Raw genomic sequence first — 72,089 nt, forward strand, 5'->3', positions numbered from 1 at the left:
CCCCCTTCGTGCTTCCTATCAGGGTTGCTTCTTTTCCTAGCAATAAAAGGCATGGAGATTCTCTTCTAGCTTATCCTAGCTTATGCTGTTAGCTACTACTGATAACTAGAATGACCTTAGTAGAGCTTTAATGTTAGCAAGATAATTATTTTCTTCACTTTACAGGAGAACAAATGGAGGTTTGTGGAGGAAATCTGATTTGTCCAAGGGTATATGTCACTTTGGAGTATCCAAGCTAGGATTTGAACCTGGGTCTTTTTCCTCTTCTAGAGACACAGACAGACTAGAAAAGTGGAGAGGGCTACTTCTCTTCATCATCCGTAAAAGATTTATTAAGCACCTACCATGTGCAATGCTAACAATGGCCCAGGGTGGGGAATAGGGAGAAGGGGAGAAATGGTAACAGTTCACACAATTATAGGGTTTTAAGGTTTTCAAAGTGATTTCCTCGTTGCAAGTATTATCATCCTCATTTTACCAAGGCAGAGACTGAGGCTCAGAGAGGTGAAGTGACTTGCTCAGGGTCACACAGTTATATCCCCATGCCTGAGGCTGGATTTGAATTCAGGTCTTCCTGACTCCAGGCTACTATCCTTGGGTACCTGAATTTATTCACATGAGTATACTTTCTTTTGGGGTAGCTAGTTGACACAGGGGATAGCATGCCGGGCCTGAAGTCAGGAAGATTCATCTTTGTGAGTTCAAATCCAGCCTCAGGCCCTGGGCAAGTCACTCGACCCTGTTAGCCTCAGTTTCCTCATTTGGAAAATGAGCTGGAGAAGGAAATGGCAAACCACTTCAGTATCTCTGCTAAGGAAACCCCAAATGGGGTCATGGATACTTGGACATGACTGAACAACAAAATCACGTACAGAGATTTGTGCTAGGTCTCCGAGGAGATATCAGTCCCTATTGTTATGGCACCCACAGTCTAATAGAGAGATAAGACAAAAAAAGTAGAGAACATAGCATTCTAGAGGTATCAAAAAGAAGAGGAAAGTTCATAGGGGCAGCCAGAAGGGGGCAATATAGTACACCACTGGTGTTAGAACACATGCTCTGAGTTGTTGGCCCATATTGTACTAAATACCCCTCCCAGGTGGTTTTATACTTGGATAGGAGGCTCTGGAGGACTAAAAGCCTTTGAGATCAATCGATAAGCATTTATTAAGCACCTACTAAATGCAGGCATTGTGTTAGGCTCTGGGAATGTGAGGGAAATAGGGAAGCAGTCTCTACTCTCAAGGGCAATCTATGATCTTACAATCTAGCCAGGGGAGACATCATGTACCTCCATAGATATGTACCAACTACATACAGGGAAACTTTAGGAAGAAGGCATTAGCAGCTGCAGACATTAGGAGAGGCTTCATGTAGAGGGTGGTGTTTGGGTAGAGAGTGTTGGAAGAAACCAGGGGTTCTCAGAGGCAGAGGTAAGGAGGAAGTGTGTACCAGACATGGGGGAGAGCCAATGAAAAGGCATGGAGATAGAAGATGGAATGTCATTTGTGGGGAGCAGAGAGGCCAGTGTGGCTGGAGCACAGTACTTATGTATGGGGAGGAGTAATGCATAAGGCTGGAAAAATGGGTTGGGGCCAGGTCATGAAGGGCTTTAAATGTTAAACAGTTTTATATTTGATCCTTGAAGTAATAAGGAGTTACTGGAGTTTATCGAGTAGGGGAGTGATATGGTCAGACCTGAGCTTTAGGAAAATCGTATATCAGCCTTCTAAATACTTGGAGACGTCAAATACTTCTTTGGCATTTGCTCAGAAAATGGATCAGAATGGCCCCAATACAATAGGAGGCTACTGTAAGTGAGGGTGAGGTTGATGAGGGCACAGATTATCAGGGTGGTGGCTGTTTGAGTGAAGAGAGTGGGGCAGATATGAAGACAGAAGTGACAAGATTTGGCAACCCTGTGGCTATATGGGGTGAGCAGTCAGGTGACACTGAGAAGGGCAGCCCTGATCCCATGCTGGATGAATGGCACATGGCTTGCAGATGATTAGGGAATAAGAGATCCCTTCTAGATATCCCCTCAAGTCACACTCTGGAAACAGCTGCCTACCCTTCCTCCTCCCATTCGTGGTCATGAGCTGGATGTCCAAAGACAACAAGGCTCCAACCCAGAACTCAGGGTTGACCTGGCTCACTCACACTTTTCCTTGTGAAGACTGAGTAACAGTAGCCTGAGTCAGTTACCAACATTTCATAATAATAATCACCAGGAACTACATCATCATCATCGTCATCACCATCATCATCATCATCATCATCGTCATCAATGCTTTTCCATTTATTCCTTCCTAAAGCAATTCTTTCATATAAACTATCTCAATTTGATCTTTGCCACAGCATTGGGAAGTAGGAAGGACAGGCAGGATTAGTTCTATTTTACCAAGAAGTAAACTGAGGTCAGGAAGTTGTGGTTTGTCCAAGATGACAGATCACGTGACTAATAGTGGCAGAGTCAGGTTTGAAACCCAGGCCTATAGGCTACAAGGTCATTACTGTTAGCCCACTTGAACCTTGAACTTTCAATGGGCAGAAACTTTTCTGGGGCATTTGCCAGGTAGAACAGAGCACAGAATATAAAAAAGAATGTGGATCATTTCCAGCCTTATCTCATATCACATACATCCTAATTATAGTATGCTCCTGCCAAACTGCTCACCTCTATGGTCCATTACCATCCAATGTGATTTCCCACCTCTATGTCTTTCCTTATGTCTGGGATACCCTCCACCCACATCTTTGTCTGTTGAATTCCTTTATATCCTTTAAAGATCAATTCGAATAGAAGTAGTCATCAATGGTTGGGTGTCAACCTAGGAGGATGTCTTTGGTGGAGTGCCCCACAGATCTGTTCTGTGCTCAGTCCTCTGCTCAGTCCTGTGCTGCTTAACATTTTGTCAATGACTCAGCTAAATGTATGCTCACCAAATTTCTAAATGACACAAAATTGGGAAAGATAACTAATATATTGGATGACAGAGTTAGGATGCAACGACTTCTCACCAGGCTAAAATGTCAGGCCAAATTTAATGAGATGAAACTTAATAGAGAGAAATATAAAATCTTACTTTTGGGTTCAAAAAATAAACTTCTCAAGGACAAAATGGCTAGCCAAAATTTTGTCTGAAAAAGATCTGGGGTCTCTAGCGGACAACAAGCTCAACATGAGCCACTGGTGTAATATAGCAGTTCAAAAAAGCTAATATGACCATAGACTGCATCTAGAGGTATGGTGGCCAGGAATAAGGAGATGATAGTTCCATTATTCTACTGTGGTCAGGCTACCTCCTCAGTTTTAGGATCTCCATTTTAACAAGGACATTGATAATATGGAGAGTGCCCAGAGGAGAGCAAGCAAGACAGTGAAGGGATAAAAGTCTGCACTATTTGAGGATGTATTGGAGAAATTGGAGCTATTTAGCCTGGAAAAGAGAAGATGGGAAAGGGGTCTTCTTTTTTTACTTAAATTTTATCGTTTTTCAATTAATAAGATTTGCTTTTTTCTCATTCTCATCTCTCCTTCCCCCCTTGCAAAGAAAACCCTTGCAAACAAATATTCACAACCAAGCAAAACCAATTCCCATCTTAGCTGTATTCAAAAATGTATGTCTCAATCTGCATCTTGAGTTCATCCCCTCTCTCCAGGAGGTGGGTAGCATGCTTCATCAGTTCTACGGCATCATGGTTGGCCATTGCACTGATCAGACACCTTAAATCTTTTGAAGCTGGTTGTCTTTAAAGTGTTGTTGTTACAGAAATTGTTCTGATTCTGCTCATTTCACTCTGCATCAGTTCATTGAAGTCTTCCCAGTTTCTCTGAGACCATTGTGGGAGGAACCTCCTTCAAGACAAACGTCTTAATGTACTTAAAGGGCTGTCACATTGAAGAAAGATTAAATTTGCTTTAGTTGGCCCCAGGGGTAAGAATTAGGAGCAGGGAGTGAGATTTGCAGAAAGGAAAATTTAACCTTATTAAGAAAACCTTCCTAACAATTAGAGCTGATCTCAGAGTGGAATGGGCTGCCTCACGAGGGAACAATTTTCCCATCACTGGAGGTCTTCAAGACCTACTACCTGTCTGGTCTATGGTAGAGAATTTCTTTTCAGGTCTGGGTTGAAAACTATATGGCTTCTGAGGTCTCCTCCACCTCTGAAATTTTATGAAATGCCACATTCTCCTTGAAGCCTTCCATGATCTCCCTTGATTGGTCACAGCCTCCCTGGACCCTTATGTAGTACTTTGTACCTTGCTAGGGAACATCTCAGGTAATGCTGTGTTTTATGGGCAACTCTGTTGGCATCTCTCTCCCCACTCCCTGACCACTATCCCTTAGCATAACATGAGTTTGATGAAAAGCAAAGACAATGTCTTGTTTCCACTTATTTCCACTTCTACTCTCTCAGTATCCAGAATAGCCAAATACTGTGCCTATTCTCAAAGATTTTGGACTCTGAGGAGGTAGAGGTAGAAACCAGTAAGGTCATATTTACAGAGAAAGTAGGGATATGTGAACAAGTAGCTATATAAATCATGAATCCTCGGTCTTGAGAGAGCATCAGATAGGCTAATTAACAGGTGGTTAATGAAGAGGAGCAATCAGGATAGGCTGCTTAAAGATGGTGGCATTTGAGTGCAATTCTGAAGGAGGTAAGGGGCTTGGATTTATGAAGAAGAGAAAACAAGAGTACAAGTCAGTATGGGAAATGTTTTGGACTAAGAATTGCGAGATCTGGGTTCTAATCCCACCTCCGAGACTAACTTGTAATATGGGCTTTGATAAATCACCTTCCCTCTCTGGGCCTCAGTTTCTTCATTTATAAATTGAGGGAGTTGGACAAGAAGGTCTTTATGATCTCTTCTAGTGTTGACATTCTAATTGTGATTTTTCTATGTGTCTTGGGCAGATCTTTTCCCTCTCTGATCCTCTGTTTCCCCATATGACAAATTGTAGGGTTGGACTACTTGGTCTTTAAGGTCCCTTTCAGCTTCCAGTCCTATGGATCGATGATGCTCTCCAGAGAGGCAGCAGGGTGTAATTGGTAGCAAGCTGATTTCAGAACCAAGAAGCCCTGGGTTCAAGTACTGCCTCTGACACATGCTGGTTGTGTGACTGGTCACACTATTCAGGGCCTCAGGCAACTCTTTAAGACTATATATTGCAGGTGCCTACCTGTCTTGGCATGGGTAGTTTTCTCACTTAAGAACTCCATATTCCAATGAAATCTCAGGTTCAGTTCACATCTAATGAATGAAATAAATTTTAGAAGTATTTAAGTGTTTACTATGTGCTAATTATTATGCTAAAAGCTGGGGCTACAAATAGGAAAAAGAGACAATTCCTGCTCTCGAGGGGCTCACGCTCTAATTGGGGTGAGAGTAAAAGCACAGAAGCGTAAGAGCAAAGGGGCAGATGGCAAGGCTCAGGGGTCTTGAGGGGGTCAGTACATCAGATGAGAGTACCGAGGTTCTGTGGAATATAGAGGGAGAACACATGGCAAGGCCAAGAGGGTCTTAGGATGCAGTGGCAGGGTCAACGATGAGGTGTGACGGTCCTTTATCTCACTGGAAGGACTTCCATCTCATCCAAGCTATGCAAACAACTACCTGGATAAGTTCTGAGATGGCCCAGGCCAGGAGTTAGGGGAGAAGGAGGTCAGCATGGAGGAAGGGCACCCATGGCTTACTTTGGGGAGTTTGTTCTATCTTAACAGAGCTCCATTTGCCTCCATTCTCACCAATACCATTACTCTCTCTTAAGCAGGGACCATGAAGAAAGGGAACCGAACATCCCCAATGGAATTTGTCTTCTTGGGAATCATAGAAGGCACTACTTGGGAGGGTCCCCTTTTTGGTGTATTCCTTGTTATTTATTCAATTACTGTGGCAGGGAACCTGGGTTTAATCACCCTGATTCGGATCAACCCCCGCCTCCACACTCCCATGTACTTCTTCCTCACCAACTTGTCTTTCCTTGACTTCTGCTACTCCTCTGTCACAGTCCCAAAGATGCTGGCTGACTTCTTGTCAGAGCACAAGGTCATTGGTTTTTCAGCATGTGTGGCCCAAATGAGCCTCTTCGTCATTTTTGCCTCAGCCGAATGCTACCTCTTGGCCTCCATGGCATATGACCGTTACGTTGCCATCTGCAGTCCCTTGCTCTATTCTGTCACTGTGTCCCTGAAGGTTTGTATCCTTTTGGTGATTGTATGCTATGTGGCTGGTGTGATCAACTCAGTGACCTTGACCACCTCGACTTTCCTCCTTGACTTCTGCGACTCCAACATCATAAATAGCTTCTTCTGTGACATTCCCCCGCTGTTAGCTTTGTCCTGCTCTGACACCCATGTCTGTGAGCTCCTAGTCTTTGCTTTTGGAGGTTTCATTCAGATGAGTTCCTTGTGCATCATCATGGTCTCCTATATGTTTATTATCATTGCTATCCTCAGAATCCGATCAACTGAGGGCAAGCGCAAAGCCTTCTCCACTTGTGCCTCCCATCTGACTGCCGTAAGTCTGTTCTATGGGACCATTATCTTTATGTACTTACGGCCCACGTCTAGTTACTCCTTGAACCAGGACCGTGTGGTCTCTGTCCTCTACACTGTGATTATTCCCATGTTGAACCCCATTATCTATAGTCTGAGGAACAAGGAGGTAAAGGATACCCTGTGTAAAGTTTTAGCTTCGGGCTTGACTCAGCACTAGGAAGATCTGGGCTCCATTCTCTTTTTGTTTAGATGCCCGTGCACGTCGTCAAGAATAGATCTCTAAGAAGTAAAGCTCATAAAGAGGGCCTGGGTTTCTGAGATAGGGAAAGGAAGGGGAGGTTGTAGTTTTGTGGTTAATTTTCTCTGTGTAAAGCAGTAGTTCTCAAACCTTTTAGGTGTGAGGGGCAAAAGTCCTAATAGACCACCTACTAAACCCTATCCCATTTGCTACAGCAAAGAAAATTCATCAAAATTAATAAGGACATACAAATTACTTCAGACAAATGAGGTGATATTTAGTTTGTGATAATATTATTTGTTTTAATTCCCTAGCCTAATTTTTATCCAGCCCTAATCAAAAAAGGTATCTTCTGCTACCTTGTCATGCTATGGAGGTGGCCCTAGGTAATGCTGAAGGCTGTGTTATTGCAAATTAAGTTCAGAATGGCAGTTTGCTACAGGGGAGCACTGATTCTAGGGTCAGAGGAATTGGGTTCAAATTCGACCTCAGACACTTACTATGTGATCTTGGGCAGGTCACTTTACCCTCCCCCCATGCCTCAGTTTCCTCTTCTGTAAAATTAAGGAGTTAGACTAAATGACCTCTGAGGTCCCTTTAAGCTCTAAATCTGTGATTCTATGACAGATAATCGATGGTGGAAATGCTTCAAGTACAACTCTGGCAGTAGATTGTTTGTTATCATAGACCCACTTCTTAACACTGGCAGTCACTGTTGTGATTAATCTCACTACATGAAATTTAGATCTAATTGCATCCTCCTGGCATTCAATTTCCCCTTGTGAAGATTATAGAGAGTTCACTAATTTGCCATTCAAAGACCTAATCAGAGTGTCCTCATCATTGCTCCCCAATAACAGTATTATCGCATAAGGAAGGCATTAAGACTCAGACTCCCCAGGGGAATTATGGGAACATGACAATGTGTTAGGACTTAGAGGAGCCCAGACCCCCCACAAACACTTCAGTAAAGTGCTAAAAATGTGCCAGAAGAAACAATTATAAAGAAAAGCAAAGAGAATTAGCTGTAAACTCTTCTACATAATTCAGGTCTGCCCAAAAGACTGCCAGAATCCTGCAGAGGCATGGAAGGCAGATAAACTAGGGTAGGTGGAAGGCAGAAGTACACAACATCTTGGTTTCTTAACAGGAGATAGGGCCAGAGCAGCACCCAGCACAGAGTGATGCAAGGACCCAATCTGCAGCAGGGAAGAGGCTAGAGCAGTGTTTGGCATAAGGCAATCCAGAGACCTCATCCACAGCAGGATACAGGGCTATTCCAGTATTTACACAGCTCATGTATCCAGATAGCCCTGACCAAACCCACTATCTAGCCCAAATCACAGCAAGAGACAAGACCAAACAATACCTGCAGAAGGCAGGGCCAAGTCATCCTCCAAATTCAGGCTTCAAGCAGGGCCTAGGCCCACTAGCCAGGAGTACTAGAGTAGAATTTAACCTAAGCAAAAGCCCCAAGTTGAAAAACTAGAGATATGAGTAAACAGAAGAAAATACCAAACACAATGAAGAAATACCTTGGACTGAGTGAAGACCAGGGAGTAGTCAAAGGATAAATCATAGAAACAATCAATAATTTCATTGAGGATAATGACAATAATGAGACAACATACCAAAATTTATGAGATGCAGCCAAAGCGTTCCTTAAGGAAAAATTTATCTCTCTCAATATATTCATCAACAACAAAGAAAAAAAAACAAATTCATGAATGGAACATACAAATAAAAAAAACTAGAAAAGTTACCAAAATTTCCCCAAATCAGTACCAAACAGAAATTCTGAAAATCAAAAAGGAGATTTTAAAAGTTGAAAGCAAAATAAAATCCTAAAACAATCATCCACATTAAAGTGAGAAATAAAATGAGGAGATTTTGAGGAAGGTGAGAATAAAACAGATAAACAACTAGTCTATTGTGGGGAGGGGACCAAAGTATTTGTATTCACAACAGAGGAAATAAAAGAAACTATCAAATTATTTTGTCAGATATATGCCATTAAAACTGGTAACTTAGCTGAAGGGGCTGAATATTTACCAAAATATAAAATACCCACATTAACAGAATACACTGAACTCCCAAAGAAAAAAATTCCAGGACCAGAAAGATTTACAAGTAAATTCTATCAAACATTTGAAGAAAAAAATGAATTCTAATATTATATAAACTATTCCTAAAAGTCGGACAAGAAAGGACTCTTCCAAACTCTTTCTCTGATACAAATAGGGCTTTGATATCTAAGCAAGAGAGAGAAAGCAGGGGAAGAAAACCTTAGATCAATATTCCTAATGAATATTGATGCAAAATATTAAATAAAATATTAGCAAACAGGGTAAAACAATATATGAAAATATTATATACTATTAGTAGGTCCTATTATATAGGAATTCAGGGTTAGTTCAATATCAGAAAAATTATAAACATAATAGTAAAAATAATAAAAACCACATATTATATCAATAGATACTGAAAAGATGATTGACAAAATTCAACACCTGTTACTGTTCTAAAAACACTGGAAAGAAGAGGAATAAATGGACTACCTAAAGCCCTGTGAAAAATATTCCAAATGTCTAGCCAAATTAGAAAATGCAAATTAAAGCAAGTCTGAAGTTCTATCACATTAGCAAAGATGATAGAAAAAGAAAATGACAGTTACTAGAACTGTAGGCAAACAAGTATAGTAACACACTGTTGGTGGAGCTGCGAATTGGTCCAGACATTCTGGAAAGCAATAAAAGTCACTGTACTGTGCATACCCCTTCACCCAGCACTATCACTACTAGGCTTTTCATCCCCAAAGAGATCAAAGAAAGAGGAATGGATCCATATATGCAAACGTATTTATAGCAATTCTTTTTATAATAGCAAAGAACCAGAAACTAAGGGAGTGTCTGTCTCTTGGGAAATGGCTAAACAAATTATGATATATGAATATAATGGACTACTATTGCTTGATTAGAAATGATGAAGTAGATGGTTTCAGAGAAATGTGGGAAGACCCCTCTGAACTGATGCAAAGTGAAGTGAGCAGAACAAGAAGAACAATTTATACAATAAGTTGTAAAGAAAAACAACTTTGAAAGACTTGAGAAATATGATCAAGGCAATGACCAACTACAATTCTAGAGGACTAATGATAGAACGTGCTGTCACCTCTTGTCAGAGAGGTGATGGACTAGAAAACTAAATGAAACAAATTTTCAGACACAACCAATGTATATTTGCTTGAGTAGGTATATTTGTTTGAACGTCTTTGCTTTTCCTTTTTTTTTTTGGTTTCCAAAGCAGGAGTGGGGCAGTGAGGGGGATAAGTATAGGTAGCAAAAGAAAAGAAAGCAAAGAGAGTCACTGAGGCATCTTTTCAAACAAATGCAGAGAAGAGAACAAAAGGAAGGTCAGAAAGAAGCACAAACAAGCAGGACAGCTTTGACGACTTTAGCTTGAACTTATTATATATTTTAAAAGTAAAGAAAGCTATACACAAGACCTGCAATTTTCATGTGCAATCTTCCTTCTTATTTTATACTGTGTACATGGAAATGCCCATTTCATTTGGCATTGAAGTTCAGAATAAAATGAAATTAAAAAGACAGACTCCCACATGCAATGTCTCTAGCTTTGGACTCAGTGCCAAACCCAGGCAGCTAAATTCTGGTTTTGCCCTTGCATCTACTCTAACCCACCCTCCACTTCTCATATGCAGAATTAATGCCCAGGCTCCAATTTTCCCAATACCACCTGGAGAGAGCCTTGGATTGTGAGTTGGAAGATGCAGATTTGTTTCTCAGCTCAGCCACTATTTCGCTACGCAAGTAGTTGGGCAAGTCACCTATTGTTTCTGAGATTTCTCACCTAGAAAAGGAAGAAGTGTAAGCTTATTCATATATGTGGCTGATTAGCTGGTGCCTGTTTGTTGTAAACCAGTACAATCATAACATCATAGATTTAGACCTAGAAAGTACCTTAGGAACCACATAATTTGCCCTTATCATTTTACAACAAAATATGTGTCATCACGGAATTGTTTAAATCCTAGTAAGAGAAAGATAGCTGTCAGGTTTGAGGATGTGGTTGTGGTGGTGGTGGTGGTTCAAGATTTAAGGATCTGTCCCAATATACCCAGATAAAGAAGCGTGTACCCTACCTGCTTCACCTATCTTGCAGAGGTGTTATGAGAATAAAAGTGGTGTAACAAAGGTAAATGTGCTGGGGGAAGAGAGAGTGTTGTTATTTTCTCAAGATGATATACAAGATACATATAACTATGGATAAGTCACTTCATCTCTCTGTTTTCCTTTCTGTTAGGATTTTCTCTTCTGTAAAATTGGTATAAAAATACTTGCACTCCCTATTTCATATAGGCGACATGAAAAAAGTACTTTGTAAAACTTAAGATGCCACTGTTGCCGTTATAAATAATATTATTGTTTTTAATGACATCGTATTGCAAACCTTTCAATTAACTCCCAAGATCCCCTCAGGAAGGATGGATCTGTGTGTATTAAATGACACATACCAAAGTTGGCTATTAGTTATCACTCATATATTCATTAAGGGATCAAGCCTAAATCCTTGCCAACAGACTCAGCTGAGAAGACACTAAGAAATTTCAGTCCTTTTTAAAAATAGAATCAAGAGGAATCATCCACTGATCTTTTATATTTTCCTTTACAGTGTAACCAGTTAAGAATTTTTTTTACCTATCCATAGTGGTAAAAATATAATCGATTTTCATCTTTTAAAAATGGTGTACCTTTTTACATTTAGATTGTTATTTCATTTGGACTTTGGCAGTGTGTGGTATTATATGTTGAACTATTAATTTATTTAATATTTTTAGTTTTCAGCATTAATTTTCACAAGAGTTTGAATTACAAATTTTCTCCCCATTTCTACCCTCCCCCCACTCCAAGATGGCATATATTCTGATTGCCCCATTCCCTAGTCAGGCCTCCCTTCTGTCACCCCGCTCCCCCCCACCCCCTTTTCCCTTACTTTCTTGTAGGGCAAGATAGATTTCTATGCCCCATTGCATGTATGTCTTATTTCCTAGTTGCATGCGAAAACTTTTTTTGAACATCTGCTTTTAAAACTTTGAGTTCCAAATTCTCTCCACTTGTCCCTCCCCACCCACCCTCCCTAAGAAGGCAAACAATCCAACATAGGCCACATGTGCATCATTATGCAAAGGCCTTCCACAGTATTCATGTTGTGAAAGACTAACTATATTTTGCTCCTTCCTATCCTATCCCCCTTTATTCAGTTTTCTCCCTTGACCCTGTCCCTTTTCAAAAGTGTTTGATTTTGATTACCTCCTCCCCCTATCTGCCCTCCCTTCTATCATCCCCCCTTTTTATCTCCTTCCTCCTTCTTTCCTGTGGGGTAAAATACCCAATTGAGTATGTATGTTATTCCCTCCTCAGATCAAATCCGATGAGAGCAAGATTCACTTATTCCCCCTCACCTGTCCCCTCTTCCCTTCCTACAGAACTGCTTTTTCTTGCCACTTTTATGAGAGATAATTTACCCCATTCTATCTCTCCCTTTCTCCCTCTCTCAATATATTCCTCTCTCATCCCTTAATTTGGTTTTATTTTTTTAGATATCATCCCTTATATGTGTATATTCCCTTCAGCTACCCTAATACTGAGGTCTCATGAATTATACACATCTTTCCATGTAGGAATGTAAACAAAATAGCCCAACTTTAGTAAGTCCCTTATGATTTCTCTTTCTTGTTTACCTTTTCATGCTTCTCTTGATTCTTGTGTTTGAAAGTCAAATTGTCTATTCAGCTCTGGTGTTTTCACTGAGAAAGCTTGAAAGTCCTCTATTTTAATGAAATTCCATATTTTGCCTTAGAGCATGATACTCAGTTTTTCTGGTAGGTGATTCTTGGTTTTAATCCTAGCTCTATTGACATCCAGAATATCATATTCCAAGCTCTTTGATCCCTTAATGTAGAAGACACTAGACCTTTTGTTATCCTGATTGTGTTTCCACAATACTCAAATTGTTTCTTTCTGGCTGCTTGCAGTATTTTCTCCTTGACCTGGGAACTCTGGAATTTGGCAACAATATTCCTAGGAGTGTTCTTTTTGGGATCTTTTTCAGGAGGCGATTGGTGGATTCTTTTAATTTCTATTTTACCCTCTGGCTCTAGAATATCAGGGCAGTTCTCCTTGATAATTTCTTGAAAGATGATATCTAGGCTCTTTTTTTGATCATGGCTTTCAGGTAGTCCAATAATTTTTAAATTGTCTCTCCTGGATCTATTTTCCAGGTCAGTGATTTTTCCAATGAGATATTTCACATCGTCTTCCACTTTTTCATTCCTTTGGTTCTCTTTTATAATATCTTGATTTTTCATAAAGTCACTAGCTTCCACTTGCTCCAATCTAATTTTTAAGGTAGTATTTTCTTCAGTGGTCTTTTGGACCTCCTTTTTCATTTGGCTAATTCTGCCTTTCAAGGCATTCTTCTCCTCATTGGCTTTTTGGAGCTCTTCTGTCATTTGAGTTAGTCTATTTTTTAAGGTGTCATTTTCTTCAATATTTTTTTGGGTCTCCTTTAGCAAGTCGTTGACTTGTTTTTCATGGTTTTCTCACATCACTCTCATTTCTCTTCCCAATTTTTCCTCTACTTCTCTAACTTGTTTTTCCAAATCCTTTTTGAGCTCTTCCATGGCCTGAGACCAATTCATATTTTTCTTGGATGCTTTTGATATAGGCTCTTTGACTTTGTTGACTTCTTCTGGCTGTATGTTTTGGTCCTCTTTTTCACCAAAGAAAGATTCCAAAGTCTAAGTCTAAATCTGAGTCCGTTTTTGGTGCCTGTTCACATTCCCAGCCAACTACTTGACCCTTGAGCTTTTTGTTGGGGTATAACTACTTGTAGAGTAGAGAATACTTTGTCCCAAGCTTGAGGGGCTGCGCTGTTTTTTTCAGAGTTATTTCTACACAGCAAGCTCTGCTATACCAGCACTCCTCCTCCCCCAAGAACTGCCAACCCAGACTGCAACTCAGATCTAAGCAGGCTCTGCACTCCAGCTCTGATCCACCACTTAATTCCTCCCACCAGGTGAGCCTGGGGCCAGAATAGAATGCAGCTGTAGTTCTGTCCTCAGAGCTGCACCACCTCCGCTGCCCCTGGGGCAGTGGCCCAACCGCAAACACCTTTCACTCTGTCCCCGCAGCTTTTCTCACTAACCTTCTCTGTTGTCTTTGGTGTTTGCGGGTTGAGAAGTCTGGTAACTACCACAGCTCAATGATTCAGGGCTCTAGGGCCTGTTCTGCCCAGCTCCCGGTCTGATTGGTCCGGGCATGCCTCATGCTGGGCTCTGCTCTGCTCCGCTCCCAGCTGTGTGCGATAGACCTTACCCATCACCCATCCAGGCTGTCCTGGGCTGGAGCCCTGCTTCCCTCTGCTATTTCATGGGTTCTGCAGTTCTAGAATTTGTTCAGAGCCATTTTTATAGGTGTTTGGAGGGTTCTGGGGGAGAGCTTTAGGCAAGTCCCTGCTTTCCAGCCACCATCTTCGAACTAAACTAATTTTCTACCAAACTGTTTTATTGTTTCAGTAGCATCACTCTTGATACCACAGATATATACAACCCATCTTCCCTTAGTTAACGACAGCAAATAGAGATCTAGGGTTCTACTTTTACTAATATATTTTCTAAATATTACTGCCTTTCTAGATAAATGATTTGGGGTTAATAGCCAAGTTCCCTTGCTTTTTAAAATTTTTATTTTTATTATGAAATTAGGCACCAAAAAAGAGCATTCCCATGATCCCAGAAGAATGTAAAAGTGGATTGTATTTAAAACCATGAATCTCCATTTCATACCACTTGCTTTAAAATATATATATATATATATCTACATAAATATATATGATACATTCCATACATTACTTTCAAAGATATCTTGCTTCTCTCTACTTTGTTCTTAACTTCCTTCTGTTCTCTCTTGTACATTAAAAAATACTTCAATGGCCCTTTTTTCATCATAAGTGCTAACCACTTTATCCTTAATCACCAGTCCTATCCCCTTCCCCCAATTAAAGACTGAAAGAGAAAAAAAATTCATGTAAATAAGCATAGTCGGCAAAATGAATCCATAAATAGCCATGTCCACAAATGTATGTCTTTTCCTGCATCTTGTCTTCATCACCTTTCTGTGAAGGAATTGGAAAGCATCACAGATCCTCTGGAGACATAGTCAATCAATGAATTGATCAGAATTCCTAAGTCTTTCAAAGTTGTTTTTCTTTACAATATTGTTGTCCAAGTATATTTTGTTATCTTAGTTCTGCTAACTTCATCCACTCTGCATCAATACATACTAACCAAGATGTCCTGAGATAATCTTTCACCACTTCTTATCATGCAATAATATCTAATTATATTCATATACCACAATTTTTTCAGCCACTCCCCAGTTGATGGGCATTCTCTTTTAGTTTGTTGTTTTCTGTTTTGCTTTTTAATCCCCACTGCAGAATCAGGAAGTTTATTTTGCTTGTCATTATTCCCTCCTCGGTATTATCTTCCCTCTTAACTCCTACTCTTACTTTCTTTCTTTCCTATTGAGTTTGGTGTATTTTTATACCTGTACCTTCCTTTTCCTGTTTCATATAAAAATGAAATTAATCTGATGCCTGCTACTCTTACCTCTTCCTCTGTGTACCCCAGTTTTGAGCAATAACAAGTTCTATGCCCCTCTCCCTCCTTTCTACACTAATGTCTTCCTCCTTTTGCGTTCCCTTCTCTTTTCCCTCTTCAGATCCTCAAAACAGAACCAACCCACCTCCAGGTCCTCTGTTTTTCTTGCTTAATTCCCTCAATACCCTTTGAAGACATTAAGGTTCTGAGGAAACCTTCAGAGGTTCTTCTCCCTCTAGGAGAAAATTGGCACATCATCATATCACTCCTTCCAATTACTCAAATAAATTTACCTTTCTGGGTTTCTCTGCATTCTTGTGTTCGTATTTCAAAGTTCCTGTTCAGCTCTGGTAAGACCTCTATTCCATTAAAGGTTCAATTTTCCCACTATAGGACTGTTTTTATTTTTTTGCAGAGTACGTTATTCCTGGTTGAAAGCCTGTATATCTTTTTTCTTTTTGGAATAGTGTATTCCATGGTCTCCTCTCCTTTTCACAGAATCTTCCAGGTCTTGTATGATCCTTACTATGGATCCTTGGTACTTAAAATTATTCTTTATGTATGCTTGCAGTAATTTCAATTTGATATGGAAGATCTTGATTCCCCCTGCCCCCCTTTTTAAAAAAGTGGTCAGTGGAGTCTTTTTATTTTGACTTTATCCTTTGGATGGATCTGGGCATTTATTCTATATATATAACATCCAGACTTTATTTTTTGACCATGGTTTCCAGAGAGTTCAAGGATTCTTAAATTCTGTTTTCCAAGTCAGTTTTTTAATATAAATTATCTTACATTTTCAATGTTTTGATTTTGTTTTAATATTTCTTGTTGTCTCATGGAGCCACTGGTATCTGCTTGGTCTATTGGGTAATGTTTAGTACTTGGGTAATTACTTGGGTAATATTTGCTACTTTTTCTTCTAAGCTCTCCATTCTCCTTAAAATTCTTCTCTTCAGAGCTTATTTGATTTTGTAATTTCTTATTTAATTTCTTCTAGATATTCATGCTGTTTTTGTGGAAAATCTTTTCTTTTTCCCTCTGAGCCTCTGAAGTCCAGCCTTTTAGGAACCTCTAGATCCACAGCAATTTTTTTCTACTTATTAGTGTCTTCTTTAGTTTACTTATCTCACCACCTTTGTTTCATGGATTTGGGCTTTGTTACAGGGTCAGGCTCTGCTCCCTAGTTTACTTTTGAATGGGGTAGTTGGTCCTGCCTGTTCTTGCCATGGGTCACCTCAATTCTTGCACTCACCTCTACCTCCCAGGATTCGTCTCCCTTCTTTCCCCCTCCCCTGGCCTCCTTCTTTGAGGCTCAGAGTGCTTGGTATTCAGAAACCTCTATGTTTCCTCAGGAAAGAGTACCAGAGATCTTGGAGCCTCTGGGCTTCTGAGCACTGCCATAATCCCCTAGTTGCTGCCACTCCTGGCATCTTCCAATGATCCCACTGCATTTCCAACCATTCTGGAGCTTTCTCAGGGGAGCTCTCTGCTCTTATTTCCTCCAGACACAGAGGCAGAAAGGCCACACACACCTCTGACTGGTACGTCTGGCCATGCTGGGAGGCTTTGGCATGGTTTGTCTGCTCTGATGCTGGCTTTATTGGTGCCCCCTTTTCTACTGCCCATGAACTTCTACCTGAAGTTTTTGTGCAGTTCTGGATTTGAATAAATTATTTACTATAGCTTCCCATTGGATTTCTTGATCATTATTTGGTCTGGGGTGAATTTCAGGTTTTTTGCTAGAGTAGGTATGTGGTTAGGGGCAGCTAGGTAGAACAGTGGATAGAATACCAGACCTGGAGTCAGGAAGATCTGAGTTCAAATCTGGACTCAGACACTTAACAACAGTGTGACCCTGGGCAAGTCACTTAATGCCTCAATTCCTCATCTGTAAAATGGGGACACACTAGAGAAGGAAATGCAAGACACCTCAGTGTCTTTGGCAAGAAAACTCCATGGACAAAGCTGCTGGGCTGTGTTAGACCAGACTGAATGAGTGAAGAACAATAAGGTGTACGGTAGCTGGCTGCTTGCTTCTGTTCCTTCCCTCGCTTTTTCTGGTGAAGATTTCATTTTTTTTACCCTGCTTTGTTGTTTGCTTACTTCATTTGGTGTATCTGTTGTTGTTTTGAGATGATGAAGGAAAGGTGGCCTTAGTTATAACCACTCAGTCATCTCGCTGTAATGCTGACTCAGCATAATATTAATCCCTAGTATTTATGCAGCTCTGTTGTATACTCAGATATTTCAAAGATCTGTGACTTCCTCATTTGTGAGGCTTACCCCACAAATGCAAAGGGTCTGCCCCTTAGTAGACTATCCTCATGAGCTGCTCTGGCCAAAATTTAATTACCCAGATCTTTGGTGTTAAGTTTCTCTAAACTTAGCTAGGCTAGTCCTCAGACAATACATATACAATCCTTTGCTGGGTCCATACTCAAAACCTTTATAGTTTTGTAGGAGTTGCTAGGGCTCGTGGTCCATCAGCATGGTAAGAACCTAGGTCACCTCTTTGCCACAAGGATTTTAGTGTAGAATATCTCTCATTTATTAAAAATTATGAGCTTGAACAATTTTGACCCCCTCCAGAGTGTTATGAACATTAAACTCTAAGTTATTTGCCTTGCTCTGAATTTTCTTCTGATTCTTGTTAATGAACTAGCAGATGTTTCAATGGAGCTGTGACCATAGTGCATCTACCATAATAGTTTGGCATTATTTCACATGTATGTGCCCATGTGATGTGTCTATAGTCTTACTATATTCAAAGATTTATAGCATTCAATTATTTCATTATGCCAGAGTTTGCTTAGCCACTGTCATTACGAATTGATTCCAATTTTTCACTATTGTATATAGCTAATAAGTTCTGGACTGCAACTTAGGTCTCTTGACTCTAAGCCTTAGCTCTTTTACCAACTCATTAGTGACCTTGGGTAAGTCACCTCCTTTCTCCAGGCCTAATTTTCTCCATGTGCAAAATGAGGGGGCTATACTAGATAAATTCTAAGCATCCTTTTTGCTTTGATATTCTATACTATTGTAAACATCTACATACAAATTATTTTCCTTTTGAGTTACTTCTTTTTTTAATTTTTGGAGGGGGGGAAGCAGGACAATTGGGGTTAAGTGACTTGCCCAACATCACACAGCTAGTGAATGTGTCAAGTGTCTGAGGCTGGATTTGAACTCAGGTACTCCTGTCTTCAGGGTTGGTGATCTACTCACTGCGCCACCTAGCAGCCCCTTGAGTTACTTCTTTGGGAGACTAATCTCACAATTTTTTTTGGAGGGGGGAAGGCAGGGCAGTTGGGGTTAAGTGACTTGCCCAAGGTCACACAGCTGGTGTGTCAAGTGACTGAGGCCAGATTTGAACTCAAGTCCTCTTGACTCAAGGGCCAGTGCTTTATCCACTGTACCACCTAGCTGCCCCCTGATCTCACAATCTGAATGATTAGTTCAAAGGCTACATATACTCTTATGGCTCTAGTTAGAAACTACTAGATTGCTCTTCAGGAAGACTTGATTTCTCTACAACAATATGGTCTTTGATCATTTATTCCCATTTGTTTACTAATTTAATACATGTATTCATTTACATGTCCTTTTCCGATCTCTCATAGTGGCATGAAAGTAACCTGAATCTTCAGACATAGTGACTGATCTTACAATAAAGAATGGCTTTGAGTTGGGGCTCAACTACAGACTATGCCTCTGTTTCCTGAGGAAAAGACTAACCATGGAAAGAATGAGTGAATGAATGAAAAAATATGTATTAAGTATTTCTGTGTGCCAAGGACTGTGCTAAAATTCTGAGGATACAAAGACAAGAAAACAAGACAGTTCTTGCCCTCAAGGAGGTTATGTTCTAAAAGGGAAGACAAAACACACAGCGGAGCTAGAATTGGAAATCAGAGTGGTGAGGAAGGGCAGGGTTCACACAGTGGCATGGCTTGGAGTTTCCCAGAAAGTGGTATAGTGGGTCTGTGATCAGGTAAGATAAGGAGAAAGGTCACCAATCAGAGCCCAGTGGCCCAAGCCTGGGAGTCTAAGATTTGGTGGAATAAAGAGAAAGAGAAAGCAGCATGGCTTGAAGATGGTGGGAAAGGCTGGCTATTAAAAGAATGGCCACAGAACCAAAATCCATACCCTTCCAAGAATCTTGATGACAACATGCTTAACAAGTAGTCATTCCGCCTTTGCTTGAAGACCTCCAACAAGGGAGAACTCACTACTTTCCAAAGGAGATCATTCTCCTTTGGATTTACTCCAACACAACATAGCAACTTACAACACAAATCCAAGTGTAAACTTTGTTGGACAGCAATGTCTGCAACACAGATTTCCCGAGATGTGAGTGTAATTAGAGAGATCCTGTTTCCCATAAGGCATGCGTACATATTTCACAGCTTGAAATTTCCTTAAAAGTGCATTAGGAAAAAAGGAGAGAAGTTGGAGTTGGTCAGAGGTCCTAATATGACTACAACCATGTGTTTGTGAGCCACTACCCCCTCTGGATTGGAGATAGTGTAGGCAGGAATCTTTCCTGTGAGGTACAAAACATACAGATGGAGCTTCATTCACATCCCACTGAGAGGGAATGATGAGTACAGCCCACAAGCTTCTACTGGCTTCTTGAGCCACTTCCATGAGTGGCTGAGCTATTCCCTCTTCTGGATTTACTGGGAGACACAGGGGCTTATTCACATGCAATCAACTACCTGTCTTCCCTTTCCATGGGTTTGGAGTTGGCCCAGAAAGTGGACTGAAGATCAAGATCTGGCCTGAGGGTGGAGGAGACAATATGGGAGGCAGAAATAAAATTGATAACCATATATTATGTTATAAATTACTTGATGCCTTGATATGTTAGTTTTTAAGTATTGGGTATTTGGGATGCTTACCTGAGTCTATAACATAATCAGAATGAGGACTGTGTATGATGTGCATCTGTCAATGGCACCTATGCACTAGATATGTTTTGTCAGGATTTAAAGTCTTTACTGGGGGAGGGTGGAGCAGGTGAGAAGTAAAGCAAAGATCACCAATTCCTCCTGGCCCTTTTTAGTCTTTCTTCTGACATGACAACTAGGGGGATTGAAAAGAATTACCTAACCACAAGTCCATCCAGCTATTTTGCAGTTTTGTTAAATGGATTCCCCAGGATGATTTGAAGATACTTGCATCAAGTATCTCCAGGATAAGATAGGAGGAGAAAGGAATTTTTGACCATAACTCATAGTACAGTTTAGACTATGGGACTTTGAATGACAGCAAGAGGAACATTTAAACACAGATCTAGGAGGTTTCTAGCTAGCTAGATGGGCACGACTGACCGGGGTTTGCATCTCAAAAGAATTAAAGGTGGCTATTTTTTTATAGAGCACTTTGAGGTGTGCAAAGAATTTTACAAATATTACCTCATTTTATCCTCACAATGACCCTGCAAGGTAGGTGTGCTCAGTAGCCCCATTTCACAGCTGAGGAAACTTAGGCAGACAGAGTTTAAATGACTTTCCCAGGGTTGCATAACTAGTCAGTGTTTGAGATCAGATTTGAACTCAGATCTTCTTGACTCTAGGTGTAGTACTCTATCCACATGAGAGGTAGAAGGATCTGTTAAGCTGAAACCAGATAGCATACACATCTATTCTCACCACCCCCTTATGTATCTGTAACATTCACTACTACCCAGGCGAGATGGATGCTTTTTATCTTTGGAAGGACATGCCTTGCTATGTGCTATGTATGTGAAGGGAGATGTGACTCCTGAATGGTTGAGAGAAAGCTAAGTAGGACATTGTATATCTATGTAAAAGAGTTTGTTGGAAACACACTTTGAGAGATGACCTTGACAGAGACAAGTCAAGAGAGGTAAGGAGAGAACTTTTGAATGATTAATGGGAGCCCCCTCCAGCACCCATCATGTCTCCTGCAGTTGCAGACTTAGTAGATTCCCCTTGGTGAAATCATTCCTTCTCTCCTTGGTTGACCTGAGATGTTTTATCTCCTCCTAGACAAAGAGTTCCTTTACTATTGTCTGTTCTTTGATCTATTCTAATTTGTATAATGTCCACAAATTCTATTAACTATTTTGCTTGGATAAATGGATTTACTAATTATTTGTGATATGTTTTTTTGTAACCAACATCAGGTGGAAAAGGGCTAAGCTAGCAACATAAGCTAAAAACTACCTTTCCCCTTGAGCAAAATCACGAAAGAGAATTTTAATTTTGAACCCAGACTTATAACCCTAGACTAGATATATTTGAGAAGTAGTAGAGAGATATATTTCTAGCCTGAGAACTTTCTTTGAGACTGAAAGAGAGACTGCCCAACCTTGGCAGTTTTGGACCCTGCCTACCCTACCCTTAGCTAGGATGCTAATGGTGCCGACATAACACTCCTTACCTTCAGCAAAGGCAGGCCATATCCAAGATCATATCTATCCGTGTCACTCATGAGCTACATCCTTTATTTAATTAGACAACGTACATATATACATATATGTAATATATGTGTGTGTATGTATATACATATATATGTTGCATATTATTAAGACCAAGGATTATGTTAGGCAGTAAAGGTGGGGCAGAGGCAAGGGGCCCTTGAAAGAGTCTTCTGAAGGCCTAAATCCATTCCACAACCACTTTGGTGGCTCCAAACATCCCAGTATCTCCTTCTCTAACTCACCTGCTTTTTCTTTTTCCTCTTCCCTAGACTTCTTGCTTTCCTTCTCCCACTCTTTCTGTCTCCCATCCTTTTCATTATCTCTCTCCCATCTCCCCTTCATTCCTCTAATCTTTATTTTTCTATATCTGCTCACCAGCATATGAGGAAGTCCTTCAATCCCCCAAGTTTCAGTTTCCTCAGATGTAAAGCAGAGATAACAATACCTGTAGTATTATCATCAATAACCTAACAGGGTTTTGTGAGGCTCAAAAGAGATAAAGTGCTTTGCAAACCTAAAAGCACTATGTAGATGTCAGCTGTATTATTACTCTTTTCTCTCCCCATTAGCCCTTTCTTTTACCTCACTGTCCCTCCTTGATTTTATTCTCTCTTTGCTTTCACTTCTTCACCTTTTTCCTTTTCTCTTCTCTCTCTCTATGGAGTAGTGATAGTACCAGAGCTGATGCTGATTTAGGGGTTGCTTACCTAAACCATTTAAGCCCCAATTATTTGTCTCAAGGGGTTTTTTTAAGATCTTTAACCCTGTTTGAATGGAGGAGAATGTATACATGGTGATGAAATTGAGTTTCCTCACTGTGACAGATAATCCTTAACTTTACTTCCTGCTTTGGAGGGTGTTTTATGTGTTTCTTTTGAGGGGCAGCTAGGTGGCGCTGCAGTGGATAGAGAACTGGGCTTGGAATCTGGAAGTCTCCTCTTCCTGAGTTCAAATCCGCCCTCAGACACTTACTAGCTGTGTGACCCTGGGCAAGTTGCCTCAATTTCCTCATCTGTAAAATGAGCTGAAGAAGGAAATGGCAAACCATTCCAATATCTTTGCCAAGAAAATCCCAAAGGGGGCCACAAAGAATCAGGCTGAACAACAACAAAATTGTGTGTTTATTTAGACTAATGATCTCCAAAGTGGTAGGTGAGGGCCCTCTGGGGGCTTTGGCTTCATGCCAAAATTTATGTGATAAACCAACTAGTGGGTGGGAAGATGCATCAAATCTGACTCTTTTTGTCACAGAGTGACCTTCTCTGCCATAGAGTGACCCTTTTCACCATAAACCATATCAACAGCCCAACCACACTAGCTTTCACCCATTACAGTCCAAAAGAGTTTGGAGACCACTAGTTTAGATCATTATCAAGTCAGCAAGCATTTATTAAGTGCCTACTATGTTCCAGGCCCTGTGCTAAGCTTTTAGGATACAAAGAAAGAAAAAAAAAGTCCCTGATTTAAGGAACTCACAATCTTATTGAGGAAGACAGCATGCAGACAATCATGTAGAAACTAGATACAGACAGGATAACTTGGAGGTAATCTTAAGGGGGCAGCTCTAGCATTACAGGGACCAGGAAAGTCTTCTTGTACAAAGTGGCCTTTTAGCTGGTATTTGAAGGAAACCAGGAGGCTGAGATGAGGAGAGAGAGCACTCCAGATAGAGGGATAGCCAGTGAAAATGCTCAGAGTTGAGATGGAGGTTCTTGGGTGAGGAACAGCAAGGAGGCCAGAGTCAGTGGATCCCAGAGTAATTGAAGGGGGTTAAGGTCATTTCCATCACTACTATGGGATACTGAAGCTAGGATGCTCAGATCAGGGCCATTCTCTAGCTCTATACCTCCATGTACTTTCCTTCCTACTAGCTTGTCCCTCATTGCCTTCTGTTTCTTCTCTGTCATGATCTCAAAGATGTTGGTTTGTTCTCCAAATGGAGAACCTCACCCTGTCCTCCCCCCCATGCTCCTACCAACTACATAATACAGGTGGATTTTTCCACTATTTTTCCCTCAGCTGAGCATACCCTTCTGACTGCTATAGAATATGACTACCATGCTGCACATATATCAGCTGTTCCTCCACCCTATCCATCATCTTGTCTAAGGCCAGCTACATTTTCCAGTTGGTGGGGTTGGCCAACACAATGGCTGCAAAAACCTCCACTGTTCAACTCTCCTTTCATCAACCTCCCATCCTGTTGCCCCAGAGACAATTTTCCTCAACTACTTGCCCTTCCTGGATTTCAGCTCTTCTGTCGTTTCTGGTCCTAGGATCATGATTGTTCATTCAGTTCAAGTAAGCCATCTGTAAACCCTGATGAATGCACCAAAATAATTACAATTGTAAGTCACACAATTTTTTTGTAACTTCTGGAAGAGACATTAGAGCTCACATAACCCAATCCACTTGTATATTTTTCAGTTTTTACTGAAGAATTTTGTTTTAGTCTGAAATATCACATACAGTATAAATAAAATCAAAAGCAACCCAAAAAGCACAACAAAATAAAACGTCTCATTTTAGAAGAACAATACACACAAATGATTGTACATGCCACTGTAGATTTCTGTTATTTACCAACTGTTAAAAGAAACTAAGGCTGTGGGCATTAACTATAACAAGGTAGTACCAACATCATCCATTGTATTTAATGTGAGTTTTGTTACTTCTTAATGTTGTATTAATTTATATCATGCTTCTCAGTGTGTATGTTTCTGAGGGTTCTTTTTCATTCCCTCTGCATAATTTTGTCTTCCTATATTCTTCATATGTCTCATTTCTTACGGTGCAAAAATATTCCATTACATTAATATACCACAATTTATTCAGCCATTCTCGAATGGTTGGGCACATACTTTTCTTCCAGTATTTTTCTATTACAAATAAAGCTTTACAGATGGCTTTTTTCTTCCTGTCAACCTCCTCCTGAGGGGATAAACCTATGACCTAGTAGTGGGATTCCTGAGTCAATGGGTATGAATATTTTGGTCATCCTTATTGTATAATTCCATATTGGTTTCTTTTTTTAAAAAAATAGACAATTGCAATCTTTTGTTTTTCACACTAACTAGATTTCTACTTGCATCTTTCCTTCTCCTAGAGAATTATCCCTTATAACAAAGGATTTTTTTCTAAATAAAAATAGGAAGAAGGGGAAAACAATCAAAATTGATCAGTGCATCAGAAAAAAATCTGACATTATATGCAATGTCCCACACCTGTGGATACACCTACTTCTGCAAGGGGATGAGGGGAGATGTTTTCTCATTTATCTTCTTTGGGACAAAGCTTATTCTTTATAATATTGTGATGTTCATTTTTTTATCGTTTTGTAGTTTTTGTTCTTTCTATTTCTATTGATATGATCACTGTGTGTATTGAATGTGCTCACTTCACTTTTCAGTTCACATAACTGTTTCCTTGTTTCTCTGTATTCATCATATCATTCTTTCTTACAGCTCAGTAATATTTGGTGTCATTCATGTACCACAATGTAGCTAGCTATTCCCCAACAAATGGGAATCTTCTTTGTTTTCAGTTTCTTTGCTACCACAAAAATGTTCTTGTAAATATTCCAATGGATATGGAGCATTTCTTTTTCTCAGTAACCTCCTTGGAGTATGAGCTTAGCAGTGGAATATCTGGGTCAAAGGAAAGGGACATTTTAGCCACTTTATCTGCATAATTCCAAATTATTCCCAGAAGCCTTTTACTAACTCACAGCTCCACCAACAATACATTCCTGTGTCTGTCTTTCTACAGATGCTCCAACATTGATTATTCCCACTACAATGAGATTCTGGACTCATTCTTCCCGAGGAAGGCCAGCTACATCTCTACCTTCAGGTTCTAGGGTATCCTTGAGGTATTAGGGGTGTCTTTCCATAATGCTATCAACTTGTGCTCCCATTCCTGTATTCTCTTCTCACTGCTACTGGTAATTGCCATTGGCTAGCACCCCAGTTCCATTTAACTGATTAACACTCATTTGCTTTTATAAATGGATATTGACTGCAAAGATATTGTGAGAAGTACAAACATTTCCCCCCAGGATTTGGGGGCACAATCTCCTTAAAGCAATTTTTATGTCGTATTAGCCCCAGTGAGATTACTCAGAAATGAAGCACAATCACTGAGTGAATCACCATAGCCCGCTTTTGTATGCCTTTGATCCATGCTGGGTTAAACAGCTTGTGTGGGACTTGGCATTTCTCTTATTATTAGAGATTTGGAACATTCTTTTATATAATTGTTAATAGTTTACAATTCTTCTTTTGAGAACTATTTGTTCCTATCTTTTGACCACTTATTTATCGGGGAATGGCTTCTGGTCCTATATATATACATATATGTATGTATATATATATGTATATATATACATATATATGTTTATATATGTATATATACATACATATATATATGTGTATATGTATATGTATATATATATATATATATATAGTTATCTACATATCGTGGACACCAAACTCTTATGTGAGATATTTGATGCTAAGATTTTCTTTACTGTCAACTGCTTCCTATATCATAAATTCATTAATTTTTATAAAAAGCTTTCCAGGTTTATATAATGAGAATTATCTATATTATCTTTTGTATTTGCTTCTACCCTTTGGTTAAGAATTCATCTACTTATGGCTGTGATGTATATGGTCTGCTTATCTTCAAATTTAGGGGCAGCTAGGTGGTGGAGTGGATAGAGAGCCAGGCCTAGAGTCAAGAAGACCTGAGTTCAAATTCAGCCTTAGATACTTACTAGCTGTGTGACCCTGGGCAAGTCACTACACCCTGTTTGCCTTAGTTGCTCATCTATAAAATGAGCTGGAGAAAGAAATGGCCACCTCTCCACTATCTTTGCCAAGAAAATCCCAAATGGGGTCACAGAGGGTCAGAAGCAACTGAAAGGACTGAAAATAACAATATCTTCTAATTGTTTTAATCTTAAATATTCAGGTAGCATATTAATTTTGAATTTAATATAGAATAAGATGTTGATCTAAGCCTAATTTCTGCCAATTGATTTCCAGTTGTTCCAGCAGTTCTTATCAAATAGGGAGTTCTTTCCTAAATAATTCATATTTTCAGGTTTATCTAACATTGGTTTCTGAGTTCCACTACTTCTTATTCTCTCTTGTCTAATCTGTTCCATTGATTTACTTTTTTAAAATGACTGACAAATTCTTTTGATGATTGCTACTTTATAGTACAGTTTGAGGTCTGGAAATGCTATTTTGCCTTCATTCCTACCTTTTAAAAAATTTCCCTTGATATTCTAGATTTTGCATTCCTCCAAATGAATTTTGTTTTTATTTTATCTAGTTCCATAAAGTATCCTTTGGGTAGTATGATTATATAGCATTAAATCTGTAAATTAACCTTGGTATTATTGTCATTTTTATTATACTGGTACAGCCTAACCATGCACACCGAATATTCCTCCAGCTATTTAAATTATTCTTTATTTAAGGAACATTTGCAATTGGATCTGTACCAATATTGTGTGTGCTTTGGTAGTTTGACTCCCATATGTTTTATGTATTTTGTGGTTATTTTGAACGGGCTTTTCCCTTCTATTATTGCCTCTTAGATTTTGTTGTTATTATATAGAAACGCTATTAGTTTTGTGAGTTTATTTTATAGTCTGCAACTTTGCTGAAGCTATTAATTGTCTCCATTAGCTACTTGGCTGATTTCTTAAGATTTTCTAAATAAACCATCTTGTCATTCACAAATAGGGATAGTTTTACTGCCTCTTTGTCTATCTTTGCACTCTCAAAGTTCTTTATCTTTTCTTATTGTCATTGCTAGCATTTCTAGAGCTATATCAAGTAATAACAGTAAGAATGGGCATCTATGCCTCATTCCTATTTTTATAAGGAAAGTTTCTAGTGTTTCCTGATTATATATAATGCTTGCTTTTGTTTTAGATTTTTTATTATATTAAAAAAGATCACTCTCTGCCTAAACTTTATAGAGTTTAGCATAAATAAGTGTTGTACTTCTTAAAAAACAAAAAAAAATCCTTTTTTATATCTATTGATATTCCTATAGCTTTCCATAACAGTGGGATCCACTTACAGCTCCACCAGCATTGAATTAACATGCTTATTTCCTGCAGCCCCGTATACATAGAATTTTTCTCTTTTACCATATTTGCCAATGTGATGGGTGTACAGTGATATCCCTGGGGTTGCTTTAATCTGCATTCCTCTGAGAATTAGCAATTTTAAATACCTTTTCAAAGGGTAGTCGAAATGGGGGGCTATAAAATAAGAAACTTGGACTACATGATCTTTACACTACAATCCTTTATACTGCTAATCTATTACCCCCTACTTTTAGTGACTGTAAATTGTTATTATTAAGAAGAAGAAAAAGAGGAAGCATTGAGCAAGTGGTTGTCATGCAGATTTGTTTATAGAAATGGAAGGGTTTGAGAGAGCAATTCAGAATCAGGTGATTGCCAGTAGAAATTACAAAAAAAGTTACCCTTAAGGAGTCCAGACTTACTGATTGATGCTGAGTACACAATGAGGTGGTGGGAACTGTTCAACACAGCATTGCAGGCAGGATGAAAAAAAAGAGCACTTACCAGCTGCCCAGAATGGCATGATTGGCTAGCTAGAATTACATACCAGCAGCTAATTACCTTTAATAAATTAGTAGATGAGAAATCCCCATACACTGAATACGTATCGAAAAATATCCTTGAGAATTCAGCAAATAAACAACAGAACCTAGAGCATTATTATAGACAGAACTGCTGCCCATAACTGCCCAGATATAACAATGATTCGTAAAAATTTAAGAAAAATCTTGTTAATATGTAATCTCTAAACTGCGGGAAATGAAAAGCTTTCCAAATACAGGGACTTCGTGGAAGAAATCAAAATCACCTCAGAATAGGATGAGGGCCATATCATCCTCATCATTTTGTCTCCTCCTGGAGCTATTTCATTGTCATCCCTCTCCTGGCTCTGCCTCTAATGCTCCAGACTTCTTTTTCCACAATATGCCAGCAGCTTTCTTACCCTGGAAGATGCCTTCACCTCCTCGCTCCAGCCCTGTAGCCTCCTCATGATCAAAGGTCCCTTTGCTGCTGTAACCTCTTCCTCTGATTCCTTCTGGAACCTACATTTTAGGGAAAGGCCCAGGACAGCTTCTTTTTTTTACTTATGTCCGTATTTCCAGTGCTTAGCATAGTGCCAGGCATATAGTAAGTACTTAATAAATGCTTCACTACTGGACTTGTTTCAAAGATGCTTTCAATGATTCTACAGAAGACGAGCTTACATCCAAGTAGTTCCATACAATTACTAAAAAACCAGTCACTTTAGCTGCCTATGCAGGATGGTAACTTGCCCTCCGATCATGTTTCTCAGAACCCCATCACAAAAGATGAGAAGAAAGAAATAATGGTGACAGCAACAACAAAACAACAACTCACATTAACAAAACCCTTTAAGGTTTGCAAAGCACTTCATCAAATGTTCATTCTGCACCTGCTCTGGGAGCAGAGGTGTCAAACATGCCACATCCCTGGCCAACCAGATTAAAATGTCATTTGGAAATATTTAAGCAAATAAATAAAATACAATAGAACATCGATAATGTTAATATGGGGTTTTCTAAATCATATATAGCCTTTAGGGCACCTTAGGCACAGCTTAGTTCTATTTGAGTTTGCCACCACTGCTCTGAGAGTAACCACTAAGTCAGAGGTGAGGAACCTGCGGCCTTGAGGGCACATGTGGCCTTCTAGGTCCTTAAGTGTGGCCTATAAATTTGGATTCATTCAAAAGGCCATACTTAAGGACCTAGAAGGCCACATGTGGCCTTAAGGCTGCAGATTCCTCATCCCTGGGCTAAGCTCTCCCTGGTTCTCAGAGCCCACTATTTTCTCTACCTTTTCGCCTGTTCCCTTAGCACAGCCTTTTTGGGAATGGCATTGTTTTAATCTCATTGGTTTAGGGGTTGGTACATGAATTATCCAATCAGAGTATGGCTTGTTATACCCCAATCCTATTCCACTTTGACCTTGTCCTTGCTGTGTTTCCTAAGCACTTGAGCCTCTATGTAAAGCTAGAATAAATATTTCCTCCAAGTAATAATAAATACTAAAAGAAAAGGCTCACTAAGGATCAGCACAACTCTCATTTACCCATTCATACAAGCACAAGCCGCCTTACTCCACCCTGAGCACTCTGAAGTTTGGGAGAGCCATTTGTCCCCTCACCAGGGAAGTCTAGGGATCGCAGCATGGATATAGACTTAATATAGAATCATAGTCATACATTTAAAACTGGAAGGGACCTTTAAGTGCATCTAGGCCAATCCCTTCATTTTACAGATGAGGAAATTGAGGTCAAGCTAAGTAACTTGCCCAGAGTTGCACTGCTAGCAAGTGTCCGAGGCAGGATTTAATCTATGTCTTCTTGACTCTACAACCATTACTCTATTCACCATACCATGTGGCCTCTTAGCTAAGGGTATGGGACTCCTTTGAAACTCACCAGTTACCACCACACTAAATTATCTCACTGATACTGTCCTTGTGGATACTAGTCCTACTGAGAGGTGGGTAACAACAGGAAATGGGTTCGCTAAGCATAGAGCAGCATTCTGCCCATCCCTACACACTTGATGCCAGTACAGTTTTCAGAGTGCCTCAGCAGGCAAGAAGCTGAGGCCTAGGGTCAACTATGCTGATAGGGCTGTGATTATTGGGCTAGTGGGACTCAACCTGATTTCCGCCTGATCCTATAAATCCTTTAATGAGTACCTCTGGCCTGGTAACTATAATCCTTTGGAAATGTAGGTATTTTCAGCCCCTTGTAATTCAAACCTAAGCACTGATCAGCTGACTCTGACTTGTCAGGCTAAAATAATGGGCCTCCAGTGTTACCTTTGCAATCAACAACTTAGCTCAGTTATATCAACATATGTAAAATAAAAATCTTGAGAGCCATTTTTGTTTTCATCCTCAGTGAGACTGAGAGATAGATCTCCCTTGAAATATTTGTCATAGTATTATTAAAACCAGAGCTTCATTGACAATTGCCCTAGGCATAGCCAATGAAATGCTAGATCATCTTTCAATCCTTTTTTTCCTCCTACATCTCTTAGAATTTAAATAGACAGCCTAGTCTGGTGAAGAATCAAACTTTCAGCCACTGCAGAAGCTGAAATGTCTGCCCCACCTCACTACCTCTAAATTGCAAATCACATCAGAATTAGAATAGACTTCAGTACTTGTGACATCTTAATACTAAAGTCAACTTAGCAAATGTTTGTTGAACTTTACTGTCTCATTTTATAGATGAGGAAACTGAGGCTTAAAGAGATTAAACAATTAGTCCGTAATTAAACAGCTAGGTAATGTTTGATCTTCAATGAGAACTCAAGTCTGCAGACTCCAAATTCAGTGCTTTTTCTACCATATCATGAGTTGAGACACTTCCATACAGCATTCAACAAAGTGAACTTAGGAATCTTTGGGATTCACTGCCAAAGCATCTCCCCTTAGTAAAAAAAAATTCTCAAAAAAATTGAGCCATGAGAACTATCTAATTTAGAGAAGTTCTGACATTTTGGTTCAAAGGTTCCTGCTATCTCTGTGGTCATGATACATAGCAATCTTACCAGAAAATGAGAAGTCAATCAACACTCATGTTGACTTGGAAAAATAGATATTTTTCAGCATTTTCCTTTACTCATCTGTATCCTGGCAATGGAGGAGGTAAGAGCTTCTAAGACATTGGAAGAAACAATTGGACATAGTCTCACAACTTGATTTAAAAAATTACCAAATAAGTTCTAACCATACTAGGCTAAAGTAATCATTCCCCAATCCTTCACTACTCTTTGATCAACTAAGGCACTTTCACCGCTCTGACAGCTGTAGACTAGCTAGCTCGTATGCAGATGTGTTTTCATTAAAGAGACCTTAAGCATTTAGGGTAAGGCTATTTCAAATTTGGGAGTGGCATTGTTTTAATCTCATTGGTCTAGGGGCTGGTACATGAATTATCCAATCAGAGTATGGCTTGTTATATCCCAAACCTATTCCACTTTGACCTTGTCCTTGCTGTGTTTCCCAAGCACTTGAGCCCCTGGCATAGCAGATAGAGTGCTAGATCTGGGGTCAGGAAGACCTAAGTTTACATCCCATTTCTGACACTAACTGTGTGACTGGGGGTAAATCATTGAAACTCTCTGAACCTCAGGCCACTTTATGATGTAGTATGGGGCACTGAAGTCAGAAGGCTGCCTCTGATACTTATTATTCTTTGACAAGTCATTTAACCTCCCTGGGCCTTAATTTCCTAATATGTACTTGTTTAGTCATTCAGTCACGTCCAACTTTTCATGACCCCATTTGGGGTTTTCTTGGCATAGATACTGGATTGGTTTTGCCATTTCTTTCTTCAGCTCATTTTACAGATGAGGAAACGGAAGCAAACAGGGTGAAGTGACTTGCCCAGGGTCACACAATTAGTAAGTGTCTGAAGCTGGATTTGAACTCATGAGGATGAGTCTTACTGACCCCAGGCTGGGCACTCTACCCACTGCAGCACTACCTCAATGCCTACAATATGTATTACATTGATATATTATTTAATGATTGATAAAACCATTATGAATTTCAAGTAACTGAGATAAAAATATTTGTCTGGTGTTTACCATGAGAAAAGTAGGATTCTAGAATGCGTTAACTGAGACCTTTCCCCAAGGATATTCTAATCCATTTGGGGAGAGTGACAAGGTAAAGAATAATAAAAGATTAAATTATTAACAGTCCAAGACAGCATCCAGAAGAGCCATGAAGTACTACATTGGTTAAGTGTAGTCATAGGATCGTAGATTTTACAGATGAAGAAACTGAGGTAAAGTGACCTGGTTACAGTAGTACAGTTAGTAAACAACAGAGCTCAATTTCAAAGCCAGGTCCTCTTGCCCCGAATCCGGTGGCCTTCTCACTGGACCAAAAGAAAGCTACCTACAATAAAAGCTCTGGGAGCCTGAAGGAGGGAGAGAGCACCTCAGAGTAAAGGCTTCAAGAAAGTCCTGAAGTGTTGAGAAATTGCCATTACTAACCTCCTCCCACCCCAATTCCTATTTGCAGTGAGAAAGTATATGTATTTGCAAAGGGTAAGTATGCAGGGAGGGTGGGAAGTAGGAATGAGTTCAACCAAGTGACTTATAGGGAAACAAGTCTGAGAAAGAGAAGCCAAAGGGATGGGACCCTAAATCTAGGGCTATAAGGGACCTTAGTGGACATCCAGGCAAATCCCTCATTGCATGTTTGAGGAAACTGTGACAACAGAGAGGTTAAGTGACTTGCTCAGAATCACACAGCTAGTAAGCATGTGAGGTGGGATTTGAACTCTGTACTCAGTTCAGGATTTTGAATTCCAAGTGCAGCTCTCTATCTACTGTGCTACTGCAAACAAACATTATCCTGATTCCAAGTCCAAGACCTTACTATACCACATCGCTACTCTACATGCAAAAGAGCTATTTGGATTGGCTCCATGGATGGATTACTCCCCTTCCTAGGGCTATCTCCAGTGGCTTAGTGTGTGGTGTGTGTGTGTGTATGTGTGTGTGTGTGTGTGTGTGTAAAAATAAAAAAAAAAACTTCCCCTCAGCCTCACAGCATTCACAAAGGGATGGATTCTAGGCTAGCTTCAGCCACTGACTTCCAGTGGAATGAACATCCTTCATTTTCCTCATCTGAAAAAGGAAGACCACCTACCACACATAAATGTTCTAAAGGTTAGCCATTAATATATTTCTCCTCTTAACCCAGTCCCACCCTAGGCCCCTGTGAAAGCTGAACTCTATCAGCCCCCTCCACAGGGGAGACAATCAAACCTTTTATGGTCACCCCTATGACTTCCTTCCAGGGCCAACATCCTCCTATATGTGAGAATATTGTCTCTCCCTCTTTGAATGTAGGCTACCTGAAGTCAGGGACTGTTTGACTTTTGTATTTCTATCCCAGGGGCTGGCACGTAGAAGGTGTTCCATAAAATGTCTTTTCCATCCATTCAGTCATTATATGCCAAAGCTGGGCCTACATCAGTCAGTGCAACCAAATCTAAACATCTGGATGAGAGACGCTATGCATGAACTATCTAGCCTAGCTCTCAGCATCAGTCAAGTTCACCAGACAATGACTCAGTTCTGTACCTTCCTTTTGTCTTTAGGTGCAACCTTGTAGATATGAGTTAGCCCTCCACAAACCATCTGTTCAGCCTTTCTATATACTCCTTGTTTTTTCTCAACATAGCCAAATGTATAGGGCAGGAGTTGGAGAAGCAATTCAATGTTACTATGCAATAGTTCCCGCCCCCTTAATTTTTTTGGTAAAATTTTAATTTGTTTCAGCACCTATGAGTAATTCAAGTATTTGCCTGAAAGAATACAAAATATAGAGGTTAACAAGATAACCAGTAAAATAATATTTGCCATGTGAGGAGATTTTCCTGTGGCTACACAGTACAAGGTACATTTTTCATTTAGATGGAGGAATAGCTATTGAGAAAACAGTTAAAAGCCAAATGAAAGACAAGAACTTAAAAGATAGATTGTCTCTGGTGGAGCCTAGGAAAAACTCATAAAACACTAGAGACAGAAAAGATTTTGTGCCTCTGAGGAATAGCTTGCCTTTTTGTCCCCACACTACCCCACAAGTTAAGTCAGTACACAAAACACGTGGGCACATCTTTTGTTTGGCCCTTAGATGAGGATGCGAGGGGGTGATCGTGGGACCCAATCCCTCTCACCCATCAAGTAAACGAGGACTTTAATTAGCTCAATGAGATTATGGGATGTGTGTTTCTGTTTGGTGGCATCTGAAGGCACCTACCCATGGAAAGTATGGAAATGCCCACCTTGCTGAGAGGATGCAACTCCTGTTTCAGGTTCACAAGGACAGACTCATCACAGGAAGTGACCTTTGCACTGACCTATGGAGTCAGAGAAGCTAGATTCAAATTCTACTCTGTCTCTTACTACCTGTGTGACTCTGTGGGCCTCAGTTTCCTCCTCTAGAAAAGGAGAGGATTGAACTAGATGGACTGTGAGAGCCCTGCCAGCTCTAGACTAGGATCCTATACTTTTAGCTCCTTTACCAACATATTTTTCACCATCCGTCCCTGTGTTCCCCTTTGCATTGCTATCACTGAGTATCAAATACAATATTTTGGATTTCTGATTTCATCATGTGGGTAACTCTAGGTCTGGACACTCCCTTAACCAATGCAAATTGACACTAGTCTATAATTTATAGTTTTTGAGAGTTGCCTGGGGGCACTGAGACATTGTGCCCAGGGTTACATCCCCAATATGGGTCAGAGTTAAGAACTAAACTTAGGTCTTCCTGGCTCCAAAGCCAGCTCTTTCTCTCCAGAGTTCACTGTGGCCTCTTATGTTGTTGATTTAATTTGGAGGGTCTTATCAAACTATTCATAGAATTTCTCATTCTCTGTAAATAGATGTTGGAGGATAAGCTGCAAATGTTTTCATGGTGGTCTTCTTGCCAATGCTTATCATGACCACTGCAATATGAGGTGACAAAATGTCCCATGAAATGATGTTTCTTATTGTCCTTGGATAGATGAAAAAAGCACCTCCATTAATTCCTTTATTCGCCTCTCCAAGGAGAACCTGTGAGCCACCCTTCCATTTAGCTGCAATTTCCTGTTGTCTTATGGTTTCATTTATAGGGAGAATGTCAAGCCTGATATGATCCAGCTCTTCGAGGAATGTGTCGCCACTCCTAGATAATGATCTGAAATTGAGAGTAGCAACAGCTAAGTTAATATCTATGGGATTCTGAGCAGCCTCTACTCCTTTGCTGCCATTCTGCCTTGTCATGGCAGAAGCAGAAAGGGGCTGCTGGGACCTGAGGGCCATCTTGTTTTGCTCTTCCTTCTTCAAGTGTTTGCGGCCAAAGAATTACTCACCAGTTGGGCACCTGACTAGCACCGCGTCTCCATGCTTATTTAGCAGGCTTGTCCTTAATCAGCAGAGTTAGCCTGTTGCTGGGACTGTACAAGAAGCCTGTCTAATGTGGTAGAATCTGGCAGTTTCTGCTCTCCTGGCATCGTCTCCAGAAACCCAAGGTCACCTCCATGCCGTGATGAGGCATTGGAATAGGACTTTGTGGAGAAATTATTGTAATAGCGAACTAAAATCAATTCTGCATTAATGACCACATAATTTATTGCTGCAGCTGCCTTGTGTAACTGTGATAAACTTCCTATATTAATGGACCAAGGCAGGAAGTAGTACGAGCAAGTTAAAGTCTGATTTCAGCAAGGTCTGTGTGAATGTATTTGTGTGAGTTTTCACGAAGATTCCTTCTTAGAATCAGAACCTCAGCACTGGAAGGGATCTCAGGAGGAATTTAGCCTGCATCTGAACAGGTATCTCCTACACAGCCCTACCATCCAGCTTCTGCTTAAAGGACTCTAGTGATGAGTAACTCACTACCTCCTGAGATACCCCATTGCATTTTGGGAGAGCTCTGTTTCTGAGGATGTTGATTTTCCCCCCTTACATCAATCCTATATTTGCCTTTCTTCAGCTTCTGCAATAGTCTGTTTTCTGGATCCAAATGAAATAAGTCAGATCCTTCTTTCATCCATCCATCCACCCATCCATCCATCCGTCCATCCATCCCACAACAAGCATTTATTAAGCACTTACTATGTTCCAGGCACTGTGCTAGACATCAGGGATACAAAGACAAAGAAAGAAATTATCTTTATTCATAAGGTGCTTTCACATAACATCCTTTCAAATACTTCAAGAATCTACCATAGCATCTTACCCCAAATCTTTTCCTCACTTTCTGCAAATACTTCTCATATAGTTTTCAGTCCTTCTCCATCCTGGTCACTTTCCTCTAGATGGACTCTGCTTTGTCAATATCCTTTATAAAATGTGATGCTCAGAACTGATCACAATACTCTAGATGTGGTCTGATCAAGGCAGAATATAGAAGGGCTATGTTATCACTTCCCTCTTTTTGAAGCTACATCCCATTTCCCTTTCATAGTCAAACTCTTAGTAAAAAGTCATCTACATGGGTTCCCTCCATTTTCTCACCTCCATTCACTTCTGAATTTTTTGCAGTCTGGCTCCCAACCCCACCATACTACTGGGGCTGCCTTCTCTAAGATTACCAACAACTTCTTAACTTCTAAATCCAATTTCTTTTCTCAGTCAGTCATTGTCAGCTACTGTTTCTTCTGGATATACTCTCTTCTCTTGACTTCTGTGACATTGCCCTCTCCTGGTTTTCCTCCTACATGCCAATCCATTTCTTCTCTGTCTCCTTTGCTATATCATCATCCTCCCACTCAGTATGGGTGTCCTCCAAGGCTCTGTCCTTCTCTTCCCCCAATCCCTCTCTCTCCCTCCCCTCTTCTTGGTAATGTCATCAGTCTCAGCAGATTCAATCATCTACACCGATGATTTCTCAAATCTGTATATCCAACCCAAACCCTTTTCTTGAAATCTACTTTCATATTTCCAAATGCCTGCTGTATATCTCCATCTGAATGCCACATCAGCATCTTAAACTCACCATGGCCCAAAAAGAACTCAGGATCTTCCCCCATAAACCTATACTTCCTGCAAAACTTCCTATTTCTGTTGAGAACACTATGATCCTGTCAGTTACCCAGGTCTACAACTCCACAGAAATCCTTAATTCTTCCCTCTCTCTCACAGTCCATACCTAATAAGTTGTCACATTTTGCTAAAACTCCATAACCTCTCTCTCATTCATCTCTGTTCTATCCCAGGGTTCTTAACCTGGAGTCCATGAACTTTAAAAGCTATATTTTGCTCACTATTTCAATATAATTGGTTTCCTTTGTATTCCTATATGTTTTATTTTATTCATTCAAAACAATACTCTGAGAAAGGGTACCTAGACTTAGCCAGACTGCCAAACTAACTATGATTTATGACACAGAAAGGTTAAGAATTCTTGTTCTAATCAGCCTCCACCCTGGTCAAGGCTCTTACTACCTCTCACTTAGTCTATTACTATTTGTCTCCCTACTTCCAGTATGCAATCCTTCTTACACACAATTGATGAATATTCCAAAGATATACTGTGTCTCTCCCATACTAAAAACTCTTTAGTGGCTCCCACCTAACTTTCCATACTTATTCCATATTCCTCTCCTGTCCACAGCCTACATACTAGCTAAATTGACCCACTGGCTATTGCTGGAACTTGATAATCCATCTCCCTCCTCCATGCACTTGCATATGTCATCTCCCATGGCTGGAGCTCACTTGTCCCTCATCTATGCTACATAGACTCCTTAGATTCCTCCAAGACTCAGCCAAATTGCTACCTCCAATAGAATATTTTTACCAATCTTGCTAGTTGCTAGTGCCCATTCCCTTATTGTATTTGTTGATTTGTTTAAATGTAGTAGACCTGCCACCTCCCCCTGCCCCAGAGAACGTAAGAAGGCAAGGATATTTCCCTATCTGGGTACGTTTTTCATCTCTCAGTAGATAGAGTACCAGGCTTGAAGTCTGGAAGATTCATCTTCCTGAGTTTAAACCAGACACTTAATACCTGTGTGACCCTGTTTGCCTTGGTTTCTTCATCTGCAAAGTGAGCTGGAGAAGGAAATGGCAAACCACTCCAGTATCTCTTTCAAGAAAACCCCAAGTGAAGTCACAAAATCAGACACAACTGAAATGACTGAACAACATCAACAACAAATTCCAGTGTCTAGTGTAGTTCCTGGCACATCTAGTACCTATGGACCCATTCACAGCATTATGTTTTCAAATAATTGAAGAAAATGCTAAATGTACCTAATAAATGTTTGTAGCATTGAATTGAGTCTACATGTATATTTTTAATTGAAGTTGGTCAATGAGTTCCTTGTGAGGCCACATCATTCTCTTTTGGTATATTGCTCTTTTCTTTCTCACCTCTTATATGTGCCTCCTTTTCTCTACACTGCCACTGATCCTTGCCCAGGGCTTCATTACAAATTGCATGGACTATTGCCTTAGAGAAAGTCTTCTAGTCTCTTTCTCCTCCAATAAAACCTTCAGATTCATCTTCCTTATTGTGCAATCCTTTATCAATCACTTCTATGTTCTGCTATCTTCCATGGCTCCCCATTACCTATTGAGTAAAGGTCAAACTCCTTTTCTTCTTTCAATGCCTTCTACAATTTTATTCCACTCTACTATTCCATGATTCACCTGTACTCCATTCCTTCTAGTTGCTGTTTCAATCATATTAAGCCAAACACAAACAAGGAGAAGAAGCCTAGAGGATTCATATGTTGGAGTGAGACCATCTTAAAGGGGGTGAGGGGACATTGCTGAAGAAACAAGTGATAATGTTTGCTCTACAGAGAAGTGAGTAGCACATGGTGCTGGTAAAGGAACTGTGAGCTCATCAGCCTGACCCTAACTAATACTGGCCCACTCATGCTGTAAACAGAGCAGGTTCTAGGACTATGGTTCTTAATGTTTTTTGTGCCATAGATCCCTTTGGCAGTCTGGGGAAGCCCATGGACCCTTTTAGCATATAATGTTTTCAAATAATTGAAAGAAATGTTAAATTTCAATTAAAAATGAATGAAAATAAAGATGTCATTTTTTTCCCATACAACTTCATAGGACCCTCTAAAATCTATCCATGGACCCCAGGAAAGGAAAACTTGCTCTGAGACATAGATGAATGATAAGGTAGTGACTTAAAAATTGCAATATGGGGGAGGATTCCGGGAAGATGGTGGAGTAGGTCAGAAAATTCCAAGCTCCCCAAATTTTCCCCCACAAAGGAGTTAAAATAGCACCTTAGGATGAACAAAGTGTGGGTGAAGACAAAGAAGAATAAGGGCACAACCAGGATCTTCCTGGGACAGTTTGAGAAGATCTGAAGAAAAACTCCAGGACAGGGTTTGGTCCCGGGAGGAGTAAACACCTTCAGGCAAGGTTCTGTTTCAACAACTAGCAGCAAGCTCTGGGGGTTAGTTGGTTTGAGAGGATACCTCAGCCCCAGCCACTGGAACCTTTACCCCAGGATAGTGAGGGGAGTCACGTGCTTGAGCCGAGGAAGATTGTGGGAGCCTCTGCTGATGAGGAACGTCAGACCCAGCTGTGCTGTGAAGAGCAGTGAGGGCAAGAAGGAACCAGCACATGTCTGATAAGTGCAGAAGCAGTGGGGCAGAAAGCCCCTGGCTGTGGGCACTTACAGGAGGTTGGAGGTTTGGCTTTGGTTTCAGGCTAGAGGGAACTGAAGATCTGGGTCAAGAGGCACCATTTCCCACACCCCAAGCCTAGAGGTGGTTATAAAAATCAGGTTATTACCACAAAAATTGCACAGGTAAAGGAGAAAGAACCCAACCATAGAAACCTATTACAGGAATAGAGATGACCAGTGCTCATCTTCAGAGGAGGATATTGAAGTAAAGAAATCCCAAAAGAGCAACGTTAAATGGTCACTTGCCCAAAAAGAATTTATAGAAGATGTTAAAAAAGACTTTAAAAATAAAATGACAGAGATGGAGGAAAAACTAAAAAAAAAAATAATCCAAGAAAAACAAGAAGGTTATGAAAGGAAAGTCAACCAATTAGAAAAGGAGATCCAGAATCTCAAGGAGGAAAATGACACCTTGAAAATTAGAATTGGGCAAAGTGAAGCCAGTGAAATAATAAGAAATCAAGAAAATAAACAAAACACGAATAATGAAAAAATAGAAGAGAAAGTAAAACATCTTATAAGAAAAACAACAGATTGGAGAATAGATCAAGAAGAGAAAATATAAAAATAATCAGAGTAGCTGAAAGTTATGATCAAAAAAGAATCTTGATACAATAATACAAGAAATAATCAAAGAAAATTATTCGAAAGCATTAGAACAAGGCAGAGAAGTAGAAATAGAAAAAATCCATCGCACACCACTTAAAAGAGATCCTATGAGGAAAACTCATAGGAATATCATAGCCAAATTCCAAAATCCCCAGATCAAGAATAAAATATTAAAAGCATCAAGATTAAAACAATTTAAATATGATGGTGCCACAATTAGAATTGCATAAGACCTAGCAACAGAGACCTTAAAGGACTGCAGGTCTTGGAACACAATATATCAAAGAGCAAAAGACCCGGGGCTCCAGCCGAAAAGATCATACCCTTCAAATTTCAGTATTAGCTTGAATGGAAAAAATGGACATTTGACAAACCCTCAGACTTTCAAGACTTTGTTAAAAATCCTTAATTTAATAGAAGATTAGACATACAAGAACCAAGAGAAACATAAGGTACAAACCAAAGACTGACTATAAGGTATTTACAAGAAGAGACTGCTTACCTTTTATGTAACATAAAGTGTAAAATATATTTCTAACATTCTTATTAATAATTGTCGAGCTTATAAGAAAGAGGGGGATAAACCTGACTATGACATTAATTTAAATAGTAAAACCATTTAGAAACGGCTAAAAAGAGTAACAATTTTATATAAAAGAGGTGCAAGAAGAAGAAAGGATACAGAGGATTTAGATGGGGGAGGGGGGCCTGTAGTTCTGGTAACCTACTTTCATCAGGAATGGGTTTAAGAGGGAACAATACATATATATTTAGAAGAGTATAAAAGTCTCCTAAATTTAGAAGAAATAAAATGGTAGGGGTTTAGTGAGGGGGGAGAGGACAAGGGAGGGATTTTTAGACGGGAAAATGAGGGAACAGGTAAAGGATGTTTAGATCAATGGGAATGGGAGGATAGGGGAGGGATCCTTGGTGGGAGGAAGGCAAGAAATAGGAGGGCAGGGTGGTTGGTGAAGGAGGGGGGTAGGCAAGGAATAGGAGGGCCATGTAGTGGGTAGAAGTAAAGTAGCAGAGGCAGGAGGGATACAAAACAAGAGATACATACAAACATAAAAACAGAGATCAGGAGTAGAGTATATATGGGAAAGTATATGTCTATATATATGCATGTATATATGTATAAGTGTATGTATATATCTGTATGTGTATGTATATATCGAGAAACATATCTAAACTGTATTGTAGCCTTCTGGGGGGTGGCGGGGAGGGAAAAAAAGTACAAAGTTAAAAAGTGCCCAGCAGAGAACAAAAGAAAACACGAGGAAGCAAAAAAAAGATGGACAATTCTCAACACAAGGTATATTATTTATCATTCTCTGTAAATAAATACAGGCTTTCTTGAAATGAAAATTTATTGTTACATATTTTGAATCCTCTCTTATCTTCTGCTATGCACATGACATGCTTTTTTTTCTTTTTTACTTTGTTTCAAGATTTAAGTTTACGATATGTTTTTGTTTCTTTATTCTGTATTTGTGTTCTGGTAAAATAAAATAAAATTTTTAAAAGAGCAGAAAAAATATAAAAAAATAAAAATTGCAATATGGCAGCCACATGATCTGTGGCAAAGATGGCTGCCTGAACAATAAGCAGGCCACCAAGCCACTTCAGAACTGCTCCAGCAAAAGCTGAAAATTCAGACTTGATCAAATCAAGAAACCCAATGAAAAGCTCTGGTAAGTGACTTCTTTTAATCCCAAACTGCACACAAAATCAGCCAGTGGCCCACAAGCTGTAGAAATGATTGGGAGGACCAGCAAAGCCAATGTCAACTCAGGCAAACAAGCCCATAGGGAGAGAGAGAGAGGGAATAAGCAGTTATTGAGTGCATCCTATGTGCCTGTCATTGTGCTAAGTGCCTTACAAATATTATCTTGTTTGATCCTCACAACAAAGTAGGTACTACTATCATTATTGTTATAATGATAATGTCACTATTACAGTACATTATTAATAATGATAATATCATTATTACAAGTGAGAGAACAAGCAGACATAAGTTAAGTGACTTGCCCATTTGAACTCAGGTCTTCCTAATTCCAGGCCCAGTGCTCTATCCACTGAGCAACCCAGCCACCTCATAGCTTTCTAGGTTGACCAGAGAAGGGCCATAGATATCTGAAGCCTACAGGGTTCTGTGTCCAGAGATAGCAAGAACAGACCCCTTCACCCCAAGAAAGTTCCAGGGTGCTTGAAAACTCAGAGCAGGGCTCTTGGGGGAGTAGTGACAATTGTAGGCACGGCAGTGCTCAGACAAGAATAGCCCAGGAGCTGGGTATTAAAGATCCCTACTATTCTGTCCTGAGATGCCATAAAAGGCCCTTAAGATCTAGGGCTCTGAACCTCAAAGATCTAGAAAGGTCTGACCCAGAAGGCAGAAGTCAGCCTAGGAACCAAAGAGAACCAGTGTGAGAACAATCAGGGCCCACTACTCCACCCAAAAGTGCAGCAGGGGACAGAGCCTGACCTTGGCACAAAGGCTCAATTCAGGAACCAAAGCTGGAGAGATGAATAAATTGAAAAAAATACTTACCAGTATAAAAATTTATTACAAATCTAGGGATCCCAAAAAAGAAAGTAACTCCTTTAAAACTGCAACCAAAGGGTCAAAGTAAAACAAACAAATAAAAATGCCAAAAAGGATTTTTGACAAGGACTGCATAAATACCTAGAAGAAATAAAACAAGAGATAAAAATGAAATAAAATCTCTGGAGAAAAGAACTGGAAGCTTAGGAAAGAAAATAGTAACTCTTGCCCAAATAATGGACTTCCTAAAAACTAGAAGAGACCAAAAAGAATTCAATGACTCTATGAGGCAACAAGAAATATTAGAACAAAACCATAAGATTAAAAAAATAGAAGAAACTGTAAGTTATCTGATATAACAAATAAGTGCCACAGAAAATAGGTCAAGGAGAGATATTTTTAATTTTTAAAATTTAGTTATTTGTAACATTCATTTTCTTTAATTTTGAATTTCAGATTTTCTCCTACCCTCCTGAATACATTGATGAGATAGGCAATATGATATCAATTATACCTGTGAAATCATGCAAAACCTATTTCCATATTGGCCATGTTTTAAAAAAAGCAAGAAAAATAAAGTGAGAAAAGGGTGCTTCAATCTGCACTCAGTTTATCAGTTCTCTCTCTTGAGATCAATAACATTCTCATCGTGTGTCCTTTGGAATTGTGTAGACTATATTTCAAGAAATCATAAATGAAAATTTCTGTGTATCCCTAGGCAAGTCACTTAACTACTGCCTCAGTTTCCTCAATTGTAAAATGGAGATAATAGTACCGATGTGTCAAGGTTATTGTTAGAATCAAATGAGATATTTGTAAAGAGCTTATCACAGTGTCTGACATGTAGTAGGCACTTAATAAATGCTTGTTCCCTTCTTTCCTTCCTTCCTTCCTAGCAATGTGTCTTCAAAAGTTACTGAAGGAATCAAATTTCAAAAAAAACCAGATGACCTGGAGATGGTTTGGCTCTGTTCTGTGTGTTTTAAGAAGAGAATAGACAAGGGAGAATAAAGAGAAGACTCTAATGTAAAAAAGAAGTAAGAAGGGGGATGGAAATTGCTGTTTTTCATAAATGAGTTGCATGAGATAAAGAGTTCACAAATATGGAGAAAGAGGTAGGGGGAGTGTGCATAAGATGAATCTCACTTTTATATGAAATATTCAAAGGTAGGTTGAATATACACATACATACACACACAGACAGTTTGGTGTAGAAATACATCAAACTCAACAGAGAAACAAGCCGGGATATAGGGTGAGGGTTAAGAGGAAAGATAATTCTGAGGGAGGGATAGTCACAAGAAAAACAAACTTCCTGTTCTTGAAGGAAGAGAGTTGTTAAAAGAAAAAAATAAGGCCAAGAACTAGAATTTAAGGGAGTACACATCAATTGCAGAATGGTTGAACAAAATGTGGTATATGAACAGAATGGATATCATTACCCAGTAAAAAATGATGAAAAAGACAATTTCAGAGAATCTTGGGTAGTATGAACTGATGCAGAAGGAAGTAATCAGAACCAGGGGAACAATTTCTACAGGACAACAACATTGTAAAGAAAAATAACTTTGAATGATGTATAATTCTGATCGATGGAATGACTAACTGTGTCTCCAGAGGACCTGTGATGAAGAGTGTTATCTACCCTGTTACAGAAAAGTGATGGCCTAAAGATGCAGAAAGAGACAGACATTTCTGCACATGGTCATGATGTGTATTCCTTGTGCTTATTTGTTATGAGTTTTTTTCTTTCATTTGGTTTTTAGTCAGGGTGAGAGAAGAGAGAGAGTTAGCAATGATGATGAAAAAAAATCAGGCTGTTGAAACATTATTGAAGATAAACAGAGGGAAGTTCAGAAAAGCAGGGATTTTTTAAAAAAGTAATTGTGGAATTTATTATATACTTTAAAAAACAACAAGCTGTACAAAGAGATTCAAATCTTCTTTTTGTGTTCTGCTGTGTATGTGTATATAGAAATGTTCTTTTCTGGTGTTTAATTTCAAAATTAAATTTAAGAAACTGGGTAGCCATAAGCCACATAGGCATGGAGGAAGGTTTCTCTGACTGAAAAGATGACAAAATGGTTAATCTAATCTACCCACCCAGAGAAGGGAATTTCTCAGGAAGGAAGTGCTCAGAGGAAAATTCCTCCAGTATTCTTGGTACCAGGACTAAATAGTAACAGAAAGTAAGGTGAGGCAGACTGCTGAAGTAAACCTGAAGTGAGTTATTTTTATTGCATATGACAATGAACAGTTTTGGTTAATGTATCATAACGGAGTCTCCTGTAGCAGTGAGGTAAAACACGTTTAGATAAAAGTTCTGCACTGATCTTTTAAAGTATTTTAAGAGTATTTGTACACATAAAAATACAACTATGGATGTACATGTGAAATTTTAGGAAACACTTTGTTTTGGCATTTGATCCTCACAACAACAACCCTGTGAGGTTGGTGCTATTATGATCCCCACTTTACACATGAGGAAACTGAGGCTGAGAGTGGTCAAGTGTTTTGTTCAGGATCACATAGCTAGTAAATGTCTGAAGCTCTGTCCACTGTGGCAACTGGATAGGCCATTAAATAGCAGTGTAACCTTGAGCAACTTGCTTACCCTTTTGATGCTACGGCATTCTCAACAGGAGTGCTTTGAAGATCTCAATTACATGTCCATTTTTAAACCCTATAAGATTATGTTCACAATTGGAAGATAAGTCATCCTTAGAAGGAAACTATTTCCCTTTGCTTTTTGTTATGCCTTTCCTTTCATTTCTCCTGGGTGATTTATACAGGAGTTCCATAGTATCTCTACCCGGCCATTTGCAACATTATCTCTGACCCAGAAGCTTTAGAGCTCAGTCAGTCCATTTCTAGATGAGTTAAACCAGGGGCTCCCTCTCTTCTGGCATCTTGTTGATTATATTGATCTGACTTGCTTTTGTGTTCCAACACTTTTAGGAATTTTTATTTTATGATTTTCTGAATATAGTATTTAGTATTTTGTTCATTGAATCATAGATTTTCAGAGACCATTCTCTTAATATCATAGGTGGAATAACAAGCCCATGGAGGGGTCACACTGGTCTTAAGCATCAGAGACAGTATTTGAACCTGAATTCTCTTACTCCAGAGACAGGGTTCTTTCTAATATTTTTTTCTGAGAGGCAAATCACTTTTAGAGGATTTTTCAAGCTCTGTCTTATCTTACAAGAGACCTTATGTAGTCTTCCAGTTTTGCTGTCTTTCATATCTAAATGCTCTTATTGCATTATGGAATTTTTTAGTTGTTTCCTTTCTCTTTTTCAGGGTTCTCACAATTTTGTTAGTATTTTCCAGGCTCTCAGTAATCATCAAAAATGACTTAGTGCTGGTTTAAAAATAGAGAGGTAGATCAGTTTAACAGATTAGGGACATAATATACAGAAGCAAACAAACACTGAAGCATAGTATCTGAAGACCCCAGATACTCGATTAAGGACTCACTATTTGGAAAAATCTGCTAGAAAAACTGGAAAAGATTCTGTTAGAAATTATGTATAGATCACTATCTCACACCATAAGCTTCAAATGGATACATGACTCAGGTATAAAGGGTAGCATCATAAGCAAATTAGAGGAACAAGAAAGGCACTTCCTTTCAGATTTATGGATAGAAGAAGAGTAGGTTCTTCAAATGAAGGAAAGAGAAGATTGCAGAAGATGGACATTTTTGATCAAATAAAATATAGAAGGTTTTGCACAAAGCAGTTAAAATTAAAAGGTAAGTGGGAAAAATATTTGCAGCAAGTTTTTTTGATAAAAGAATATGTATCCAAGATATATATGGAATTTATTTAAATTTATTGGAACAAGAACCATTCCCCAAGTGATAAATGGTCAAAGGACATGAACAGGCAATTTTCCAACAAAGAAATCCAAATTACTCACAAACACATGAAAAATATGCTCCAAATCACTAATAATTAGAGAAATGCAAATTAAAGCTATTCTAAGGTTCTATCTCATACCCATTAGATTAGCAAAGATGATCAAAAAAGAAGATGGGTATGGATGAAGGAGCTGCAGAAAAGGAGACACATTAACTAATCTACCACTGGAGGAACTATGAATTGGTCAAGGCACTCTGGAAAACAATTTGGAACTCTGTTCCCCAAAACACGAAACTGGGCATATCCTTTGACCCAGTGATACCACTACTTTGCCTATACCCAAAGGAGTTCAATGAAAGAGGAAAGTACAAAATTATTTAAAGCAGCTCTTTACATAGTAGCAAGGATCTGGAAGCTAAGGAGGTATCAATCTATTGGGGGAATATCTAAGCAAGCTATGGATTATGAATGTGAGGGAATATTACTGTGTAGTAAGAAATGACAAAATGGATGGTTTCAGAAAAACTTGCAAAGACCTGTAGCAACAGATGTGGGGTGAAGTGAGCAGAATCAGGAGAACAATTTATATAATAGTAACATTATAAAGAAAAACAACTTTGAAAGACTTGAGAACTCTGATCACTACAGTGACCAACTACAATTCTAGAAACTGATGACAAAGCAGGATACCTGCCTCTTAAAAGAATTGTACTTAAGATGCAGATTCTGACATACATTTTCATACACAGTTCATGTGACAATTTGTTTTGCTTTACTATATATATTTGTTATAAGATCATCAATTGGGGAATGGCTGAACAAGCTGTGGTATATGAAAGTAATGGAATACTATTGTGCCATAAGAAATGGGGATGATGCAGACTTCGTAACAACCTGGAAAAGCCTACACGACATAATGCTGAGTGAGTGGAGCAGAGCCAGGAGATCACTGTACACAGCCACAGATATATGGATTCCGTGAGGACAAACCCTGACACACTTAGCTCTTCGCAGCAACACAAGGTACAAAGACAACTCCAAAGGACTCACGATGGAGAATGCTATCTACATCCAGAGAAAGAACTATGAAGTTTGAATGCAGATTGAGGCACACTTCATGCTCGCCTTTTTCTCTTCTCTTTTGTTTTTGTTTTTGGGTTGTTTTTTTTTTTTTGGTTCTGTTTCTTCTTTCTCATTATTCATTCCATTGGTCATAATTCTTCTCCGCAACTTGACTAGTGTATAAATTAATTCAATGCGAAGTTATTCGTGGTAGTTATATGAGATTCCATGCTGTCTTGAGGAGGGAGGGGGGAGGGAGGGGAGAAAATCTGGAACTCAGAATTATGTAGAACCGTCTGTTGTAAACTAAAAGTAAAAATAAATATTAAAAAAAATAAGATCTTTGTTTTTCTCTTGTTTTGAACAGGGAGAGAGAAAGTTGAGGGGTTACAGAGAGAATAACAAAACAGCAAAAAATTAAAATAAAAAAATTAAATTATTCTAAAAGAAAAACAGGTCATTGTGACAGAGCTTTTAAAAACGCAGAGAAGATAATAGAAGGAAGGCTAGGAGAAACCATGGACAAGCAGGTCAGGTTGAACTGAAATTATATTTTAAAATAACAGCGTGCTGTACATAATAGAGATCAGCAATTTCATATACAAGCCTCTTTTTCTGTTCTACCGTGTATATAGAAATCCCCATTTCCTTCGGTGTTTGTTAGGTTTGAAATAAAAATAAAATTTTAAAAAGCCATTTTCAACCTTTTGTTCCAAATCATTGGTTCTCTGTTCAGTTTTTCCTTTAGGAACACTGATTTTACTTCTTATGTCTTTTTCTTTCAATCACTCTGGGAATTATTGTGGGCATTTCAGTCTCTTTTGTGGGATTCTTGATGTATTTACTGCAGAATTAGTTATCCTCCTATGGAAATTTATCCCCACACTTGTTTTACCCCAGAGTATTTCTTCATTATCACAGGCGCTTGTTTTGGCTTACTCATTTCTTCAATACTTCTGACAATCTTCCTGTGATGGTTTCTTAATGAGAATTGTCTATCCTTTGACGTTTTGAAAGTTTTATATTTCTTTTATGTCATTTGGTAAACATATAGGTATTTTGAGGTGATGAAAGGTAGCTGAGATTCTGCTATATTTCCTCAAATCTCTCAATAAGTGCATTCTTAAAAAGTTTACTGTAAATCCATTTTCTTGAAGATCAAATTGTATTTGAAAGGCATTGAGCAATCATTGTCTTTGTTTTGCTTTTGTCTTGTAATTAAATGAGGAATCCATTGGCATAATGTAAATAATTGGGCCCCAATTTATGATTTTGGAAAGCTTGAATTTGGTGTACTGAGTTTTTTTGTTTAATGAGATTTCTTAAATAGACATGCCAATAACAACAACAACATTCGTATAGCATTTAACTGTGCTGGGCACTGTGCCTTTATATGCAATTTATCCATTTGAACGATGCCAAATACTCCACGAGAAACATTTTCGGCACAAATCTTCGTCCAAAGGCTTAGATATTTTGATTACATTTCAGGTGACCCTTTAGGTTGCTTCTATACTTGAAATGTGGAGGGAGATGAAGGATCTATTTAGATAATTCAAGCAAAACAGAAACCCCACATAATTTAGGCTCATTATCTTTCAAGTGAAAGTGTGGTTTTGGTGGGGGGGTGGAGGGTGGGGCTTGACAGAACCCGACAACTGTATTAACTTTCTGCTCTGTGTGTCGTAAACATGGGCTCAGAGGATCAATATTCTGAAATACTTGATATTTTTGTATCACTGTCACTAGCCAATCATGTCACTGTCAGGACCTCTGCCTTTGCTGCTCGGTAGACAATAATTGCCTAAAATAGAGGTGTTTATCTACTTAAACAAAAGAGTGGAGTTTTGGAAATACAGAATGGGTATTCAGGGTCCATTTGAACTAGGATCCTAGGCATTGAGGTAATTACTTTGTGTCCTGGGTCATCTTGAAGCCTGGGAGCGTAGGAAACCTCATTCCCAGTGGGATGACCCCTCTGAATATTTACTTGATTAGTTTTCTCAGGACTTCTTTCATAGACTAGTTTTTCAGGGTGCAAATGAAAGAGTTTTCAAAAGTGGTAGCGATAGTATAAATCACAGAGCAGATCTTACTGATACATCTGACTGGTACCATACATGGTGCCTGGGGGTCCCATAATACAGGGTCACTGCTACAAAGTGGAAGGAGTAGGTGGAGAAAGCCTTCGGTTATTGCCATGGTCAGGGGATCCTCAGGATGATGGCAGTGATGTTGGCATACAACACCAGAGTCAGCAGGAAGGGGCCCTCGATGAACAGGGATGTGCCCCCCAAAAGCCATTGTTTAATTTCTGTGAAGTGGCATGCAGGCCAACGTCATGACAGATTTCTAGTTGCAAAAAATGCTGAACTTTAAATTTGCCATTGGACAGTCATTGGAACAATACAACTCTCCAGTCATGGCACACTCACTAGGTGGGTGCAAAACTCTTAAGGCCAGCATGTTAGGGTGGTACAGATGACTAAGTAGTGGTCAAAAGACATGGTCAGTTAGCAGCATTCAATACATGCCCAACAGCCAAAAGTATAAAATTGGGTGATGAAGCCAAGGAAAGGGATCATCTCACTGGCCAAACAAAAATGTTGCTGCATCACAGGATTGATATATGAGATACAGCTGATCTTAAAGATGAAGAAATCAACCAAGAAGGACGTGTTGAGGCTGTGCTCAACACAGATCACCATTAAAATCATGACATTGTACCTCAGGGTCATGACAAAGATTCCAGGAAACACTTCAAATGGTGGCTGGAATTTCCTTTTAAATCTCAGTAAGACAAATGCCATAGCCTACACTGTTTTCCTCTGTTGGATGTGTTTTAGAAATGCTTCAAAGTTTCTGGGATTTCTTTGAGGGAAGTATTCCCTCTACCAAAATAGACTGAAACTGCTATATGCCTTCTCATCCTCATCCCCTTTCTCATCTGTTCCCTGAAAGTTACACCCAGATAGAAGTATACTTTGGGTTAGCATCCATTCAATACCTGTGGCTCTAACTTCTATCATTGGATTCAAATCCAACATCCTCCACTTCCTAGCTTGGTGACTCTGGCCAAGTCACTTAACCTCTCTGAGCTTCGGTGTCCTCATCCATAATATGGAGATAATAACACCTGTAGTACCTACCTCTTGAGGTTGTTGTGAGGTTCAAATGAGACAATGTTTATAGGGTATTTTGTAAACATGAAAACATTGTATACATCTTTATTGTTATTATTATGAGCATTGTTACTCCTCAGCCAGAAATGACATTCCCCTTTTGAAAAACTGCAAGTGAATCAACAAACATTATATTTAATCAAAAATTATGTTTTGACACATCATACAAAACTCACAATTAAATCCCCTGTGATATACAATACCTGAAAACAGTTAATTAAAACATAACACAAGAGTAATTGTGACTGGTTGTATACACAACTTTATACTTTGGTAGTATCTCCTTTGTCAAAAGAAAGAACAGATGTATGCTATAAGTTAATACTAATCCTGTCCTGTCCAAAGTATTAGATCTGAGATTTGTTGTCATTTAAAATTGTCTTCATTTGTATAGTTGTAATAATGGGATGCAGTGTTTTTTCGGTTCTGTTTTGTTCACCTTGTATCATTTCATAAAGGTCTTCCAATATTTCTTTTATTCATATTTGTCATTTTATGGCATACTGATATTACATTACATTAATATGCTATGATCTATTCAACCATTCCCCAATCATTGGGCACATGGCTTGTTTCCAAATTTTTGCTATTATAAATAATGCTGCTATGAACATTTTTCTACACATTTGTATTTTCTCAATGTCCATAACCACCTTGGGGTATAAACCTAATAGTTGCATCCAAAGATATGAACAGTTTTGTGACTTTCTTGCATAATTTCAAATTATTTTTCAAAATTTTTGGACCAATTCAAAGCTCTGCCAACAATTAATAAGTGTGTCTATTTTCCTGAATTCTTGCCAACATTAAATTATTCCATCTTTACCAATTTGATAGTGGCAAAATGAGTTGTTTTATTTTATATTTTTGATTATTAGCAATTTTGAGCCTTTGTTCAGATGAGTGTCAATAATTTACATTTCTTCTTTTGAGAACTGTTCATATCTTTTGGCTATTTATCTATTGGGAAATGCCTATCAATCATATGGGTTTATGTTAATTCCTTATAGATTAGGAGTTCTTAATGTTTATTGTGTCACAGAACTATTTGGTGGCCCGGTAAAGCCTATGGACTCCTGCTCAGGATGATGTTTTTAAATGAATACAATAAAATACATAAGCACTAAAAAGGAAATCAAAGATTAGTGAAAATAAAGATGTCATTTTTTCCCACCCAAGTTCACAGATCCCTGTGAAATCTATCCATAGAACCATTGGGTCCATTGTCCCTAGGTTAAAGATCAGTGCCTAAAGACTTTGGATGTCAGATTTTTATAAGGATATGTTATACAAAGCTTTTTACCAATCCATTTCTTTTTGCATCCTTTTTTCTAGCTGGATGTATTTTATTAGTGCCAAAGCATAAATATTATTTAAATAGTCTAATTTTTAAAAATAATATTTTTATGTGATGACTGATTACAAAAATTCTTCCCTTATCCACAGTTGTATGATATAGCCTTCCTTATTCTTTAACTTTTTAATGGTATGATTTTTTTTAATATTCATCTCATTTGACCACTTAGAATTTATTGTGATATATGGTGGAAGCTGCTGGCCCAAACCCATTTTCTGTATTTTAGTTTTCCCAGCAGCTGTTGTTGAGTAGAACTCTCTCCCCAGTCCTTTTGTTCCTAGGTTTACCAAAGACCAGATTTGCATATTCATTTCCTTTTAAGTTTGCTTATTTTATCTGTTCCACTGATTAGTTTTTCTGCTTTTTATTCAGTACCAGATAGTTTTTATAATTAATTGGTATACAATATTATTTGACATCTTTTAATGCCAAAACCCTTCTAATTATTTTTATCATTTTCCTTAGATGTAATTATCCTCATAAATTCTCGACCTTTTATTCCTACAGATGAATCCTGTTATTGTTTTGTCTAATTCGATAAAGTATCCCCTTGGTTATCTGATTGATTTAGCATTAAATCTGCAGATCGATTTAAGTAATGTCATCATTTTGCTTTCTTACATTGGAAGATGTGATTGCTGAACCACTATCAGCGATCTTTGAAGGATCTTGAAGAATAGAAGAGTTACTGACATGTTAAAAAAGGGAAACTACTTTCCCAATTTTCCAAAAAAGGAATAAAATGGAGTCTGCAAATTGTAGACCAATGAGCTTGACTTTGCTTTCTGATGAATTTTGCAGTCTATTATTAGATGGTTAGTAAACAACTGCAAAAGGGAGATAGAGATCACGGAGAGCCAACAAGGCTTCATGAAGGACAAATCATGGCAGACTAAACTCATCTCCTTTTCTACGATCAGAGAAATGCTATAGATATAGTTTACCTCAGACTTAGCAAAGCATCTGACTGAGTTTCTTATGCTATTCTTGGGGAAAAGAAAGAGAGATGTCATTTTGTCTTTCTTTATATCCCCAGCACTCAACATAGTACCTGGGACATAGTAAGTCTTTAGTAAATGCTTGTTGACTGATTGACTGAGATGCAAGTTAGGAAATAACATGATTAGGTGGGATGAGAACTGGTTAAATGACTGGACACAAACTAGCCATGAATAATTTGATGTCAATTCCAATTCAACACCTGCCATAGGTGTTGTAGAAATAAACAAAAATGAAGCAACATGTGCCCTCAAGAAACTCACATTCTGTTGAGGGGAAATCACACACACACACACACACACACACACACACACACACAAAAATTATATGTGTGTGTGTATGTGTACATATGGTGTATGTGTATAAGCATGTAGCACATATAGACTCTAGGGCTATTCTCCCAAACTCTACTCACACCGAAAGGTCCATCCAGAGATCAAGAGGCTATTCATCTCTTCAGTCTAGGGGTAACCCTGACAGTTGGGAGATAGTTTTCTAATATTGTAAAGACCCACTGATGTGCTTCCTCCAATGATTGTCAGTTGATAGCAATTAGCCAGAATTAGTTGGCTTTCAGAAAGGGCTATTTACTAAGGGGCCTTAATAGAAATAATAGGTGCAAAAACATGCCCCTCCCCAGCCAAGTTCTGTGACACATTCTCCTATCAGTTCATGCAAAGTCCAGGGGAAAGTGGGCTCAAGCTTAGAAAGCACATGTTACAAAGGGATAACTCAAAGTTCCCAGTTGCTGGAAATCCTTTTTCTCCACTTTGTGGGCATACTCATGATGTTCCCTTTAGGTATGGTATCACTTTTATGTTGGGGTCTTAATAGAGCTTTGAATCTGCATTCCTCATTGTATGCAGTTTGTCCTCAGCTCCCACTCCCAATACAGTCACTATTTGGGGAAAGCTGCCAGGATATAGATGAAAAAGTCCAAATCTCCCTGACTCTTTAAAGCCTACTCCAGCTAAGGGGGTGGTGTGGGAAGAGGAGGCTGAGACCAATATCCTAGCATTCTCCTATCTCTTATCAAGTGATTTCCTTCTCAGGGGCTCAGCTAACCTTAAGTTTCCAGATAATAGAATCCTGATTCCAAACTACCTCACTGGTTTTATACAAGCCCCACAGGGCATGACCATGTTTCTCAACCAATCTGAACAGATTTCCTGTTGTACATAATGATGCCAGCAATATCTAGCCCTATTCAAACCTAGTGAACAATCAAGATGCATTCTTTCCTGATTATATAAAGTACCAAAGCAATCTTTCTAAGGCCAGGTTGGACCATCACACCCTCTCCCTCTCCCAACCCAATAAACTCCAGTGTTTCCCTTCTACCTCCAGGATAAAATATAAAATCCTATTTGGTTTATAAAGCTCTTCAAGACTTACCCCCCCCCCCGCCCAGACACACACACTTTGCCAGGCTTTCTATATCTTACTCCCTCCCATGTATTCTGTGAGTCAGAGACACTGGCCTCCTTGTTGTTCCTCACACTTGATGCTTCATCTCGCAGTCCCATGTGTTTTCAGATGTCCCTCCTGCCTGCAATCGTCTCCCTCCTTTCGTCTACCTCTGGGCTTCCCTGGCTTCCTTACAGGCTCAGCTTAAATTCTACCTTTTCCAAGAGGCCTTTCCTATTCTCCCCAAATGCTAGTGCCTTCCTTCTGAGATTGCTTCCAATTCAGCCAGTATGTACCTCCTATGTACATAGTTGTTTGAATGTTGTCTCCCCAGGCAGATGGTATGTAAGTTCCTTGCTGGTACAATTGGTTTTTTCCTTTCTTGGTATCTCCAGTGCTTGTCATAACATCTGCTGTGCTTAATAAATGCTTATTGACTTAAGTTATCAGGGCAGAGAATCTTGTCACTTTCTTTAAGTGGGTTGGGGGTGATTGTCAAGGCTGACCCCCATTCTTATGTGTATGTGTGTTCAAGCACACACACACATGTAGCAAGGAGAGAGGGGACAAAATCATCATTAGCCATGACATAAAGAATATAATATAAAAACAAACTAGACTATTTCAATTACATTTGTGCTTTAGCACAAATAAATAGACACATCTAGAAAAAGGAAAATGCATATTGGGGGAAATATTTGCATGAAGCATCTGTCAAAATGAAGGGGCTTGGCTAGATGGCGTCTGAGGTCCCTTTCAACTTGGAGTCTCTGATATTATGATCTCTTTGAATAGATCACGAATCCAGAATGGAAGAATGATTTATTAGTGATGGAGGACTCCAAGTGTCTCATCCCTCGACCCAAAACAGAACAACTGGACTTGCCTAAATAGCCATTTCTCTCTTTAAATAGTCAAGGAATCACCAAGGGGTCACTGGCCTTCTGGACTTCAATCTGGACACAAAGGAAGAAGAGCTGGGCATCAGGAAGCTTGAATTGAGGACAAATAAGGGAATAAATACCTGGCATAGCCTGACAAGCATCCTGGATGGGAGGGGTGGGTAGAGGTAGATGAGTTTGGTTTTAACATGCAGACAAACATAAACAAACTCATGAACAAATTATACTCCCCCATAAACAGTCTAGCAAAACAATACAGAAGACTGATTGAGATTGATAGTTCATGAAACTGCATTCTTTTGTAATTTACTCTTTGTTAAAAGAAAGAAAAGCTGTGAGCTTTAAGCAGAAAGCAAAATCATCCAATTCAACAAATATTTGTTAAACATCTACTATCTGCCAGAGAATGCTGCTAGATGGCAGGGGGTAAAAAAGACGAAAACAAGACAGTCCTACCCCTTTGGGAGCTCACAAACTATGCTGAGGAATTGGGGGGGGTGATGAGAAATACATGTACTAGACAAGTAGTTAAATAGAAATATATCTGTGAAGAAATTTCAAGAGGAAGAGGTGGGATGGGGGAGAGGATCAGAAAAGGTCTCACATGGGAGGCGACACTGGAGTTGGGCTTTGAAGGAAGCTAGGGATCACAGAAGGTAGGTGTGAGAAGGGTAGATGTGTGGACAACTATTAGTGCAAAGATGTAGGAATGAGAGATGTAATGTCAAGCATAGGCAAATAACTAGTGGACCAGTCTGGTAAGAACTCTGAGTGTGTGAAGGGCAGTAATGTGACAAAAGTCTGGAAAAGTGGGTGAGAGCTAGAGTGTTGGGGGGCGGGGATTAAGTGCCAGCCTGAGGATTTTGTACTTTATCCTAGAACAACAGGGAGCCATTTAAGACTTTTTAGTAGAGTGGTGACATGTTCGGATCTATGTTTTATGGATATTGATTTGGCAACTGTGTGAAGGATGGAAGGAAAAAGTAAAATAAGGATTTATTAAGTGCTAATGTTCTATTACTAACGTTCTAAGCACTTTACAAATATTCTCTCGTTTGATCTTCACAATAATGGGATATAAATGCTATTTTTATCCCCATTTTATACTTGAGGACACTGAGGCAGAGGTTAAATGAGTTATTCAGGGTGACACAGCTAATAAATGGCTGAGGCTAGATTTGACCTCAGGTCTTCCTGACTCCAGGATTAATGTTCTATCCACTGAGCCTCCTCTAGGCCTCAATTCCTCCTCTATAAAATGAGGAGGTCATAGACGATCTCTTAGGTCCTTTCCAAGTCTCTTGTTTATGATTACATGGTCTGACTGCTTTCTGAACTTGCTGACTAACTGGATTTCGTGACTGACCCTTGCTCGGCAAATTATTTTACCTCTCTGAGTTTCAGTTTCCTGATTTGTGAGATGGAGACAATCACAGTTGTACTGTCTAATTCACAGAATGGTGAGAAAAGAACTTTGTAGATAGAAAGGGGAAGAAATGCGAGCTATTATTATTAAAAATAATTTGGAGAGGAATTTGGGCATCTGATTTCACTAGCATGGAAACTCCCTCCAGTGATGCAGGTCAGCTTCAGAGAGCTGTCCCAGGTGCTGAGATGTTCAGCCATGGACACAAAGCCAATGGATGTCAGAGGGAGGACTTGAACCCTGGGCGTTAGGAAGGGTGGTGCTTCCATGAACAGAAATGGGCATGTTAAGAGTAGGGTGGGTTTAGGGGAAAGTATAATGAGCTCTATTTTGAAAATGTTAAGTTCAAGAAGTCTAAGGATATCCAGGTAGAGATGTCCAAAAGGCAGTTGGCAACATAGGACTAGCTATTCAGGAAAGAAATTAGGGCCAGATTTTGGAGTCATTTGCTCGGTGCTAAGCAAAAGCATTACAGTTGATGAGATACTGAAGGGGGAAGAGATAAGAGCCCAGGGAGGAGCTTTGGGGTTCTCCTAAAACTTAGTAGGGAGGAGATGATGATCAAGCAAAGTAGCCTGAGAATGATTGGTCAGACAGGTAGAAGGAGAAATCAATGTCACAGAAATCAAGGGAGGAGATAGTGTCCAGGAGAAGGGGATGGTCAGGTGTGTCAAAGGCAACAGAGAGGTCAGAAAGGATGAGGACTGAGAAATGGGAAAAGGAAAGAAAATGCAAAAGAAAGTGGCAGAAAGACTGAGCTGAATCTGACTTCTGGCTCCCACACTTACTAGCTGTAAAACCATAGGCAAATCACCTAGCCCTTTCAAGCTTTGGTTTCCACATATACAAAATAAAAATCATAATATCTGTGCTGCTTGTTATTATAAGGAAAGCACTTTTCTAATACTTAAAGCTTTCTAGAAATGGGAATTTTATTATTATAAAATAAGTTGTAAAAAAAAATCAATGAAGGAAGAAATTCAGGTTGTTTTTTTTTCTCCTAAAGCAAAGTAATAGTATTCTTCAGGCAGAGCTCCAGATTGTTTTGTTGACATTTTCCAGTCTCCATGGTTACTCAGGGAGAGGGAGGAGAGGATTTACTCTGAAATGAGTTCCTGGTGACAGTGGGGAAGAGGAATAATTCTTCGCCCCCACCTCACCCTATCTAATGCCTGCATCTCTAATACTTGGAGAATTTGATACTAACGCCTCTGTCTCAATATAGCCTGACCCATCCATAATAGCCTGGGGGACACATGACCCCATAGCATCAACTTCAGTTTTGAGAATAACCTCTGATATGCTTAAAGGGGAAAACATAATAAGCTAGGCAGAGCTGCAGGTTTGAGATTCTGTTCTCTATAGAGAGATTATAAATAGCTTCCATTGGGGAAAGGTATGCCAAAGGGGGGATGCAGGAAGGGACATGGGAGGGGGAACTCTAAAAGGCATTGCCCCTTCATCCTTGGCATCATCTTATCTCCAGATCTGGTCCCCCATCTACTTAGCCTGGCTCTGTGACCCTCCTGTGCCAAAGGAACGTTTGCTCTTCAAATCTGATTCAGTTTTGCATCTGCCTAAATTAATGCTCTATTCCTACTCCAAATTCCCCTTGGAAAGATCTTGCCTTCTAACATCCTACCTTTTCTAATACTTATTTATGTGCTTGTCATATCCCCAATTGAACTATCAGCTCTTTGAGGGTGAGGATATTATCATTTATTATGTTTCTATCCCTGGGGAGTAACAAATAGCAAGGAGCTTAATAAATGTTTACTGATTCAAATCAGCGGAATATTAATAGGACAGGACCTGGAGCTGGGGATGATCACTGAACTGAAAGTGTTCTCTCCAAAGTTGCCAGTGATCTCATAATTGCTCCAATCTAATGGCTTCTTCTCAATCTTCTTGCTTTTTGACCTCTCTGAAGTCTTTGATGCTGTTGACCATTGTCTTCTTCTCTGTAGGTTCTCCTGACACTTCCCTCTCCTGGTCCTTCTCCTAGCTATCTGACTACTCATTCTCAGTCCCCTTTGCTGAATCTTTAGGTCACGTCCATTGACTATGGTCTTTGGGACATCTCAAACTGGACGTACCACAGACATACCAAACTCAACAAGGCTAAAACAGAACTCATCATATATTTTCCCCAAACCATTCCCTCATCTGAATTCCCCTGTTACTGTACAGTCCAGGGCCCCACCATCTTCCTGGTGACCCAGGCTCACAAGCTCATGGTCAGACTTGTCACTTGCATTTGCCCCACATATCTAATCTGTTGCTGAATCATATTGTTTATATTTTGACCAAATCATTTGTATATTCCCTCTTCTCTCCACTCACACAAACACCACCCTGGGCCAGGCCTTCATCACCTCATGCCTGGATTTTTGCAAAGGCCTGCTCATTGGTCTCTCTGCCTTGAGTGTCTCCCAAATGCAGTCTCTATTCTACTGAGCTGCCAAAGTCACCTTCCAAAAAGTACAGATCTGACCATGTCACACCCCTACTCAATAAACTCCATTGGCTCCCTATTACCTCTAGAATCAGATATCAACTCCTTTGCTGGATGTTTCAAGCTCTTTCAACCCAAGCCCCTTCCTTCTTATCTTTCCCAGCCTTTTCATACTGGACTTGATTCCCCTCCACATATTCTGCAATCCAGCAACATTCACCTGCTTGCTCTTCCTCACATACAACACTCCATTTCTTTTTTTTTAAATTTTTTTCTATTTTATGAGGGAGGAAGGCAGGGCAATTGGGGTTAAGTGACTTGCCTAAGGTCATACGGCTAGCAAGTGTGTCAGGTGTCTGAGGCTGGATTTGAACTCAGGTCCACCTGGCTCCCAGGCCAGTGCTCTACTCGCTGTGCCATCTAGCTGCCCCCCAACATTCCATTTTTGATGCTGCCTTTCCACTGGCTGTCCCCATGCCTACTTCTAACCTCAGCCTCCTGGCTTTGCTAGTTTCCTTCAAAATTTGATAAAAATCCCACTCTCTGTAAGGGGACTTTTCCTGGTTATCCCCATCTCTCACCTGCCCACACACACTGCTAGTGACTGCTCCCTCTGAGATCATCTCCCATTCATACTACTCAATATATGAATATATCTGTTATGTACATGGTTATTTGCTTGTTATCTCCCACTAAAAATATGTGAGCTCCCTGAGGGCAAGGACTATGTTTTTTTGCCTTTCTTTCTAACTCCAGCACTTAGCTTAGTGCCAGACACAATATTGTAGGTGCTTCATAAAATGCTTGTTGACTGACAGCTCTGTAGTATCAGAGACAGGAGCTGCCCTGATCACCCTACACCCCTTTAAGAACTTTCCCCACAGCAACTTTTGGTAAACAATACAATGGAGGAAACTAAGGGACAGACTTGCTCCTGGTCACACAGGTGAGAAGCATCAGAGCCAAACTTCTTACCCTAAGCCCAGGGCTCTATGTTCTCTACTAGTGAAGAGGCACATATACAACACATCAGTACAACTTTTGAACCTGCTGGGGCTCCTGAAGTCCCTGCTTCAGGAGGTTAAGCACTTAACAAATATTTGTTGGACTGAATTCTGTTAAATTAAAGATGGCCAAGAGGAGAGCAAGGTTAGGGAGAAGTTATAGAGTTATGTAAGTGGGGGTGGGGGTGGGGAAGGGATGTGGGAAAGCTGCATGGGCTGGACTTTGGCAGCAGTCTCACGGTCCTCTACACTAGCTGGACTTGATCTCAGGAGAATGTCATCCTGAGCATCGAGTCCCCTCTACCATCTCTAAATATTTGAACCCTTTTGAAGGTGGGAATTGTTTTAACTGCTCTGGGAAAGTATTTGGAATAATACAAGAGAAATCAGTGAACTGGTATACCATGTGACCAGAAATCCCATTGCTGGACCTATATGAGGATGGGGGGCAGGGAGGAGAGAAAGAGAGAGACAGAGAAGGGAAGGAAAGAAGGAGAGGGAGAAGAGGGAGTTAAGGAAGGAGAGAAGGAAAGAAGGTTCTGTATAGAAGGTAGCTTGAAGCCTGGTGGGTGAGGCACACAAGTAGGGGACATATAACACTCAGCCTCAATTCCTCTGCCTGGATTCCAACTTAAAGCTGACCAGTCAGAAGCTACTATAATTTTCCTGTTCTTTCTGAGATGTCTTTGAGGAGTCTTTCTGAGACTTATATTCTGGCTCTTTAATTCTGCCCCTCCCTCAACTCACTCACTTTTTAGTCCATCTTATCCATCTTTTACCATAAATGACTGAAATAGAACATCATACCATCAATGGAATCTGGAAGCCAATTTGCTGACAAGACAACGTATTGTTTGCCAGAAGACATTTTCCAAGGTCTTTGTTGATGGCCAAAGTACCACGGTTTCTCATTTGTGTCTGCCAGCCCCCAGCTTGGCTCATGACATCGTCCTCATGGCTTATCAGAAGATAGGAAATGATTGGTAGAGAAAACCCAGTAGATGTCCCTGGATTCAAAGAAGGAAATATATGTCTTCACCTCACTGTAGAGACATATGGGGGAAGGGGAAGATGGGAAGACTTTGGAATACCTTGGAGGAAAGAAGCCTTGTGAGGACCACAGTATCATCAATTTTTCTTTGTCAGAGTTGCCACTGATGCTTCAAGGAAACAAAATGAAGGTTCCGGATGGCTTAAATATCATTACCAACGACGTATAGCGCAAACCTCCCTATGAAACCAGAAAGGAGAATTCAATAGAAGACAGATCTATCTTGGACCCTATTGTTTTCATAGCATGAGCCCTGGAGATGAGGATTATTATGAAGGTCTAATATGATAAAATCAATTCTATGTAAAACAGCATTTTCTCTCACATGTGAAGGTGATATTTGCAGAGTTTCCTGTGGCAGAAGAAGGATTTGACCTTTTCTGCTTGTCCCCAGAGAGAGGAACTAAGAGTCACGGGTAGAAGTTGCAGAGATACATATTTCAGCTCAATATCAACCAATCAACCAAACAGGCAGCAAGCTCTTATTAAGGAGCAGGCGCTATTCTAGACTCTGGGGTGGAGGGGGTACAATGAGAAAAATCAAGCAGTTCTTGCCCTCAAGGAGTTTACATTCTCTTGGAGAGATGTCTGATATAAAGAGAAACTTGCTAACAATTATACCTGTTCCAAAGTGGAATGAATAGCCTCTGAAAGTAGTAAGCTTCTCCCCTCCCAAGACATCTTCAAGGAGAGGTTGGAGAAGTATTCACCCAACTTTTAGATTCTGTGATCTTGTAATTCCATAATGTGTTTCAGGAGCTCAAGACAAGGGTAGGAAACTAAGGAAACTTCTGACTACTTCCTGCTCATCTCACCCACATCTTCTTTTCCACTGACTCCCTAAACCTTTCCTGTACATCTGTGTAATCCATGGTCCAGGTCCCTCCAAGGCTCTTGGCTCACATGAACTGGATTAATCCACCAATGGTCATTTTTTCTCTTTAGCCTATTGTCCCCCACCTATGATATGCTAGGAAAATCTTTTCAATTCAGTTCAATAAACATTTATTAAGCACCTACTATGTATGCCAAGCCCTACTGGGGAATACAAATAAGAAAGACAGTCCCTGCTCTCAGGGAGCCTACACTCTAATGGGAGAAAATAACACACAAAAGGAATCTGAAAAGGGGGGACACCAGGGAGTACCTGACATGGAGGAATGATGTTTTATGAGTCAAAACCAAGCAGAGTCGCTAATGGAAAATGAAGTTACCTCTATGGGGTACGGGACCCCACCAAAAATGCAGAAGATGTAGACGTCTCATAGGAGTGCATAGACAGATTTTTTAAAATGTGCCAGTCACTTGCTCAAATGTTCAGCGTCTCCCAGAAGGAAACTCAACTTCATGGGGTTGCTATCAGGGCAGCTCTCTAACATTGCCATGAGTCCTTCTTTCCCAACACCCATGCACATACACACCCACCCACATCTATACCCACATACCCACAAACATACCCACAAACACACATACCCACCCAAGCACATACACGTACTCACATATACACCCACATCCATCTCCCCCACACTAGTTGAGCACTCATGAGTCACTGGATAATTGCCACTCTTAGAGGAACAAGTCCACTTTTCCTGGATTTTAGAACATATGAGGGATCAAATGGGGTAACATTACCAACTAAAGTTCTCTGCAAACTTTGAAGTACGATATAAATGTTAGCTATTATCATTAGAGATGATTGAGGAGAGCTAATGCTAGAAAAGTATATCACGAAATTGTAGACAGTTAGATTTGGAGAGGGCTCAAGAGCAGTAATCTGACCAATGATGAAACCCAGGTTGAATTATCTGCCTGCAACTGGTTGAAACCAGAACTAGAGCTAGACTGTGAACCCCACCCCCTCCCAGCCCCTGATCCAGGGGGGCTTTCTTTTCTGGTTACTGTGCAGGGTCCAGGTAGAATGCACCCACAGGTTGGAGCTGGAGATCTTTTTGCAAGGCAATGGGGAATAAGGTATTTGGGTACTGGAGTGAAGTGAGTAGAACTGTGCCAGGCAGCCTAATTGTCAGGAGCAATTTGGGCACAAAGACTGTAAGAAGAAAATCATCCTGAATTATTACTTGCAGAGGCTCTGTAAGCCCTTTTAAACATTCTATAAAGACCCAGGGGCACAGGGGTCAGCAACGAGAGGCTCTCCATCAAAGGCAAACGCAGCTCCTGTCTTTCTATATGCTAGCATCAAAGGCTCGAGCCCTTCCCCTCCTCCCCTCTCCTCATGCGTGTTCACTGACGTTGTAACTATGGACTGGCTAAGAATGTATCCAGGGAGAAATGAGCGTCTTTATGTGCGTGATAGGCGCGTCATTGCTAAGCATCTTTCCAGCAGAGAGAAGCTATAAACGGAGTCTATTTTTTACTGCGGACATCATTAAATTAGGGGAACTTTTGATTGGCCTGGAACAGTGAAGTTTTTCTCTATTTTAGATTAAATTGTTCAAGGACTTGTTTTTTTTAATCCCAAAGATAAAAAGACAGATACAGAAAGAAAAATGAAAAAGAAGGGAATGTATTTTTAAAGCCTTCCTTCTCTCCCCCACCCCCACCCCATATGGTATAATGGAAAGAATGCTGTTTTAGGGGGCAGGAAAAAGCAGACTTCTAATGCTCTGCCTACCACTGAGCAGCTGTGGGACCAAAAGCAAGTGATTTGGCCTTTCTTGGGCTCAGTTTCCTTCTCTGTAAAAATGAAGTAGTTGGACTCAGTGGCTTCTGAGGTCCCACCCATCTTTAAATCTATCATCCAATATGTTTGAGCTTCCACCTTCTGACTCCAAATCACCTGTTCTGATTACTCCCCAATGACCATGATTATTTCTTCTACTCCATCCTGGGCAGGAGCTATGGAGGTGGAAGGTTACATGTCATGGTATAGTGAGATATGATTGGAAGGGCCCTATACCAGGAGCTAGAACATCCAATTTCTAAAGCTGGCTGTGTGACCTTAGGCAAGTCACTCAATTGCTCTACGTCTCAGGGTCTCCGTTTCTAGAATAATGAAAATGCTCTTAATCTCTTCCAAACTCATCCCAAAGGTTTGTGGTGGGGATCAAATAAAATAATAATTTCCAAAGATAGCACACAGAAAGCCCTAGGTAAGTGTAAGATTTTAATGTTCACCATAGGAAAGGGGCATGTGAAGCCCTGGGGAGGGGCTGGAAGTTATGGTCTAACTCATAACGCTAGAAAAGAACAAAATGACAGGTTTTTAGTAAATAGAAACAGTATTTTCTAATCACATGTGGTGTTCGCTTTTTTTTAATATAGTGCTGGGGACAGTAGCCAGATGCAAGGGGTCATACTCTAAGCCTGTAGAGAAGTGGAGGCAGCATGTATAGAAGACTCTTTCTTTGTAAAATAATTCTTCACCAGACAAAAACATTCACTCCCAGAGTACCTTTCATTAACAATTTCCCCTAGTATAATTTATCAACAGAGGCAGTGTGGTACAGTGGATAGAGTACTGGACTTGAAGATAGGAAAACCTGAGTTCAAATACTAGACCTGACACACACTTCTTAGCCCTGAATCACCAAATTAGTCATTAAACCTCTGAGGCTTTAGCAACTCTCTATGACTGTTGATCATAGACAGGTTATGATCTGAGTAGGTGGAGGGAACTCTCCTGAGATGAGGAGCTTATACCTTAGGCAGATGAAGGGAGTTCCCACAAGGGACCTTAATAATGGTGATGCAATCTACTAAAATTCAACTCATACAACACTTTTCAGGAGCACAACCATTCTGTTGCGTAGGGATGCTCAAGCTCCTGTCCACTCTGTCTTGGCTTTGGGATTATGCATTATCTTTACAATTTGCCATGAAAACTGAATGGCAATTGGCATTTCCCTTTGTTTCAGTAACTGACCACTGGGCCAAAGGAGCTCAGTTTGGGACATGCTGGAGATAGTCTTTGGAGTCTCTTTTCTCACCTGGTTGAGTAGAGAGGAAGCAGTGAAGCCTGGGAAATAGTGTGATAGCATTCTGGAAAGGAAGCTGGATTTGGAGTCTAAAGACCTTGGTTTGAGTCCTGACTCCAATACGTACTACCTGGATGATCTTGGAGAAGTTGCTGCCTCTTTCTGTGCCTTAGTTTCCCCCTGACAGCTTAGGCAAGCTCCAAGTTCCCTTCCATCTCTGGCGTTTCTGTGATATATTCAATGCTGATCTATAATTGTCAACCAGCACATATTTTTCACTGTGACTTTGGGGCTGGGGTTTTCTCTAGTTTCTGACTTTGTTTGGAATGGCCCCAGCTACTGACCATCTAACTAGAAGCAGCGCTACCTAGCTGCCCCATTTGCCAACGCAGACAGAATTATCCTCTTCCTTTCCAGCACTCTAACAATGTCATCACATAAGAACTAGGTCTGTGATTTTGCTGGTCTAAGAAACTCCCAGGTGAGGAAATTCCCTCTACCAATGCAGATTGCAACTCCTCTGCAACTTATAGTCTTAGAGCATTACATAAAATACTCACAGATTAATTAATTTACCCAGGGTCACATAATTAATATGTGTAAGAGGAAAAACTTGAACCCAGATCTTCATAATTTTGAGATCAACTCACCCCACCACATTGACTTTCTACAGTATCATATACTGCCATGAATTTTAGATTGTGTTGCGATGGAAATAAGTTGCTAAGGCAGACTGCAGTCTCTTTCCCTGGAGATTTTTTAAGAGAGATACCTTTCTGAATGTGACAGCTTAAACTGAATTTTGCTCTAAGACAGGAGGAGAGACTTAATGAATTAGTCTGATACATGCTGGGGATTCAAGAATGTTCGTTCTAGCCCTCCTTTGATCCCTACTAGAAACATGGCCAGCTTGGTGATATCTGTAAGATCCTGCACTTACCCAGGAAAATCTTGGAGAGCCCAGAGGTCACCTCTTCTCCACAATGAGGTGACTGACAAACCCTCTATCTCTTCTCCAAAAAACCAGTCTAGCTAAGTTCAGGGAGACTCATTATGAAATTGACCCTAAGATACATTTCTTGACCACAATGACCATTGAAGACTACCTAGTACATCATAGGTTGCAATGGGACTTACTGGATCTTAGAATTATTAAGAAAATCATATTTTGAGGAAGTTCATCTCCTTCCCCTGTTATTCACTGCCTCATTTTACAGATGAGGAAACTGAGGCCCAGAGAGTTTAAATGACTTACCCAGGGTCACACAGGAAGCATGTGACAGAGCCAGAATGAACCCCAAAGTAGAATCATTTAGATTCTAGATGCCAGTAGATTTCAAATCCAAGATTTTAGAGCTGGAAGGGATATTTGAGGCCATGTAGTCTAACCCCATAATTTTACACGTGAGGAAACTGAAGAACCAACCAGTGAAGTGACTTACCCAAGATCACAACACAGGTAGTGACAAAAGCAGGTTGATGGCCTCTAAAGTACCTTCCAGCTGTAGAACTAGGAGCCTATGTCCAGGGTCGCAACCAGCTTGAGCAAGTTAAGTCACCACTCTGGGCCTTGGTTTCTTCATTCCCTCGAAGGAATAAGTTATACTATATGATCTCCAAGGTCCATCTATAAACTGCAGAGACATTTACTATCACTTAGGAAACTGGGCAGCCTTTTTCTCAAGACCCATGTATGCCCTGTGCCTTTCCCTAGAGCTGGAACGGTTCTTTAGAACTTCTCCCCCATGGTTGTCTAGGAGGATGACACAGCTCTCCTCTGAATGGTGCTTTCCAATTTATAGAGCTCTTTTTTCTTTCTGCTGTGCATGGGGCAAATATTATCACCTCCATTCTCTATGAGGCTATAGGACCATAGATTTAAAACTGGAAGGGGCCTTGGAGGTCATCAAGTCCAACTCTCTGATTTTACAGGTAAAGAAACAGATGCAGACAGAAGTTAAGTAACTTGACCAGGGTCACACAGCCAGTAGATGTCAGAGGCAGAATTTGAACCCAGGTCTTCCTGACTCCAAGTCCATCCAGTGTTCTCTCCACTATACCTGAGGTGTCAAACAGTGGCAGGCCTAAAATAGTCCTGATTATAGCTGGAACCAGATTCAAATGTAATGGAGGAATATTTAACAAAATAAATAAAAATGTAATAAAACATAGATAATGTTAATATGTGGTTTTCTAAGTCAACATGCAGCTAGCTACAGATGATACCTGCCTCTGCCTCCAAGCAGCCACTGATTCCCTCCCCCGCTAAGAAAATCCTCCTCCCCACCCTGATTCTATACTATTACGATTTAGGACCCCACTATGGGAAGCTCAATGGGGCTTCAGAAGGCAGACTAGGGAGAATGATAGAGGGGTACAAAGGTCACAAACCCTGAGTCTGGCAACCTAGAGACAGCCCAGGGGCACATGTTTCCCAGGGAACAAGCTATAGCACCCCTTCCCCATGTGCCTGGGTTATAGCCCTAGTGGGCCTAGGTTAGTTATCAGTCTATAACCTCTCTAGGCCTTAGTTTCCTCATTTTTAAAATGAGAAGGTTGGACTATGTGGTCTCTTCTAGCTCTAATGCCTATGAGCCAGATGATTTCTCTGACACTATAAAGATTTTAAAAAGAGCCTATTAACTCTGGTTAAATATTCATGCCCCACCCCCTTCAGTCACAATCTGATGAGGAGTCACAGCATTAGGCTACATTTTTAAGTTGAAATGGAAATCAGCCATTCTGTCATTATTTTGTTCCCCAAACCCTTTTGCCTCTGATATACTGACAACTTAAGCCAAAATTCTCTCTTATGACTTCCCCCCAGTAACTGGCTCCATTCTCTCCTTTTAGGTTGGAGGTATGCCAGACTAACAGCTACCACTTATATATTGCTTTACATACACGAACTCATTTGAACCTTACAACAACCCTGAGAGGATTTGAAACTATACTTGCTTTGACTCCCAACTCCAGTGCTCTGGCTACTACCTCATCTAAAGATACATCCTTAGCCCAAGGCACTTCTTTATCTCTCTCATTATCTGCTTCCACAAAGAGTAAAACAAAAGAGAAAAAAACAGGTCTCTACATACCATAATTCATTAGAAATACTTTTTTCTCAATAATGCTTATGATATGTCTCGATGATTCCAGTCTCTGTGTATCAGTAATGCTTAAGACTCATTAATAATGATGATCATAAAGTCACAGATTTTTGTCTGGAAGGGACCTAGGAGGTCATTTGGTCCTACCCACTTATTTAACAGGTAAGGAAACTGAGACTCAGAGAGAGGAAAGAATTCGTCCAAAGTCACATCAAAAGTAACTAGTGGACAGAGCTTGTTTTCTAAACCTTATGTTCTGATTGTAAACCCAGGGTGCGTTCTCTGGACTCATATTGCTGTTCTCTGGGCCACAATAACACATGTCTCTTGATCTCAATAATGCCTGTCTCCGGGTCTTAATAATTTCTATCTCTGGCTCTTAATAATTTCTGTCTCCCAGTCTCAGGAACACCTGTCTCTTGGTCTTGATAACGCCAGTTTTAGGTCTCAATAACATCTGTCTCCTGGTCTCAATAAGTCTTGTCCCCAGGTCTCAATAAGTCTTGTCTCTAGGTCTCGAGATATAACAGATAAAAATATCACAACTAATTCTCCTGCCAGGGAGACATTTCATTCATTAATGTGCAATCGTCAAAAACATCAGCTGTATAAAGTACAACAAGGATTTTAGAAAGGAAAAAAGAAAGAAAACTTCTTCCTAAGCCTGTATCTTGCTTAAGTGCCCAAAACAACATAAAAAATGAGCATGGCTTTTAATCAAAGTATGTCAACAGCTGAGACTTTCTTCACTGGGAAAGAGGGAGAGCTATCCCTTTTAAGACTGAACTAGGCATCGGTCAGCTTTTTTACTCCTTTGCCTGCATCCTTCTCCAATACTGTGCTAATGGGCAGGTCTGGGCAGTGGTGGGATTCAGCCGGTTCCCACAGGTTCGGCAGAACCAGTACCTGATTTTAGGTTGAGTTCGGCGAACCGATTGTTAGCAGGGGTGGGGCCTGTGCCTGTCCTGTCAGCAGAGGCGGTGGTGCCTCAGCTGGGTCCCATGGAGAACCAGTTGGGTCTGGGAGAGGAGGCAGCTGCCTATTGGGATGTGATTTCAGGGGACCCAGAAAGCCTGTCATTTGCTGGTGACACAAATTCTACCATCAAAGCAGTAGAGGAACCACAAAAATGGCAGCAGTGGAAGGGGGAAGCACGTGACCCCAAATCTGGAGGAGCAATAAAGGACTAAAGTCACCATGTAGAAAGGCAAAACTCTAGACTTTATCCTCCATTCCTACTATAAGTTATTCAGATGGTATAGCGCCAAGGGGAAGGGAGTATCTTCTCTATCAATCCCAAGTTCATCTTAGTGTACAATTAATAAGGCACTCAAACAATGCCAATACCTAGGGCCAGGAATCAACTTGTGATTCCTGTTGGGCGAAGCATTCTTGCAAAACTTGACCTTTTCTAAGCTTATTCATGGCTGATCATCAATCATCCTCTGCAACAGCATTAATCATCAGGAGACATTCTAAGTCAAACGCCTTTAGCTTGGAAATTTTGTTCTTCCTCTAATTTTTAAGTGTTTCATAGAGACCCCATTAGAAAACAAGGATGAGAGGCATGGTACCAGCCTTCGATGACATCTTCATGAGATCAAGGGAGGATGAAGACACAGAAAAGTCCTGTTTGTAATGGAACTTTAGTGCAGTGTTCAGGTAAATGGCATGCAGCAGTGCTAAGATGGGTCACAATGCTTTATTGATATCCACAGCCAAGAACAGCATGGGAGGGCCATTCGGTCAGGAGACCTTCCTTGCTTCCACTGTCCTAAGGGGTGGATGCAGGATGATGGCCTGGATGAGCAGTGGAGCACAAAGATGGGAGTGGGGGTCAGTGAGGAGGGAGGGGACCCAGGTTTACATGGGATTTGTAGACAAAGAGCCTGCAGTGGCAACTGTGGTATAATTTATAGGGCAATGGAGTCAGGAAATATGAACCAATAAGAAGGGGGGCAGTCTCTAAAAATTAACCAGAAAGGCCTACTCAGGATGAGGAAGGTGAAATTAGAACTGTGCCATATCAACAGGTTTGCAGGGAAGTTTCAGCAACCACTTTTAACTAGAACTGGGTGCAACTTTACCTTAGACATGTCAGCATTGTGTAACAGGAGCCCGGCTTGGAAAAGTGGGGCCATAAACTCCTCAGGCTTCTCAGTGGAAAAAGAACCTAGACCCTTCAGAGATCCCTGCATCCAAACTGCTCATCTCTATTCTCCCCAAAAGAAAGTTAGCTGAATCTATAGCATACCTCCTGCCCCAAACAAAGCTTGCCTTTCACCCTGTCTGCAGGCTTCCCTGAGTTCAGCAATCATTACTGGGCCATCTTCTCACCTGCTGGAAGAAGGCATTCTGTGGCTTTGGACTTGCAAGTATGAGGACATTGATGGTAGGTGATGAGTGCTGGAAGTCAGCAAGACCTGAGTTCAAATCTAGTCTTGGACACTTACTAGCTGTGTGACTTTGCACAAGTCACTTAACCACTGTCTGCCTCAGTTTTGTCAACTGTAAAGTGGGCATAATAACAGTACCTTCTTCTCAGGGCTGTCGTGAGGATCAAATGAGATAATATTTGCAAAGTATTTAGCACAGCCTGGCATTCTGTCTATTTCTCTCCCTCCCCCCTGCTTTAAAAAAAAGTTTTATCGATGCTTTTTTTCAAAGCTTACTTCTACTTCCCAATAACCATTCTCCAATAGAACCCTTACAACCAACCCAGCACATTGACCATGTCTATCAACAAATCCCCCATTCTGCACCACTAGTTCACCACTCCTCTATGGTGATGAGAGGCATATGTTTCATCGTCAGTCCTATAGAGTCAAGACTAATTGGTACCTGGATGTGGGGCATGAGGACACTTTTTGGGATGCTAAGCATTGATTAACTTCTTGGTCAAAGGACAAAATGGTGAGCTTAGACCCACATTTCCTAACCCTGGCACTTGATCTTTTGAGGTTGAAGCTGGACTTTGGCAAAGAAAAAAACAAGGCGGCTATCACTGAGGT

At 40.0% G+C, this 72,089-nt stretch overlaps 1 protein-coding gene across 1 annotated transcript; it reads left to right on the forward strand.

Moving 5' to 3' along the window:
* The first annotated feature begins 5,785 nt into the window (after window positions 1-5,785).
* Window positions 5,786-6,724, forward strand: LOC118832527 (olfactory receptor 1019-like). The gene has a single exon (XM_036739822.1). The coding sequence runs from the start codon at window positions 5,786-5,788 to the stop codon at window positions 6,722-6,724; it is 939 nt and encodes a 312-aa protein (XP_036595717.1).
* Window positions 6,725-72,089: the final 65,365 nt, after the last annotated feature.

The sequence above is a fragment of the Trichosurus vulpecula genome, chromosome X, assembly GCF_011100635.1.
Source record: "Trichosurus vulpecula isolate mTriVul1 chromosome X, mTriVul1.pri, whole genome shotgun sequence".
Lineage (NCBI taxonomy): Eukaryota > Metazoa > Chordata > Mammalia > Diprotodontia > Phalangeridae > Trichosurus > Trichosurus vulpecula.

Excerpts from the sequence above, each read along its gene's own strand:
- LOC118832527 (XM_036739822.1), top strand. The coding sequence starts at position 5,786 with ATGAAGAAAGGGAACCGAACATCCCCAATGGAATTTGTCTTCTTGGGA.